The sequence below is a fragment of the Diadema antillarum genome, unplaced genomic scaffold, assembly GCF_040938485.1.
Source record: "Diadema antillarum isolate AM-2024a unplaced genomic scaffold, OU_Dant_1.0 seq00000233_RagTag, whole genome shotgun sequence".
NCBI lineage: Eukaryota > Metazoa > Echinodermata > Echinoidea > Diadematoida > Diadematidae > Diadema > Diadema antillarum.
In genome coordinates this window covers 1,142,760-1,209,072 of record NW_027271282.1, presented here as the reverse complement: position 1 = coordinate 1,209,072, position 66,313 = coordinate 1,142,760, and the positions used below count along the sequence as shown (strand labels likewise).

Here is a 66,313-nt window from a genome sequence, read left to right as displayed (position 1 = left end):
ATGCATGTTGACTTGTGTTGAAACGACTATCTAAAAACATTTCACATACATTGTATTTTCGAATAATTTTTCTCTCTTACTTCAGATTACTTATAGATACGCCCCACAATATTCTTGTTGTGACCTCATCTGTCAATCACTGTTAAAGTACTAATATGATTAACAAAAGACATTGGCATGCACCCTCCCCGCGACCGAGCATAACTTGCACATTCCTTCGCCATGTATTTTGTTACGCAAATTATGCTGATTCTAGGGGAAGGTGCCTTCCAATGTCTTTTCTTAAACATTATATTATCAGTACTTTTAGCAATGATTGACAGATGAGGTCACAACAAAAACATTGTTTTTTTGAAGGATTTTCTTTTTTGCGGGCGTATCCAAGTAATCTGAAGAAAAAATAGACGAAAAAATATCTAAAAATAATTAATGTTTCTAGATATTCGCTTCACCGCAAAAGACCTTAGTGACCTGAGTGATGTTGAGGGTATCATGAATAAACACAAATTGATATGCCTACGTATCTTATTAAACCTTGAAAGTCTATGAGTGACAGCATTTTACGTTCTCGATTAATACAATAACCATAGAGTATGCAGATATTTCAACTTTGCCAGTTCATGTTTGATTATAACAATCATCAACTTCGTAAAGTATTTCATGATTTATTCTACCGAAACAGCCATGTGCACAATCAAGATCCAACGAATTTCATCATCCTTTCTTGAGGACAGCGGATGCTCAAAATACTGTACATTGATTATACTGGCCCAAAACTTTGGAATAATTTGGATGACATGTATGCGACACGAGACTTCTGGCGGACAGTTCAGCGGAGTCTTTCTGAATGCTGCTATAGGGCCCGATTTTTTAAATAGCGAATATGAGTATGGGGTGGAAAACATATCTTTTCTCTTGGTACATGATTTATAATACTCTTCATTATACATTGAAATTCCCATATTGCAGTTTAATTGCGACCACATTTCTTTGAATGTCTACTTTAAAAGAATCCGTTTCATTCACTTCATGTAGATATAAATATTTAGAAAATTATTGCTTTCGAGATATAACTTTGGATACTCAAATCAATCATGTGATAATATGTCTGTTTTCACGTGTCCTGATAATAAAGTGGCGTGGGTCTGTATACTGTCATGCAGAACTTCTATTCCTCTGTCCTTTTTCAACTCTTCTGTCCTCTCTTTTCTTGTTCTTCGTTGTTTTGTAATGTCATTATGCTCTCTTTATCGCATGATGTATATTTTGTGTATTGTGTATGAATGTGTTCATTATACTATCTGTATGTATATGTAATATTGTATTGTATTTTCCCGCTATACACACGACACATTCCATAGTGTCTGCAGCTTGTAACACTGTAATTGCCAGTGTCTTAATTTGCAATTTGTATTTTTGTTTTGTTGTATTAGATAATAGTAACTGTTTATTTTGTTGTTTTTTGTGACCTGTTGTACATGAATTAGTTTCGGATATTACGCCTCATGACCCACATATCTTACAAGCTCTGCTTTTCAGTGGGCCCCCCTTTTCCATCCTTATATTCACCTTTCTGTCAAATTTCCATAGTGCGCATTTCTTTATTTGTGGTTATTCAACGAAGTTGTTTTTATGGTTTATCATACTGCATGATGTTTTTATTATGTATTTTCTACAAAATGATGAAATAATAATTTTGTAATCTATACTTATATGTCTATGACTGTTCTTGTGATCAAATGAAAATAAATGTCAATTGAACTGAAATCTGAAAACGGTACCATTGTATTGGTAGTTTAATCCTCAAAAACGTTTTATATGCCGTGTGAATATGAAAATGCTGCATAATCAAGTGAATAGAATAGAGTATCTGCAGAAGATAATAGAACATTTTTGAGGAAAGCAGAATAAGGCCTCATATGACTTGCTTCCCTTTCAAACTCTATCTTGTTACCGTCATCATGGTCATAATCACCATGCCCAAAAAGCACATCCTTGACCATGTGTACTGACCGAGATAATCAATAAAGTTATACAATGCTTCTTCTTCTTTTTTTTTTTTTTTGTTGAATACAGCAGAAGAACCAGTATCGTAGCATCCTCCTCGATCGTCTTACTGCCATAGACTCAGAGTCTGAAATCGTATATTGATATAGGAATACCAAATTCCTGTTTTGTTCGAAAGTCTCTCAGCAATGGATCAGTAAAGCGTTGGTCACTCAAAACTTTTTAGGACTTTTGTCGCCACGTGGCTGTTGATGATTGAAGATGGATTTTTTATTGTTCATTTTTCTGTTTGCCGGTGAGAAGTGTCATCAGTTTCATGTGGCCGTGGACTTACTGTTGAGTTCCCAATAGTTCATCGTCGGTGCCGTCTACTAGTATTTTCCTATTAAGCGTACACCAGTCACTTGCCAGTGAGTGTCGTCCCTAAAGTTATTTGATAGTCACTTAGCATTTGTGTCTGCTTGTATTTCTTTATTTATGTGATAATATTATCATTATTATTATTTGCATTTGTATTATTTTGTAAAAGAAATAATGGTATTGTATCGTAATTTCTTTATGCAAAAAGCATGTCAACAAAACATATATCCATGATATGGGCAATAAACGACTGAAATGAAATGAAGTTATTATAATCATTATTACGCATTTCCTAGACCTAAAAAGAATTGGTCAATAGAACCGTAGGCATAATATTTCATTGTGTTACATGAAAACACAGAGGAGGAAACAGTGGGAAAAACATTTACAATCGTATACTTACCAACTGGTCTCGAAACAATTCAAGGCAATGAGAAAAATGGTTGCACCTCGACAGCTCAAACCACTGAACTTCCGAGAAAGTTCTCTACAGTAAGCCTGCCTGCTTTGATCTGTCGCGAATTTTCAGCTACGTTTGGTTTTATTCCATCACTTGATTCAGTAATCTGATAATAAAAATGACATAAACATTGTCAAACATTTATGACACGAAATACTGAAACACGAATATGAACGGATGAATTACCTGTTGAACGAACGAACACTTGATGATGCTATTAAAAAGCAGCGACGAACGTGAACGGGGGCATAGAAACGTGCGCCTTCAATACCCCACCCCTCCCCCGGTCGCTTCTGCTTTTAAAGCAAAAACTCCCTAAGTGTAGATGCCGCATTATAAGATTATAATATGCAATATATACACTTCATGGAAATCTCCATCTCTCGCATGCAGTTATCTTTGTTGTTCTTATTATCATTGACTTATATAAAGTGTGATAAAACGGAGATTTTTATATATATATATATATATATATATATATATATATCATATATTATTTGTCACAAAACTGATTAAATCAAGGTTCTCTATATCTCTAGCTGTGAGAAGATTTTACGAAACATAACGCATAATGATATCACCACGACTTTGGAAAAAAACACGCAAGTAATAGGCCTAATGTTGAATAGCAAAATCTCGCATGGACTTTCCGTATTCTTCAAATTTTAAAAAGAATTGCATGTTATCACAGTTACACAATGAGTATTTTGTTACATGCTAGACTAAGTTTCGATATCTACTTGAGAGTGAGAGATGTATACACAGGGCATAGGTTTTTCGCAAATAATGTAGCTGTTATTAATCATCAAAATGAATATAAGTTTAGTCTTTCAATCCATTCAATATTTTTGTTGTTCATGTTTTTGCTGTGTGCTGTGTTTTTGTTAAATCCTCTCTGTCTAAAAATGTGGGGAAATACAGACGAAATTGCTTTGTTTTTTGTCGTGTTTAATAATGTTGTTAAAAAAATGAAGGTTATAGATTTAGAGATTTGATTGGTGTATTGCATGTCAAGGTAAGCATTCAAGTTACCTCAAACTTGCGAACCTGAGAGGCACTTTTTTTTTTTGTTTAAGAAGAGAAAGCACTTAAACAATGGACTAAAGACCTATTCATATTCTGAATCTTGATTTCAGTTTCAGTGTAATGTTCTGTATTAGAAAATGCCCGTATTAAACGCCATATTGAAAATATCTATAAAAACTATATAACAATTATTATCACTTTTATCATTATCATTATTATTATTATTATTATTATTATTATTATTATCATTATTATTATTATTAACAATAATAATATTATTATTAATACCGTCATTATGATCATCATCATCATCAGTAGCAGTAGTAGTAGTATAGCATAGTATTTCTTTCATTTGCCACGAATCATCATATCAAATCCTGTTACTGTATATCGTTCCCTTTTGCTACATTCAGCAAACACAAGAGTGTTATACACTGTAAAACATCGGTGCTAGATTTAACACCACAGGTGTTAAATCTAACACCGATCAAGCTTCAATAGAGGACCACACCCACAGGTGTAGAAAATGTATTGTGATGGTGTTAAAAAGTGTTCACCTGACACTTCGTGGTGTTAATTTGACACTGTGGCTGGTGATATTTTTGACACCGGGCTAGAGTTAATTCAATGATGACACCGCATGGTGTTGATTTGATATTGATGGTGTTAATTTCAATGGTATAACACCCGTCCAGCTTTGGTAGGAGACCACACCAACTGGTGTTACTGTGGTGTAAATTTGTTTACAATTTCTTTTTTTTCAAAAATCAAGTGCTTTATCGGAAAATTCTTTATCGTCTTGTTGAAGATCAAAATTAGCAAGAAGTGCAGTAACTAAGAAACTATTCAAAAATCAGTTTTATAGTTTGAAATGACACCCGGAGGTGTTAATATGACACCATGAATGAGCACCGGAAATTTAGCACCAGCTCGGTGTTTCATATTTAACACTGGACTTTTTGCAGTGTACGCTGCCTTGTACTTTGTCGCCATTAATTCTTTTCTTTTTTGTTTTACTGGCTTAGGCATTTGCCATCGCTTGATATGTGGTAAAGTTTAAAGCAAATAATACAGTTCTCGGAAGGGCTTAAATTCCTTTTCCATCACTTGAAATTTAATTTACAGAACATTGAAAGGGTCTTATACTATTAAAAATAATACTTGCTCGTCTGACGCGATTTGCCAGGATGATGAGTTGTTCGGGAGTGTTTTGAGACCATAACTGTACAATAATTTCGATCATAAAGCATTACTTTTGTTCAAGAAGAGCCCTCCCCGTTCACCCCGCTCTCAGCATTGTGGGAAGGTAGAACGTAACGTGATAATCGATCGTGCCCTTGCAATCGTATTTTCCAACACGCTGCATGCGATTCACTCAAGTGCTGAAGATCGACGTAAATCGTTGTTGTCCGATGTGTCGATTACCTATAAATGATTATGAAAATTGCTAAAGGCTAAGCTCCTATATTGCGGACTTCCGGCAAAATCTTTTCGGCTAATATTTCCCATTTTTGTTTTTACCCAACTGAAATCGTGTTATTACAGAGTTATTTCACTACGCGTATGTGTATATTTTAAAGGAAACCAAAACCCAGTGAGAAACGTGGATTGAGTGAAAGCAGCAACATCAGTAGAACACACCTCAGAAAGTTCGAGGAAATCGGACAATCGATGCAAAAGTTATGAATTTTTAAAGTTTTGGTGTTGAAACCGCTAGATGAGGAGACTCTACCATGGCGTCGTGTGTGGACAACAATATAAAGAGAATATAAAGGGAATTCCACAAAAATTCACTTTACATGAAAATTACACATTCCATCAACTTGATACTGACATATGTTAAGGGTAGCAATATAATTTCCCCTGCTTTCTGAAAGCGGTTAGTCATGTGCTCTTTCATTATACTAAATGTTTTTGTGGAATTCCCTTTATATTTCTTTTTTTAAAAATATTTTTGTCCACACGTGACACCATAACCTCTGGTAGTCTCCTCATCCAGCGGTTCCAACACCAAAACTTTAATATTCATGTAACTTTTGCATCAAATGTGTATGTACAATGATGATACAGAAACCAATAAATCAAATCAAATCAAATCAAAATTTTCCTCAAACTTTCACTGATGGGTCGTACTAATGTTGCTGTTTTCACTCAATCCACATTTCTCTTTGGGTTTTGGTTGCCTTTAAAGCAATAATCGACAGATCTGCCGGCATACGAGAACTATGTTTTGGCTTTACGGCTATGTAGAAGGTTGTAAGTCATTCTACGATTGTAGAAGCGATTATGCAGAGGGCCGCCATTATAAGCATTGCTTGAAAAGTAAAACGATGGTAACACGTAGCCTATACTGTAAAGAATTCATGGTTGTTGTTGGGCTAATGGAAACAAATCATACTAAGCCGTTTTACATTTGAGGTGAAATAACTGAGGTCATTCTTTCAGCGCATTTAAAAGTCGGCTAGACAAAGTTATACTATTTATGAAGTTTTCTCTTAATTCGCACGTGTTAATGGACAGCATACAAAGTAGTTATCGAGTGTTCAACGATCGTTAAATGGAGTGTCAAAAAATATTGTGTCAGATGAGTAGACATCAAAGTCAACGTTGGAAATCTTTCGTACAAAGAAAGAGAATAGAAATAAAACATAAGCCTTTTTACATGGGAGGTGAAATAATGAGGTCATTCTTTCAACATGTTTAACAAGTTGGATAAACAAAGTTTATAGTCAGACATTTTTTTCAAGTTTTCTTTTAAGTCGCACGTGTTTATGGACAATATACTGATGCCATCGGATGTTAACGATTGTTATGCAGTGTCATAAAATTGTTCGAGATGAGTGTACACCAAAGTCAGGGATAGAAATCTTTCGTAAAAAAAAAGAAAGAGAATGAAACTAAAAAATACTAGCCGTTTACACTGGAGGTGAAATGAATGAGGTCATTCTTTAGAAGTGTTTAAGAAGTTGAACAAAGTTTATTGTCAAACGTTTTATCAAGTTTTTCTCTTAACGCGCACGTGTTAATGGACAATATACAAAATGTATTCGGGTGTTTTTCGATTGTTATGCAGTGTCGCCAAAACTGTGTCAGATGAGTATACACCGAAGTCAAGGCTAGTAATCACGCTCCTTGATACGTAGCTGAAACAACAGATGAGAGCGAGACTCTTGTTGCCGAAAAAATCTTTCCAAATTTCGCCTTTTTAGTTGAAAACCAGTGAATTGTCACGTCCTAAGACTGACGATCTGTCATGAACACGACAACTATCATGACGATGTTAATATTGACAAAATCAAGTCAGAGTTCTACCAGGTCGGGTACATCAACAACAAAATTTACCCTTAAGATCATAAGATCATATCAAGATATACAGAATGTTGCAGTTATTTGATTGGTTACGTGAAACTTTATGGACCTCTTTACACATAAAATACAGTTTACTGTTAGTCAGAGATGTAAAAAAGTCCATAAAACATTGTTTATACTTTACAGACGTCATAATGACCATTGTTGAAGAACATTTAATAAAAAGAAGCACTAAAAAGTACAAGGATATTCACCTGAGAAATGAACGCTAAAATTTGTATGAATTTCAATTCAATTGAACAGAGTGATGTTGTCACTAATTAATGCATGTTTGTAAAATCATACAGTGTTTGATTTCATGAGATTATAAAGTTATGTCTTTTGAAATTATGAACAAAATCCAAGTCCCTCGTAAGAGGAGAAAGAAAGAAAATCTCTTGCCAATTAATGGGTTTCGTGGCTTATGGATTAAGTAAAATGGTGCCAAAATGATATTCTTTGTTTTCAAATACAATATCCAAACAGCATGAGACTGTAGGATTATGTTTCGCCCTTTCCATAAGAACAGATGGGAGATAGTCAAACATCGGCTTTCTGAATCCTTCAGCAATACCCACTAATTTAGCAGACTTTTTGTCGGTGCAAAATGTTCATTGTAAATTGTGTTGAACAGTAACATCGTGCAGATTACTATGTAAGTGGCTATAGATTAAAGTACTAGTACAATGTACCTAAAATCGTTGAGGCAGGCCATCGTATCTAACTCGTAGCTCATGATTTACCCGGCGTTACTCAGAAGAGGTTCTTATTTGGAGAACAGTTACTGTTGGTCAGCATCATTTTGCAAAATTTCATATTATGCACTCAGAATTGTTCAACGCCGGTCAGAGATGTGCGCTGCTGCCGAAAATCTCTTATTTGACTATCATTACAGCCACTTTTGTTTCAAACAAGAATGATCATCATATTATTATTACGAAGAGATACTTACTGTTGCGCTTCATCGGTCACAACTGAATTTGAAGTTTCTTTAATAGTTTCTTAGGTTGGTTTTTCGTTTGAGGGAAATGAAATAGAATGAAACAAGGTAGCTATTCCCTGCGCCTCCCTCAGTAAGTTTCTGAAGAGCTCGAAATTCATATTGTAGATCTCATAAAATGGTTTTACGGAACCTAATTAAACTGATGGACCGAACAATCGTAATTATTATGACCAGTCTTTAAAATATGCCTAAGGGTCATACGTTTTTAACCACTGACCTCGCACTAAAAGGAGTACCAAGGATTTTTTTTATTCTTCATTGGGCTGTTCAAGTTTTTACATGGAGGCTCCGCGAGGCAGTAGACACACCCAAGTACCCCCACGCTATTAACACAATGAAGACCTCATGAATGCGGATTACATGCATAACCATACAAAGAATTTGTTCAATATTCTGGGGATGAGGATTAAGTCTAAAACATAGTTTTCGGAAGAGCTAAAAATCATTTTCCACCATCTTATAGATCTTGCTTGCAATATATCGAAAGGGTATGCCAAGGAAATAACCTGGCTGACGTGATTTGGCAGGATGATGAATTGTTTTGGAGTGTATTGAGATCAAAAAATGTACAATATTTTCGGTCGCATTACATGTAGGCCTATTCCAGAAGGGCCATCCCTGTTCAGCATTGTAGGTATATCAGGTAGACTGATACGCGATGATTGATCTTGTCCTCGCAATAGTGGGAGGAGGAGGAGGAGACGCGATCAGCAGGTTGTGGAAGAGTATGTCTTTTCGGACTCTGTTAATGTGGTTGTGAATACAAGTCTGAGTGATGTGTGTGTGTGTGTGTGTGTGTGTGTGTGTGTGTGTGTGTGTGTGTGTGTAGATGTTAGTTGTGGATGTATTTCGGAGTCAGGTGAACTGTGTCTGTTTGAGCAGTACTCAGTATTCGTCTGTGATTCTAGCGGATGTTGATTTAGACATTATTTGTTGTAATTTTCTTTCCTTGAGTGTAAAATGGGTGTATTATGGATGCATAAATCAGGGAAAAGAAAATGCATATCTAACTGGTGCATGAAAAAAATTCCAGATATTACAAAATACGTAAAGTTCCCCGGAAGTTGAACGAAAGTGAGGAGAGGAGTGAAATGGAGTATCAGATTTGAGTTGTGGTACACCACCTAATATAAACGTGTTTGGTTGTTGGTTATTGCAAATTAAATATTGAATATGTTGGCTATAGACCAAAGAAATAATATTTCAGAACGCACGGAAATTGTTATTGTAACTGTTCACTTTCCAATGAGGGGTAAAGAGACAGAAAGGAGAGATTTTTTTTTTTATAGAAGTTGAAAAGATTCTGTACCCTTTTGTTGGTAAAGGAATTTTGATTTTTATTGGTGGAGATTTTTATTTGATACGAAATCTTGAGTTAGGTTATAATGAGAGAGCAGCGGAAAAGAAGTATACCAATTTTGATCAGTGTTTTAATAGTTTTTTTTTCTGAAACATGTAATTTAATGGATGTATGGAGAGTCACTCATATTTTGGATAGATAATCTACTTACAGACAAGTATTTCCATTTGTGCAAGGTGCAGATTTGATTATTGGTTCATTTCGAGTGAATTGATTGATGGTGTCAAGGAGAGCAAGATGTTAACCAGCTGTTAACTTCTACGCCAGACCATTCAGCTATTCTTTTTTTAACTTTTTAATAAATCCAATGATGAGGAAAGTAATAGATGTTTCTTTTTTTTTTCAGGCATCACATGGAAATTTAGTAATGAATTATGTAAAGATGGCAAATATGTTAGTTATTGCAAAAATGTCGGAATGAAATGGAACATAGAATGGATTTGTGGTATTTTTGAACATAAAAATTGTAATTTCACTCAGGAAATATTCGGTAAATTTGGTAAAAAAAAGTAAGAACAAAAATTGAGAAAATGGTAAAAGTAATTGAGATATTAGAAGATGTAGTATTTTTGAGGTTGGATAATGATAGAATAAGGTTGTTGAAACAAAAAGAAAGAGTTGAAAATAGTCAGATTGTGTGAATTAAGGGATAGAATTCGTTCAAGAGATCTGTCACACGAAATACATTTAAAAATATACTAATTAGGCATTGCAGACGCAGCCTACAAATTTACATCCACCACATCTTCATATCTGTCCAGGTCCATTCCATGATACATAATAACGTTTGAAACTGAATGTATAGCATGCTCATCACACACACACACACACACACACACACACGACTGGAACAAGCACAGTTTATGAAATGTTATGATAATTTTTTTTTCATTCAAGGATGATTTTAAATGATGATATAGAAAATACATTGGTTTTATCATTATTGATACACAAGTCTGAACACGAGTTTACGTCTAATATTGAAATTGTGTGATTCCACATGCTCGTATCCAGTCTGTGAAAGTGTTTCGACCAAGAACGGATTCAACCAATGTATGAACACAGGTTTCTGTATACAGTATAAACATTTTCAGATTCTTTTATTTTCATATTCATTCGCAAATTACCATCGAGAAAAATGAAATATAAACTGGGCATGAATATGTGACAATGATACAGTTAAAATGAAAGAGAGGGCTTGAAATACAGCTACTTTATAGGCCTACAATAAACTACAGTGTACTTTGTACACAAAAGGATGACAATACTTTGATACTCTTAGGGCCTGAATACAGCCTTTCCATCAAAACTGACATTCCTGTGCTTAGCTATAAGGGTGTGTTTGTAAATGTTATGAATATAATATATATATATATATATATATATATATATATATATATACATGGCTCGACACTAAATTTTTTGTTTGGTGGCCCGATGGGGCCACCAAAATCCTAAATTTCAAATTTTTGGTGGCCCGAGGGAAAAATTTGGTGTCCCCAAAAAACAATAAAAAACATTAAAAGTCCTTTTTTTTAAAAAATGAGTCAAATATTGAAGTTATGATAGTAAGAATTAGAAGTTGGACATATCTACTCATGAATAAACTTCAACAAACTTGCAACACTCACTCTCAGGCACTCATTCAGTCCTTTTCATCCATCCTTTAAACAAATTTAACTGCTAATTTCCGGCGCAAAAAGTTACGAATTTATTGACATACTTTTCAAAAAAATTTGGTGGCCCGAGGTGGGCCACCAAATTTGCCCTTTTTTGAAATTTGGTGGCCCGACTTTCATTTTTGGTGGCCCCGGGCCACCGGGCCACCGTTAGTGTCGAGCCCTGATATATATATATATATATATATATATATATATATATATATATATATATATATATTTTATATTGTTATCATTACTATTACATACTTCTGTTCTTGTAAATGAGTGATGTCATTCCTCAAAAGGACTGATGGGATTGGAAGCAAACAGATGAATGAATAGTCGATAATTTTTGTCTTTCTCCTTGTTGCGAAATAGATTTATAATGAATGCTGGAATAATCGCCAAAATGGAACACCATACGAAGGAAAGACACAAACTTTATACAAAAAAGTTTATAATTATCGTTTCCTATTCATTTTTCAAAAATATTGATCATATTAATGAAGAATTACACCCGAGCTCACAAGCTGACATATCAATTTCAAAGAAAACAAAGACTTTTTTTTCAACATGACTCGTGACAGAGGCGCTCATTTCCCTTTGAGAAGATTGTGTGCATGCTGTCAATGAACATATTGCTCAGGTATGATGAATAACTCCGAAGCACAATGGCAATAATTACCATACCGTGTGTTTAAGAGATACAAATTATCATGTTCATGGTATCTTGGCATAGCTCCCAATTTACTAGGTTCCGCAGCATTCACGTTTAAAGGGAAATTAAACTCAAGAGTGCATTGAGTAAATACAGCAACATTTAGTTGTTGTAACAGTGAAAATTTGACGAAAATCGGACGATCCGTTAAAAAAAGTTGAGCAGTTTTAAAGATTCGGTACAGCCATCGCTGGAAAAGTATCAAAGAGCTTATTACGATTACATGGTGGGGATAAAAATCTCTTTGATGAGTATACAGTTATACACTTCGTGACACACATGGAAAACAGTATAAAGAAACATAAAGAGAATTCCATAAAATTTAGGATTTTGTCGAGCCCACCGGAGGTGAGGGGAGACTAAGGGATCGCCTGCGGCGTCTGTCCGTCCGTCGTCCGTCCGTCCGTCGTCTGTCCGTAACGCTACAAAAACTTCAATAACTCTTTACTCTGGGCTTCAATTGCAATCAAACTTCGAGGGAAGAGGGATCATACAAAGTTTCACATTTTACCATAAATGAAGGTCACCTCAAGGTCAAAGCTCACAGGCAGGGGGTCGATGAACTTTAGGGCCCAATGTTAAGTTTTTGTGGCGCGTTTCTATTATGGGTCATAACTTTTGATCCATAACTCCATTTGTGACCAAACTTGGATGGTAGATGTCCCTTGAGGAGTGGATGATCACAAGGTCAAAGGTCACAAGCATGGGTCAACGAACTTTTAGAGCGCAATGTGAGTTTTTATGGCGCGTTTCTATTATGGGTCATAACTTTTGATCCATAGGTCCGTTTGTGACTAAACTTGGATGGTAAATGTCCCTTGGGGAGTGGATGATCACCACAAGGTCAAAGGTCACAAGCAGGGGTCAACGAACGTTTAGAGCCCAATGTTAAGTTTTTAAGGGGCGTTTCTATTATTGGTCATAACTTTTGATCCATAACTCCATTTGTGACTAAACTTGGATGGTAGATGTCCCTTGGGGAGTGGATGGTCACCACAAGGTCAATGGTCACAAGCATGGGTCAACGAACTTTTAGAGCCCAATGTTAAGTTTTTATGGCGCGTTTCTTTTTTGCCATAAATTGTTACCCTTTTATATCTCCTTTTATCTGTTTATATCTCTTTTTTATCTGTTCTATCCCATTCGCGTACAATTTCTTGTACGCGAATGGGCGAGACACATTATGGCACTTGCCTTGTTCTCATGAAAAGAGGCAAGTCAAGTTCTCTTTCATTTCACTGGAAAAGTAAATAAGAACAATTTCTGTATTATGACGTCACAGAATATTGTAGTCTTCTCATCCAGCAGTTACAGCACCATTTCTACATCCGCCAAGGAAGGATAAGGTTACATGATCATTGACGTTGGTTTGTCTGTTTGCAAAATAACTTTCTTCTTATTCTTCTTCTTGTTAAGTTTGCCTCCTTCAATAAGCTGAAGGTTCTTGCAGACCGTGTTATTTACATTATAATACAGTTTATTTACAGAATGATTTACAAGCACGTAACAACCTAAGACTAGCCAATGTGATGAACTATTAGTAGTCGGCTACAAAATGCTCCCACAGATGGCGCTGCAACAATTATGTCCGAGGCTGAGCCTTCTAAGGCTCTGATCCGAGGACAGGGAATGCAAGCTCCTTCAAGACTGTTCTCGGAAAGAAACTCAAGAGTGCATTGAGTAAATACAGCAACATTTAGTTGTTGTAACAGTGAAAATTTGACGAAAATCGGACGATCCGTTAAAAAAAGTTGAGCAGTTTTAAAGATTCGGTACAGCCATCGCTGGAAAAGTATCAAAGAGCTTATTACGATTACATGGTGGGGATAAAAATCTCTTTGATGAGTATACAGTTATACACTTCGTGACACACATGGAAAACAGTATAAAGAAACATAAAGAGAATTCCATAAAATTTAGGATTTTGTCGAGCCCACCGGAGGTGAGGGGAGACTAAGGGATCGCCTGCGGCGTCTGTCCGTCCGTCGTCCGTCCGTCCGTCGTCTGTCCGTAACGCTACAAAAACTTCAATAACTCTTTACTCTGGGCTTCAATTGCAATCAAACTTCGAGGGAAGAGGGATCATACAAAGTTTCACATTTTACCATAAATGAAGGTCACCTCAAGGTCAAAGCTCACAGGCAGGGGGTCGATGAACTTTAGGGCCCAATGTTAAGTTTTTGTGGCGCGTTTCTATTATGGGTCATAACTTTTGATCCATAACTCCATTTGTGACCAAACTTGGATGGTAGATGTCCCTTGAGGAGTGGATGATCACAAGGTCAAAGGTCACAAGCATGGGTCAACGAACTTTTAGAGCGCAATGTGAGTTTTTATGGCGCGTTTCTATTATGGGTCATAACTTTTGATCCATAGGTCCGTTTGTGACTAAACTTGGATGGTAAATGTCCCTTGGGGAGTGGATGATCACCACACTCTTTTTTATCTGTTCTATCCCATTCGCGTACAATTTCTTGTACGCGAATGGGCGAGACACATTATGGCACTTGCCTTGTTCTCATGAAAAGAGGCAAGTCAAGTTCTCTTTCATTTCACTGGAAAAGTAAATAAGAACAATTTCTGTATTATGACGTCACAGAATATTGTAGTCTTCTCATCCAGCAGTTACAGCACCATTTCTACATCCGCCAAGGAAGGATAAGGTTACATGATCATTGACGTTGGTTTGTCTGTTTGCAAAATAACTTTCTTCTTATTCTTCTTCTTGTTAAGTTTGCCTCCTTCAATAAGCTGAAGGTTCTTGCAGACCGTGTTATTTACATTATAATACAGTTTATTTACAGAATGATTTACAAGCACGTAACAACCTAAGACTAGCCAATGTGATGAACTATTAGTAGTCGGCTACAAAATGCTCCCACAGATGGCGCTGCAACAATTATGTCCGAGGCTGAGCCTTCTAAGGCTCTGATCCGAGGACAGGGAATGCAAGCTCCTTCAAGACTGTTCTCGGAAAGAAGGAATGGAGATGTGATTCAGTTCTCGAGCATGGTATCTGATAGGAATGTGCTTGGGTGGCTCTCGTTAACTGAGTAACCTGTTTGATATTGTAGTCCTGTGCCGAAAGATGAGTAAGATTATTATGCATTTTGTACGTCATGGTTGGCCCGTCATTTTCTCTGGGCTGCTCCAGAGTGGTTTCAATCAAGTTCTTACAGCATTTTAGTGACACTTGAGGTATTATGGTAGCGGTTCAGAGCGAATCCCGCTATTCTGGACAATGTCCATTTTGATGATGAGGTTCTTGGTAGATGGGTCCCAAACTGAGGAAGCATACTCTACAATTGCTCGAACCAACGTTGTGCAAGCTTTGGCTTTGACATCAGAGGATTTTATGCCAAGATTGAGTTTTAGAAATACAAGGACATTACACTCATCGGCTTTATCGACAGTATTATTGATGTGTTGGTTCCACTCAAATCAGAAGTGATGGTTTATCGTTTCATGGATTCAACAGATTCTAGAGGTGCGTTGTTCGAATTATATACGTGTTACACCTTTCTTCTTTTCCTGGAAATTGCCCAGGAAAAGAAAAAAAAACTTAAAAATTATAGGGTGGCTCTTTTTTTCGAAATACACAATTTGAAACCCTGTAACAACAATTTTAAATCTTCCAATCTGAGGAATATTTCGTTGGCCTTGCATTCAAGTCCTTTTCAGAAGTCAGACAAAGGAAATTTTGCTTGTTTTTTTTTTTCAAGATTCACTCTACATCATATCAGAATACAGAAAAGACACTTTACGATAAGCATATTACACTCCGTACCTGACTGGCTTTCAAACTGACTCGACAGATTGTGATGATGGATCGACGCTATAAAAGTCCTTCATCAACAAGGAGTACGTCTTACAATATTGAGTAATATGTCCTAACTGATTCATGCTGGCAGCCAAGTCTTAGGAAACTGACTTAACTTCTTTGACATCAGAGTCCGTGGAGAGATGTTGGCATGTCTTCAGTTCAACCTCATTACACTAAATAGAGAATAAAGAAGAAGAATCAAAATAGTTACCATTGTTAAGGTATGGTATTCTGTCTTGCAGCTACGACCTAACTTTAGAATATTTATTCTTTTTCAAGTTAAACATGTATCTAGCGCATCCTGTCTCAAAACATAGAAATAATACAATCATACATTTTCATGTGATGATTTGCGATAATTTTCAGGCAAGTGCAAATCTTTTTCGTCGCATTTCGTCAACTTAACGTCCTCTGCATACTCATGTACAGACATGGAAAATACACTGCGAAAATATTGATTAGAGGGAAAATTAAGGAAAGAATAAGTTGAATAGACTGGCCAAGATACCCAGTATGGATATCAGTTCTTCGGTTATTATGATATTTTATGTGTTTAAAGAATCCTTCGGCCAAGTGAGAAGAAATCAGATTGGTCTGGGTAGATTTAACTTCCAATGCCATGTCGTAGCTGCTGTCTTTGCTATAATTGTCTTTCCGGTGTGCTTAATAATAAAGTATTCTTGAAATGCATAATTATGCCAGGATCTATCTCTTCTATTGAACTGCGTTTTCGAAGTGTAAATAAATTCAATTTCCCTAATGGCTTAAAAAAATCTTTATGATTACGGAATGTATACTGATTTTTGATGAAATATATAGATGTAGATAACGCAGAAGGGGGGAAAAAGTAATTCAAGACTTGCATTAACCTCTTTGCATTTTCAAAATAGCCGTAAATGTACCTTTTCAATATCGTGCGCACCGCACCCAGCTTGTTTTCTCCACGATACTGGCACACAGCAACACAGAGCGTGGCAACAACTGCTGGTTAGATCGGGGTCAACTGACTTTGGCTCATTAAAACCTGGAATGGAGAGGTGTTATCAATATTTTGAAAGAGTTCAGCATTTCAACAGCAACATTGTCCTGCTACTAGTAGCAACATACTGGAAATATTTGCATGCAAACACATCGGGCACATTTACAAGTATGTAAAGTAATGCTAAGCGTTTAAAGTAATGCTGACATTGTGTATACGTATGGAAAAATGATGTAGCACAAGATTGTCAACTGGAAAAGGATATACCTGTGATTGCGCTGACAAAGACCCCGACTCCAAAACACACGATTAGGCCGATGGTTGGGTAGAGAAAACTAGAGAGAGCATACAGATCTGTGATACCAGCCCTACAGCGCAAGAAAAAATATTACAGAACCTCGTCAATCACGGTACACAAACTGCTGGAAAGCTTGAGTGATGTGCTTTCTTAGAACTATCATCTTCCTTGATACTAAATTGGCAAACACAACAACAACAAAGCTGTTATCATATACAAATTTCATGTGTACACAGCAACACAATAGATTATGTTGATTGCAACTGATTGACAGACTGCCTTTCATCGACGTAATTAAGCACTGAATTGATCAGTGTTTTAGTAGTACACTGTAAAAACATCGGTGTTAGATTTAGCACCACGGGTGTTAAATCTAACACCGATCAAACTTCAATAAAGGACCACACCCACAGGTGTTAAAAATGCACTGTGATGGTGTTGAAAAGTGTTCACCTGACACTTCGTGGTGTTAATTTGACACTGTACCTGGTGTTATTTTGACACTGTACTGGTGTTAATTCAAAAATGACACCACATGGTGTTGATTTGATATTTGTTGGTGTTAATATCAATGGTTTAACACCTGTCCAGCTTCAATAAGAGACCACACCAGCTGGTGTTACTTTGGTGTAAATTTATTTTCACATTTTTTCAAAAATCTAGTATTTTAATGTAAAATTCTTGATCGTCTTGTTTAAATTAAAAATCAACAAGAAGTGCAGTTACTAAGAAACTCTTCAAAAAACAGTTTAAAATTTGGAAATGACACCCGGAGGTGTTAATTCAACACCATAAATGAGCACCGAAAATTTAACACCAGCTCGGTGTTCACTATTTAACACCGGACTTTTTGCAGTGTAGCCATGATAAAAATTACGGGCGTACATGCTCGAGCAGGATTCGAACCTACGACCTCCTGATCACGGGGCGTCATCTCCACTAGACCACCGAGCTTTCGTCCGACAGCAAGTGTTGGTTCTAATCCTAATAGAATGCAGCGGGTTCTGCGTATTCAAATTCATGAAATTCTTCCGTCGAGGTGTTTTCATTGCAACTGATTGACAGATTGCCCTTCATCGACGTAAATGTCGGGCGAAAGCTCGGTGGTCTCGGTGTTGTATTTTTTTCTGAAGAAAAAAAAGGAGAAAAGTGTTAAGATAAAGTATGTAAGACATAATAAATTATTTGAATATTCTTTTGGGTCACAAAAGCGATAATCAGGGTATAATTGATCAATACAAGTCAACATGCATTGTATGGCATATATAATAGTCCCTGTATGGAACCAAACTGCCTTGCATGTCATTATACATGTATTCTATTACCATCTCTCGAGTCTTACCGGGATTCTTCCCCTCTGGTTGGCGTTGTGCTATACTCGGTCACAAGAGAGCTAGAAGTCGAAGCCCTGTCTGTAGTGTTCAGGTCGGGGCAATTGTCCGTAGATAGCACGTTTTGACCTCCGTCAGTGGGGTAAAGAATGGAACCGATCTTGATCCAAGTCAGCAGTATAACACTGGTGAAGAATCCAGCGAGGGCACCCTGCGATAATTCAGTGTGGCCTTCGTAATTTTTATTCATAGCAATACATCAGAGAACGTATGTATATATATATATATATATATATATATATATATATATATAGATAATGTTAATAATATTGATAATATTATGATAGTGTATGCATAAATGTATCATGAATAATGTATTATCAATATAAATGTATCTAATGTACGTAAATCTATATGTATTTTAACTTGTAAGTTGTAGTCAACAAACATTCAAAGGAAATAATGTATATTGTACATTGCATATATATGTATGTATATATACTTACAGCTGAATTACTACGACGAACATAAACTCCAAGTAGGAAAACACCAATCAGGCATCCTCCCAGAATTCCTACAAGAGAAACTCCAAGCTGAAATAAACATGAATTAAAGTGGCATGGTCATGTCTTAATCGTTTTTGGACAATGAAACAAAGGCGTATCATATTCGCATTGCATTTTCCCCTTTGAAATACTTCCCCTGTAGTCATGGATACATTCAGTATACCCTAGTCATGCTAATGTATGTATATCATTTAATTATCTGATGACCTCGTTTCATATATTTTAAGATCTGAGCCGATATCTCTTACTAGTTTAAGAGTTACGCCTGAAAGTTCACTGGGAGGAGTTGATCTAGTTAATAAGAGAACAATTAGGGAGCAAAATTTGGATGTACACATAAGAACGATAAGTACGTATGTCGTAACGTTTGGTACACATAAATCAGTCGCTTTGAATATGCTATACATATACTTAAATACCAGAGTCAGCACTGGTCATGTATTTCTAAGAAAGCTGTTATGTTACTTATCTTTCTAATCTCTTCTTCTTCTTCTTCTTCTTCTTCTTCTTCTTCTTCTTCTTCTTGTGTGTGAGGAGTGCAGGGGTACAGTAAGAGGTTAAAGGGTATAAGGTATAAAGCGTTTAGGATAACGTGCACTTGCAATAACACACACACACATACACATACAAACACACAGACATAGGCCTGTACATAGAAATCAGCATCCCTTAAATTACCTGAAGAACGCCGCTACCCATAAGACTGGCCAGATAGGCAGTCCCCATGGCCAGAATCCCGTAACAGAAAGCTTGGTGAGGGATTGAATGTAGGAAGTAAATTAATATAAGTTTGAATACAAAAGCAATATACGTAAACACATGGCGATGTGGATAGAATACACTTCATAATTTATGAGGACCACGGCCCGAAAGATTAGAAAAAAAGTGGTGAATGCTCCACTGATGAGATTATTCGTAATTCGTAATTCAAGGATTATTTTTCACTCATTATTTTATACGTAATCATCTTTCCTGAATTGACTTGCTCATGAAGACCCTTATGGTGGCACGTGCTTTATTTATATAACTCCTGATCGGATTGTGAAGTAAAGGAGTCAAACGCAATGGAACAAATTCGAAACATATGGACATTGCACATCTAAAGGTGATCGGTTCCCACTGGAGATATAATTGTCTTTGTATAGCATGTCCTACAGGAGCAAGACATGCTATCAATAATAATCCAATATTATAAACGACAATATTGCAAAATCGTGGGAAGATTATGAATACAACTACATTTAGGAGAACATGCTCTATCATGTCCTATACGTCTTTGTCTGTACCATACTATACTAAATTCTCTCTCTCTTTTCTAGCTTTGCCATTTTTTTTTTAAATGAAGGAACTCAACAACTTTGTTTCGGAGTTAACCATAAAGATATAGCATCTATTTGTGTTTCTGTTAACAATTAACTGTGTCTTTATTACAAGTTATTATGTCCACCACATTGTTGTACTGATTTCGTGTCGATTCTTTTTGTACACCGAGACATTTCATTGTACCCCAATTTGTTGGAGATGACATGAAACAACTTGAACTTGAACCATGACATTTCTCAAAACTTGAACTACATTTCTGCCTCATTTTTTCAATCTCATATTGGTATCTTCTTTCGTAGTACACTTACCAAGTCCTTTGGAAAGCCAAATATGCGTGCCTGGTTTCATATCAGTCCAAACTGGTTTGATAAAATCTTCCCCTGTTATGGCTGACAAGGAATTGATTCCAGACGACATGGTACTATAGATGAGCAGAGATAGAGGTGGAAGAAATCATACGTGTGAAATATGCACAAAAATTTCTTTCAGTTTCGGGAAAACAAACCCTTTCATCTGAAATTTGTGTTGAATTATTGATCTCAATACAAGATAGTTACCTCCGGAATTTTCAGCTATTAACGTTACAGCCTTCATCAACCAAACGACCCGTCTTTGCCTTGATCACGTGACGGTCGATAAGCGGGTCACAAACACACCCAACACGGGAATGAATACGCACAAGAGTTTACAGATCATCTTAACTCGATAGACCCAAACATCAAGTTCACAACAAAGAGAAAAACGGTCCATTCTTTGGCTTTTCTTGCACATTGAGGGTAATCTATATAGACAGATGGAACTTTAAACATCAGGATCTATCGCAAGCAACCCACACAGATCAATATCTGAACTTCAAGTCTAATTATCCCCCTTGAACACAAGTTAGGATTATTCCATACACTTTTTCATAGGGCTGAAACAGTCCTTCCTGACCTTCAAGTAGTAGAGGAAGAAAAACTCCACATCAAAAAGGCTCTCTCAAACTGCGGCTATCCTCAATGTGCCTTCGATAAGATCAGCAAGCCCAAGAAGAAAGAGTCCAGTACCATCACAGACTCTACAACTCCATCAAGAGGACAGATCGTACTCCCTTACGTCAAAGGAGTTTCTGATGCGTTATGTAGGAACTTCAACAGGTTTAGCATAAAAGTTAACTTCAAGCCCACCAGTCATGCTTAGTAGCGCCGAAGGACGAAACTGAGAACAAGGACTTCACTGGTCCCATGTATAGAATTCCTTGCTAAGGGAAGACCTTCTAAGGTACCTGTCAGGAATCATACATTGGCGAAACATGCAGAACGATCACTTAGGACCAGATTTCTTGCCACAGACGCCCCAGCTCCACCTCCTCTGAAGTATCTCAACACATCCACATCGAATCGTCATGCCATCACGTGGACCTGGAGAAGGTGGAGGTTCTAGATCGGGAACATCGATACTTTGAAAGGAGAGTTAAGGAAGCAATCTACATCAGGGCCTACCAACCTTCTCTCTATACAAAGAGTTTGTGACCCGCTTATTGATCAAGGCATGAACGGGTCATTCCGCTGATGAAGGCTGTAATAGCGTTAACAGCTGAACAAAATCCGGAGGTAAATAATGGTATCTTGTATTGAGATCAAAAGTTTAACACTAATTTCAGCTGCATTTCCAATTAGAAACGAATCCTATATTTCATATTTTTATTGACGAACTTATTTAACTAATCTTAAAAAACTCTCTGATTAATGCAACAAAATGTTCTGATAGCGAACCATTTCATACACGAATTAACAGACAAAACAGAAAGTTTGCGAGTTCGAAATAAAGAAAGTTCGGAGCATCATCCCTGTCAGCCTGTTGAGTGGTACACAGAATGCCTCATGTATTTGCGTGGGATTAAAGATTACCTATTAATTTCCAGAGAATTCGTCAATGCTTCTCCACGGCGTCCTTTTCTATTATCACAAGTCATAGGCGCTTGGTTTTGCACAAACACAACTACCACATTATACAAGAGGATTGTTCCTAGTGTTTTCGCTTTTGTCAAGATGTTGTTTTAGCGTGTTATGCTCATAAATAAAGATCGAGTTTGTATATTCTCTCACCATGTCCTGTATATTGCATAACATCGATCGGCGGATTTAGGTAGCAATTATCTTTAAAGGTTTTGTATTACGAAACAACTGCATTTTCAAAGAAAGAACTTCAAATTAGAGAGTCAATTGAATAAAGAATCCTCATGTTGTGAACACAAAGAACGATTCTGGAAGTCACCTGATAGAGGCACTAAGAACTGCAGCGAGAAAGAGTCCCGGAACTCCAGGCATGTCAGCGAATATGTCCATCACAAACAGCGGCATGAGCTGTAAAAGACGAATTGTATAGTTTGCACATAACACTTAAGGATTCATTCAGAATTTGTTATCGCTGTCAAACCAACAGTTATTGGGCTTTCGATCTCCTTGCATTTTAATGATTTTTTTTTTGTCTTCACAGCCAAAAGGACACGAACGGAAGTTTACCAAAAAAGAAGCGAAAAAAGCAGAGCACCATGTTTTTGTCTCGTCGTCCTTATGAACACAATTATTATCATACTGGAGACGCTGCTCCAACAGATTCGTGACGTCATCGCTGTTAAAGAGTAAATTACATGTAGTTTTGTTACATAGTTTGTTCGTTGGTCATTTTTTTTTCATTTTTTAGGTAAATCATGAACATATCAAGATCATATACTGGAGACGCTGCTCCAACATATTCGTGACGTCATCGCTGTTAAAGAGTAAATTACATGTAGTTTTGTTACATAGTTTCTTCGTTGGTCATTATTGTTTTTGTTTTTTCATTTCTTAGGTAAATCATGAACATATCAAGAATTGAATATGAAAATTGACAAAAATACAAACAAATATGGAGAATGAATATCTGAAACATGAGGAGTTTGAATATTGAATAAAGAAATTTATGGATTATGTCAAAGAATATAACAAAATGAATGACCATTACAATCTCATGTAAGTACAAAAGAACGTCGTCATCACTCGAGAGAAACTCTAAATATTGCTAGATTATCCCAGACCGCGGCAAAAAATGCGAGCCCACAGTGATGGTGAAGCCATTGTTCACAAAAGAAGAAGAAGAAGCAAAGTCTACCTGACCAGATCACTACCCAGTCTAAATCATCACCGAACCCGATGTCCTGATATACTGAAGGACATGCAAAACATGGACTCAGAGTGCCCAGTACTTAGTCTGCCGTGTAGCAGACGATTGAAAATGCCAGATAATTACCATAAAATATGTCATTGTTTATCAATAGGAGTTCAACTTGAAAAGATATTGTGTACACATTCATTCATAGGTGTAGATTGACGGATAGCCGTAAGATAATAATAGAGCTAACCCTGTAATTACCGTGGACAACATCTACATTATTTTGGGATGTATCACAAAATATAATGACTTTTTCACTTCATGAAACACATTGCGAAACAAAAGAGAAGGTATTCCATTCCAGATAATCCATTCTGGAAATGGTATAGGTATATCGTGATTATCAACAAGAGTGTGTGATTTATCTTACCTGATCCCTATTGCTGACCACACCTTGGGCCAAAGGGTCACAGTCTTTGTAATATGCATACATCACCAGACCAGAAACAACACAGAGGGAAACCACGAATATATGACAGATAGTGAAGATTCCTACAGCCCTGCAAGGTAGCAACAACATAAAAGTACTTTGACTGTTATGGCACTTTTAGCAATAATGACATATATATGCAGACAAGGGTGAGGAGGGAAGGGGTATACGCACCTCACGATTTTAGAGGGCTGTATGTGTAGAATTAGCCCCCCCCCCCCACACACACACACTCACACACAGACATACAGACGGGGTCATTCCGTAAGCTGAACTACCACGCTTCTTACAGCCTAAAGATCTACATATTGAAAGTAATGTCGATGAGTCATAATGTATTATACTCACAAGACAGAATCCCACGACCTACCTACGAGACAACAAGTCAAACAAATCAAGTTGATGTCGAGCGCGTGGGCCTTGTTCACTAATGGTGCGTAGCTCGTGACTCGTGGGGTGTCTCATACCTCATGCCGTACGCCCATTGAAAGTAACGTCGATGAGTCTTATGCCCACGAGTCGTAATCCCACGACCTACCAGCGAGACCACAAGTCAAACAGCCCTCCGAGCTAGGCACTAAGTAAAACAGGCCCACGAGCCACAAGTCTAACAGCCCACCAATTATACAGCCCACGAGTTCGACACTGAGTAAATAAAGCCCACGAGTTCGACACTGAGTAAATAAAGCCCACGAGTTCGACATCAAGTAAAATAAGCCCAGGAATTATACTGCTCACGAGACAGACACTACGCACATAAGGCTCACGAGACCGACACTAAGCAAACAAAGCCCACGAGACCGACACTACACTTAAAAGGCCCACGAGACCGACGCTACGCATATACAAGGCTCACGAGACCGACTTTACGCAAAAGAGGTTCACAAGACCGACACTAATACCCTTTTCCCGCTGAAGGAAATCTTCCCCGGGTGCACCCGAGTGCACTCGGGTAACCCCGCAGTATGAAACGAAACTCGGTTGAAACCTAGGGGAAGCCTAGGTGAAACGCCGATTACTTTTTGGGCAATTTTTAACCTAGAAGCGTCCTGGGTAAACACCGATAGTTCAACGGGAAATTACCGGTGGTTCACCTAAGGGCTTTTTACACTTGTAAATTTTTGCTTAGTCACGTACCAACGGTGGGGCTAAGGGGGGGGGGGGGCCTTAGCCCCACCGTTGGTACGGGACTATCCTTAGCCCACTTTCTGTTTACACTCGTTTTTGCCAAAGTGGGCTAGCCCCACCGATAGTCCGGTACTATCTGGCCCTGCAAAATAGCAGGGTTAGCACCGCAATTGCGGTGCCAAGCAAGTGAGTGTAAACACAACGAAAAAATAATCCTGGGCTAAGCGACGGAGACGAAGTCCGACCCTCACTGACCAATCAGAAACGAGGTAATCAAGTGCTGCCGGTGCGTGCGTGTACGTGTACAGAAGTACACAGCGTAATCATGAATATTCATGTGGTTTGGAAAGTCCGGGGCTAAGAAATGCGAGTGTAAAAAGGTCAGTTTTCTCCTTAGCCCCATGACAAGAGATAGTACGGGACTAATTGGCGAGTGTGAAAAGCTGAAAAAATTGGTACGGGACTAACGACAGTCCTGGGTCAGAGAAAGTCCGGGGTTAAGAAACACAAGTGTAAAAAGGGCTCTAGTAACGCCCAGCGTGAAAGGTCGTCGCGGTGAAACACTGGGCGAAATATGCAGATTATGTCAAAGGTCATGTTTTGTTTCTGGTCATGCACACGTTTTTCGCTAGCTATATAGCGCGCGCTCCCAAATTAATCCACACTTAATGCGTGTAACATGTAAACATAAACACGACTAGTATGTCGTTCGTGTGACGTACACCGGCATTGTATTGGATCGTGTTGTATTGTACGCATGCAGTATACAAATAAGTGCTGTGCAAAACTGAGATTAGTAGGCCTACTTGAGTTGCGGTGTTGTTTGTCCTGTTGAATGTTGCAGTTGAATTAACTATTTTGGAGTTAAGTTCTGTGAGAGGTAGAGAATTACGAATACGAACCACTAGTAAAGTCGTGCCATATTAAACACTTCCGCTGGAATCGGCCGCGGTGAGAGCAGAAAACACGTCTAGGGGAAAGTTGCAAACAAAATTCACCGAGAGCATTGTCGAAGGTGTGAAAAGACGGCACTGAAAATTTCACCTGAGGTTCCCCGGAGGATTCACCCAGGAATCCAACGGCGGTTCACCGAGAGTGGCAGCGGGAAAGGGGTTTAAGCCAAGAAGGCCCACGAGACCGACAGGATGAACAGTGCCACCTATTGACCAATAAATTGTATAGGGTGTCCTGATGATGGCATAAGAAGACATGAGAGATGGAAATGAATAGTTGCCAGGGTGTAACCCCATCAGTTGCCCCCACCCCCTGAAATGATCAGGATCTTTAATTGTGTTTGCGTGGGTGTGTGTTTGTGAAAAAAGAATTAACAAAATTCAGGAAAAGTTTGCAACAGATCTAATAAACCTGCAAGGGTGTTGATTTAGTATTAATCTAAAAAAAATAACGTCAGGGTAACATTAGGGATTCGGAAAAGACAAGATGCATCCATGAAAACAGCTATTGTATTTAACGAAAAAAAAATGTACTGTTTGGAGGAGAATAACATAAGCCACAAATCGAGGTGAATCCCTGCGATATAAAACGTTTTAATCAGTTGAATTACATTATAGTTACAGAGAAAATAACAAATAGATCTTACTCCAACACGTCTAAGCATGAGGGTAGGAAATCCAATATAGCCTAAGTAACTAGTGAATCGAGAAAGAGAAGAGGTAAAAAGTACATCCTGTCCATCTTCTAGCTAAAAACTGGAAAGCATATCAAAATTAGCACGATGGCATTATCAAAGCTTTAAGATTAATCCATACATCGTTCTTGTCTTCTTTCATTAATTCATTTGTGTTTTTTGTCTTCTTTTTTTTTGGGGGGGGGGGCATGCAAGAATACAATAAATTTTATTTTTCTAATTGATAACAATGTCGCTCCCTGACAGACCTGCCCCCTAGAAGTATGTAGAAGTACATATTTGATGTCGTTCATATGTAGATGGTTACCATCTTTCACTTGATAGCGTGACGAAATTGCACCCGCCTGTATGTTATTTTTCCGTTCATGAACAACAGGTAATTGACATGCAGATGGCGCTGTTTATCCTGTCGGTCTCGTGGGCCTTCTTTGCCTATTGTCAGTCTCGTGGGCTTTCTTTGTTTAATATCGGTCACGTGAGCCTTTTTTGCTTAGTGTCGGTCTCGTGGGCCTTTTTTGCCTACTGTCAGTCTCGTGGGCTTTCTTTGCTTAGTGTCGGTCTCGTGAGCGTTTATTGCTTAGTGTCGGTCTCGTGGGCTGTGTTTGCTTAGTGTCGGTCTCATGAGCCTTTTGTGCGTATAGTGTCGAACTCATGGGCTGTATAAGACTCCTGAGCCGTATAACTCGTGGGCTGTATGACTCATGAACCTATTATTGATGTCGGTCTCGTGGACCGTATGACTCGTGGGCTGTATGACTCATGAACCTATTATTGATGTCGGTCTCGTGGACCGTATGACTCGTGGGTGTCGGTCTCGTGGGATGACCCTAAAATTACAATCAGTTTTCGGATTAATGATTACTTCGGAATAACGAACCTTTGGAATAAGAAGCTGTAACCGACATTTTGAATACAGATTGCACAAATTTCCTTCTTGAGACTCTCATTTCATTTCATTTCATTTCATTCATTTATTTATGCACGGCAACATACTTCAGTCCGAAGACTGTTCTTTCGCAGATCCATGCGGATAAAATACAACATATATACAGAAATGAAAAAAAAAAAACAAAAAAAAAAAACTCATACATAAAAAAACAACAAAAACATAGAAAACAGAAAAACATGGAGATGAAACTACGGCACACATTTCGACAGAATCAAACATGATCAATCAAAGATAATCATGTGCGATTAATTTACAAGTACATCGCCGTAGTTTGACATGAAAGAGACGAAAACAAAGGAGAGTTCAGGAGACAGAGAGAGAGAGAGAGAGAGAGAGAGAAGCGCATGCAAAGGGGAAAAATGAGAAAGTTGTCTATTAACAGTTTCGGTCAAGTGCATTTTTAAAGCTTACAAACGTTGGTTTTTGTTTCAATTCCAATGGTAACTTATTCCAATGTACTGATTCAGAATATGTCAAACTTTTATGTTTGAAAGAAGTCTTAATCAAAGGTAACACAAAATTTAACAATGAATTCTTTACGTTATAGCTGAAAACTTTGAATTGAAACATATTGAGCAAAATTTTCGGACAAAGCTTGTCTGCAATTTTATACATAATATGTAACAATTAACTTTAACAATAATAACAATTTAAAAAAAATCCTCAACAAAGGACATAATAACTCTTCTGATTGGTACGCATCTTCAAAAACAGAACAACAACAAAGAAACAAACAAAAAACCATACAATTCAAAAATTCCAAAGTTGTTTAGATAGCTAGCATGGTACCTACTGTTGAGCTTTCTTCTTTGAGCCACAGGCCAACAGTCGCTGAGCAATCATCTGATTCGTGTAAAGGCCGAGTTGTAGAAAAGTATTACCAAACAGCATAGTCCAGACTGAATATGTAATACGGGGATCCGGATTAATCCTGTATGAACAAAAACGATTTCATTCATTGCAGTCGTGAAGAAAATTCCAAAGGATATAAAGGCTGGGATAAAGATGCTTATTAGTTTGTATATTAACAGCTTTAATAACATCATTTATGTTTTTGTTTTGTTATTTTGCATTTTCTGCTGTCATAATACATATTTGTCACATAGTTCTCGTTTGGTAGGTTTAAGATTTGTTGGAATAATTTATTATGTCAAGTCTTTAAAATGCACAAACTCACTCAGTGAAATATATCCTGTCTCCTTCCAAACCTCTCCTGATCACTTCGTCAACGCCCCCGACGTCGATTGTGCCTTTGACGATGATGGCTATCAAACTACCGACGATCACCACGGCTTGCAAACTATCTGCCCACAGACCTGCCTTAATGCCTCCCTGGATCAAAAGGCAAAAATAACAAATTGCTGATTTTGATTTGGGATTGATTTTTTTAAATCATTAGTACAAGAATAATTGTACACTTCTGTAATGTATGTTTATATACATTATAGAAAAGAAAGTACATAAATATTCCAGACTTTGGTGTGGATTTTGGGCTGCCTTCTTTAACATCTGAACACCCTCCGGGATAGAAGAGATGCATCATTCGATTTTGATTTATCACCCTTAAATTGTGTACCCATCAAAAACTACAAATGTCGCTATGGCGACTGCTATGCCTCCACCATATCCCGTGGTTCTCCTAATAGGTCAGTACGTATTTACAAAGTGAGATGACAGTTTCACATATTAGTAGAGGCTACTATGTAATTGTAATCCTCTGAGATTTTTGTGCCAAAATTGATTTTTTTTTTTTTTTTTTTTTTGGGGGGGGGGGGGGGCTAACTTTGTCAATTTGGGGGTGCTAAATCAAAAAAGCTTTGGTTCCATTTTTTCCGACCACGTCTACAGCCGCCATTTTGAATTTCAAAATGGCCGCCATAGCAAACTGTATTCATATCCATATCTCATACAGTGAGCATTGTAGAAGCTTCAAAGTTGGTGAAAATGCATGGTTGTGATGTCAGACACTCTGGTATGTCTTTTTTTATATTGTGGATTGTTTTGATACAATTTGTAGGCTGCCATCTTGAATTTCAAAATGGTCGCCATAGCAAACAGTATTTTGAACCATATCTCATACAGTGAGCATTGTAGAAGCTTCAAATTTAGTGCAAAATGCATGGTTGTGATATCAGACACTCTGATATATCATTTTCTGATATTATGGATTGTTTTGATACAATTTAAAGGCTGCCATCTTGAAATTCAAAATGGCTGCCATAGTGTGTGTTTTTACCCATATCTCATGTTGTAATTATTGTAGGAGCATCAAATTTTCAGTAATGCACATGCTTGTGGTGTCCAATGTTCCAGTAGAGCTGTTTCCTATTGTGTATCATTAGATACGCCACAATCTTGAAATTCAAGATAGTGGCCATAGAAAAACACATGATACTGTGGTAAGCGCCTTAGATGAATTTGCCAAAATTGTCTGAGTTAGACCGAATTCATTTTCATAATTCAAAATGGCCGCCATAAATTCAGACTCTAAAGACGAGGTTCCAATAACGTCATCAAGCCATCCTGAGGAGCAAAAACTGGGGGGGGGGGGGGGGAGGGGTCCCATACCACTTCCCATACGTTTGGGCAAGCGTGTAAGCGTTACATCAAACGTCCCATAATAGCCAAGCGGATGTGGTTCGCATACACGTGATTTTTTTTTTTACCTCTCAGGCAAAACATTATGTGGTGTCATGGAACCTCGTCAATAGTTACATTTAATCCCACTTATTAAATACTTGTACAAAAGCAAGCATTGATACGATTACACACAGGTGATCTTCAAAAACTTGATGCTGCCTTGAGAGAATGAAGACAAACAAGGAAAAGTCTCGCAATGGCAAGAAATACCATGGTCACCCTACCAGACATCCCATTCACAAGCTTGTTTGTTGACCACAAATGCAACAACTCATCAGGGAACTGCATGAGAAATGGAGGAAAAACTAACATAAATCTTACCATTTTCATTTGATCTTTGACCCTATAGTCCAAAACTTTCCTCATAGAATATTTATCTTGTAATACATGTATGATACTAAGTTTGAAGAAACGGTGAGTTTTTATGAATTTGATCTTGACTTTTGACCTTTGATCTCGAGCATGCGCATCCAAAAGTCGATAGGCACAATTTCGTTGACTCATACACACATAATGCCAAGTTTCATCAGGATAACTCATACTCTCTGTAAGTTATGCTGTCCACAAAATTGATTACGGACGGAGGGAGGGAGGGAAGGACAAACAGACGGACGAAAGGACGAATAGACCGAAGGACGGACCGAAGGAAGGAGGGACCGAAAGTTATGTATGTAGGGGGCAGTTCTGCTCAGCAGTGAACAAGGGCAATGATACATATTTAACTTGAGAGTGTGACTTAATATATAGATGACCAGTCCTCCTTATCGCCGAAATAGGCTACCATATGTTGAAGTAGGCCTATACAAGCTTGATTGACGCGTGATGTGTTCAACAATGTGTCGCAGAATTATTGCAAGTTTCCTTTTAGTTTCGTGCTAAAACATTTTGCACGTGCAAGAATAGGAGGGTGTGACCAACAGTGAATCAAAATCTTACAGCTTGCTGATCTCAGTGCATCAGACAGTGTTTATCAGTGAGAGAGAAGATAAACGAAATAGCAATGTGAAGGGTATACAATAGGCCTAGAGATTCGTTTTACATGGGAAATTTGCTCGTCGTTCTTCGGGGATACGCCAAACCGTTATTGCCGCTGCTGCCTCTGCGCAGCCTAATGTATTTAGAATGACATACAGAAAATTGCTTGCCATGATACCTGTCATAATAACCTTTGATAAGATGAGTGTAAAACTTAATCTATTTTGCTAAATGCAGAAGCCTGATTTAAAAAGTAGTCATAAGTTACAATGGCGTCCCAGTTATCATAATATCAAATATTGCACTGCTTGCCTTCATGCTCCCTGGAGTTAAAGGGCATTAATTAAAACGTAAGATATACCAAAGTGCTGTAGAAGATGCATACTGCTCCAGTAGACATCACGGCAGTCCACAAGTCCGTGCCGGTTACTATAGAAACAAATGGAAAACAATATACGGATTATCAAAGAATTCTTTGCTGTGGATTTTTTTTCTTGTTTTTAAATTTTGATTATATATGTACATTGTATAGGCCATTGTACAAACCAAGGTTGTATCTCTCTTATTTGCGAATCAATTATGGCTATTCATGACTATTTTGTAACAATGTTCGACCTTGATAGGTATCATTTTTTGTTTGCATATGCCGAAGTGCAACAAATGGTGGAATTGTTAAGTGTGATTAATTTTTGTCTTATTACCTACCTGCATTTAGTGCTGTGGCTGGAGCGTAGAGAACGACACCCATGTAGAGTAGCTGTATATTCAAGAAAAAAAGTGGTACGTAAATATCAAACACCAACTCGGTAGACCGTTCCTTGAACAATGACTGAAATAGGTCTGCAAAGTAAACTCACCGACTTACTGTGTAAGTTAGTGATATCCACTGATAAGACTTCAAGCCGACAATTTAGTTCTCAAATTGATAATCCGAAATGACAGTGAAAGCACTCTTTGTAGTTCAAGTTCAAGTTCGAATTTATTCGTTTTTCCACAATAAAATCATACAGACATAAATCTCACTTTCTTGAGTGACAGATACAATGTATGTAAATTCGTACAAAGAAACCAACAATAATGAGAAAAACTAATAGTATCAATACATTGCAATTGTTGCAGAAGTAACGAAAATGAAAGAATTGTCAATATGCACTGTGTGAAAAAACGGAGGGACCCACTAAAAAGACAATGCTTGTAGAGTGTGGGCCCCTCTTGTATTAAAAACTCGATGCAAAATTTGACTAAATATAGCAACAAAGCAGCACGAAAAGTTTGGCATAAAAAGTTTAGCAGCCCACTAAGAGACAGACGGACAAACAGTTACACACAAAACAATAACAAACGAAATAATGAGCATGAGACAAGACTGGGACAGCAACAAGACTACTTATAGGGAAGAAAACTGACTCGACGACACGACAGGAAACAAGACTACAGCGCGACGAAGAGGTAACAAAATAGACAGGAGTAAGCAACAGAGACAACGATCATCGGAGGTTAGAGGAAGAAAGAGAAGAAGAAGAAAAGAAGAATATACAACAAACCCTTCAACTGCAAGGTATAAGTTAAAGAAGATCTTATCATAATCAAAGCTAAGGCAAAGGTAACAATAATGAAAAAAAAAACGGCAATAAAGATTTTGCGGACGGGAAACAAAGTAAGCCTATGAACTAATCTGATTCAGGGGGTCGTCATTATAGGATTGCAAAAGAAAAAACTTCAATCTCCTTTTAAAGGAGTAGATAGAGGGAGCAGATTTTATATCGTGGTTCAGGGAATTCCAATAATTAGGTCCAGTGTAAATAAGTGTATTCTTTGCTAAAATCGTTCGAAGAAGTGGTAAATGAAACTCGTTAGAGCGTCGGGTGGGGTAATTATGGAATGATTGATTTTTTTGGAACATAGAACCAAAGATAGGTGGCAGTAAACTGTTATCATACATATACATAAATTGGCCTAAGTTGTATAAAAATAATTCGTTAATTTTTAGTAGCTTATTACAGTTAAACAATACATTTGTATATGAACGAGTGGGAGAATTGGAAATGATACGGAGGGCTTTCTTTTGCAATAATAACACTCTATACAGCAGCGTCTGATGTGTATTGCCCCAAGCTAAAATTCCATAATGAAGGTAAGGGAGTATCAAAGAGGAGTATAACACAAGTAATGTCTTTTCAGGAATATAAAATTTTAGTCTGTTCATAACACCTATATTTCGAGAGATGATTTTGCAAATATGATCAATATGTATTTTCCAAGAAAGTTTATTATCTACAAAAATACCAAGAAATTTGAAATATGACACACTTTCTAAATTACAATCATCCAGAACTATTTCTGAATTCAAAGAATCAACAGTATTGCTGAAAAGCATATATTTTGTTTTTTGAACATTCAATGACAACTTGTTAGCTCTGACCCAGTTGGTCACTTTTTTCAATTCTGTATTAGCTTGTTGAACAAGAACATATCGGCAACGAAGTTGTCATAAGGAGTTGCTTGTGTTACTGGTGCCTCATCAACTGAGTCAGATTCGGATGTTGTGAGCCTATACAGTTCAAAAAAATCGTCATTTGGCACGGAATGAAAGGGTGCATTCGAGAGATCAGCCATAACGAAAGATGAAATTGTCTAAGATATGAACCTGCATAAACAGTAGCGCTGTAACGAAGGAATGCCAGGTTATTATGCAATGGGAGAATAGCCAGCAGACACGGCAGAAGGAATGTGACAAGGCGCGGGAAATAATCGATGCACATAACAGTGTGCATGGGTTGCGTAAAGACTTGAGTAGATAGAGGATCGTTGCGAAGGAAGGGAACTGGGAGTAAAAGAATGCAGAATGAATTGGGCTAGAAGGGTCAATAACGATGAGAGAGAAGAACAAGGAACACACACAACAGGTGAACGAAGATACAACGAGCGTCTCGGTGGGCTTCCAAAATAAAATAAAAAAACATGCATACACAAGATGATCGGCGGAGAGTATAGACAAAAGAAGAAGGAATGCACATGATCTTATCAGCAGAGAGCATTGCCCTACCGCTGCAATAATACAAAAAATCCGCCTCAGAAAGTACATAATAATACGCTATGACAGAAAGCATCGGTGCACATCTTCCTGCCAGCCACCACCATACACCGTTTAGAATTTGGCAGACAGGAAGGGAAAAAAAAAGTAAAATGAAAATCCAAATCAAAAGAAAATGCAAAGGGAATTTGAATTATCTAAATTTCAATAGGTAACAGATTTTATGTAGGAATATACTTAAAGGCAAATACATGAGTACTGCTAATACAATATGATCTCATATTGTTTGAATCGGCTGAGTAAGTGTTATGTGAATATCGATACTTTTTTGTTTGATTAACAAAATGGTAAGATAAAATGCAGTGCAAAGAAGGACAAGGAAGGACGGTGCCCTTTACAAATGATAACAACATAGTTAACTGCGGGAAACTTGAATAAACCATAACACATGCCTGTTCCAGGCCTCGCACGTGCGTTGCTAAACAGCTTCACGCCGCGGGCTCTATATCCGGATATAATTTAAAAAGTTTTACATTTGTTGTTGAAAGGGTGAACATTGTGTTGTACTTTAAAGCAGAATATCAGATAAGATGGCCAGAACCTTTGCATGGTTAATCATGAGACAACTTGGTTGTAAAGGATAAGTATAAATACAAATATTTCAAATAAACGAATGCTCATTATCATAAATGTAGCCTACTTGAAATCAGTTTAACAATCAAATATATGGGTATGAAATAGTAAAATTAACGAATGAGGTACAGAGCGCCCTGAGTAAACACGATAAGTTTCACAATGGCTGAAATCTGTCATGAGTGTGGTAAAGTCGGAAATGTTTGTGGATATAGTAAAGTACCAGCCTCACTAAATTGTAGTAGAGCAACCCCCCCCCCCCCCCGAAAAAAAAGAAATATATATATATATATATATATATATATATATATATAAGTATACACGTTTATATTGTAAATAAGTGGAAAGACTACAAAAATATACAACCGAGCCTTTACTGGCTATTATAGCTTACAACACAAATACATTTCCAGCATTCCTACACAGTTGGAAATCAGGAGTACGCATACGAAGATCCGCCAAGTACAGAATGTGATGGTATGTGGGGAAAGTCACAAGCTATAGCAGATTCACATAATAATTTAGCATTCGTTGCGATGCCATGCAAAACATGTATATCTAAGGTACGGGGAGATAACTGCCCCGCCTTGGCAAAAGGAAGCAAGTGACATACCATCCGAATTTGAGTCATCGATGTTTTCATACTTCATATAATGAGTTCCTCTTCCAGGCCAAATTTCGTGCAGAAACATTCATCCCACTAAGGGACACGTTAGACAAGACATCATTGTTAGTCCACCGACATCAGTGTAAATAACAGACACACCTAGCTCTTTACGAGAAATGTCACTTTTGTGACTCGCTTCCCCTTGCCAAAGCAGGGCATTAAATCTTAATACAGAAAAATTGCATATTTTTGCAATTGCGGACGAAAGATGCCATAAATGCTGGAATAAACTATTCAGTGAAATAAATCAACAGAAATGTCACTAAATTCTTTGATGAAGCTTACAATTTATGGCACAATGTATAAGGCTACCGCCTAATTTAAAGCTCTATATTTCGTAGGACAAAACTATGTATAACAATGGTAGAATGGTTAAATCAATGGAATAATAAAACGTCATGTTTCGGTTACTGGTATAAGAATACGAAGCTTACTCTATACGAGAAAATAAGAAGAGCCAAACATGATGGATGAAAAAAAAACAAGAAAAAAAATTGATTCGTATAACATGACATAATGATTGCAGATTTTATCTCATTGGGGTATTGAGTGTCACATAAAAGAAGTGACTCGAGTAAAGCATAATGCCTATAATATACGCAAGTGAGAGTCAGTATGTGGGGTAACCGTATAATGATTAAACTACAGTGAGCGTCAAAACAAAAATGGTGGTAAGAGAATACTGTGAATCATGAACAGACTACAAAAATACAAGGCGGGTCTTACTCAAGGAAAAATCATTTACATAACTTTACATGATAAATACATTCCGAACATTCGTTTCCCATCGGAAGTCCGGTATACGTAACCAGGGTCTGCCTAGAAAAGAACGCGATGGTCTATTGTATAAGGTTGCATGCTACAGCAGACTCTAATGAGTATCAAAATCACGTTTGATGTATGAGGACGGTAAGTAGAAAACATACACTCACACAAGAGAAAGAATGGAAAAAAAAAGAAGATATGCACTGTAACTTCAGGCAAAGTCAGCTATATGACGGGGAATAAAGGTCTTGAAGGAGAAAGTCTTAATCTGGGGAATGCTATCTACATAACTTTGCATAACAAATACATTCCGAACATTCGTTCGTTATCAGATGTTCGCGGTATGTCAGGATCTGCCTAGAAAAGAACGCGATAGTCTGGAGGGTCGCAAGATACAGCAGACTCTAACATCGAAATCATTATGTGTGAGTACATTAAGTTGAAAACACACATAAAACAAGATGAGGAAAAAATTATATGCGCTATCATTTCAAGCAAGAACAGCCGTATGACTGGGAGTAAAGGTATTGAAGGAGAGAGAAGAAAAAAAAAAGTCCGGAAAAAGTTGTCATATCAAGCATGCGTCAAGATATGCTGAATAAATTCAATGTGAAAATTATACTATCAAATAGTAGACAAATTCTACATACTGTTCTCAATTGAGCAGCATTATTATCTGTATCACTCTTTGTTATGTTATCATATAAATCAGCTATAACAACAAAAATTCAGCAAACAAAGTTGCGGTAGATACGAAACTTCATTGCTTGTTATCAGGGGAATGAAACAAGGACATTAAAAAAAAAACGGAAATAGAGATCCTCCATCAATATTCCATGCCAAATATTTTAGTTTATGTATAATATTTTTTTTTTTATTCGGATGTTATGTAATCGGCTGGTTCAGCTTAGTAATAAAAGGGGAAAATATTTTCGTTCTTTAGGTCTCAATGCATAACACATGAGTTTTGGTACAAACAAACAAACAAAAGACAAAAAGTAATATCTTGATACGCAAATAATTTTTTTTTTTTGCGCACTGCGCTCGGGAAAGAAGTGACATGAATACTATAATTTTGCAGTTTTATGAAATAAATCTATATTTAAGAAAATAACATTCAATTCTATAAACAAATCCACACAATTTATGGTTATGCTGATTTTAAGCAAAAATGAACCAGTGTAAATTATACCAATGTCAATAATGACATATTAATAGGCCTATTACGCTCTTAAAATTTTTAAACCATTTCTCTACGTGATAATGTACAGAAGGCATTTTCATTTCTTTCCATTCAGACACGTTAAATTACTTGAAAAGGAACCAACTGACAGAATTAATGGGTAAAGAGGAGATATCAGAGCAAAATGAGTGAAATAAGGGCATAAGAACAATCTTACACGAGAATCATGATCTGGCGTTCTGGTCAGTCAGTGTAGAGATTCCATTTCGACGAGCCTTTTTCCCTCCACTGCAGGATTACTCTGGCACCTTGGACGGCGATTTTGGTTGAAAGACCCCTGTCCTTTCGCATTTTGTACGCGACACTCGAGAGGGTTCCTCGTCTGGCCTTGAGGGTGGGCGGCAGATCGGTTCGCACCGAGATTCGCGGACGCGGTTGAGTTGGAGCACCGTCAGTGATACCGCGCTGTGGTTGTCGCTGTTGGTTCTCGTAGGCACCTAGTACAAGGTCGCGTTCACGCATGTAGCAAAATCTCGCGATAATAGGCACAGGACCTTCGACGGTAGCGTTGCGCCTCGGCAGGCGGTGAGCGTTGGCGATGAGAATGCCGTCGGCTACGCGTTTCTCTATTCCAAGATTGATGAAGGTAGACCTAAGAGTGGAGTAGATATCCTCACCTTGCTGAGATTCGACTCCATAGAACAGGAGATTGGATTTCCGGTTGTGGATTTCCAGAAGAATCAGCTTCTCCTCCAGCTTTTCAATTTTCTCGCCGAGCATTGCTTTCATTTTGGGTAGCTCCTCCGTTTCCATTTCGGTTATTTTGGCAGAGTTAAACTTGACGCTTGACTCCAGCTCATCAAATTTCTTGTTCATGGCATTGACGTCATCAGAAAGTTGGTCTAGTTTTCCACAAATTCTCGTGGAAAGCTGCGTGAGATTGCGTTGCAAGTCTTCCAGGGTTAACGGGGCAGTTTCCACAACCGCCGTCTGGCCTGAGGAAGCTTCCCCTGCTGCTGCAGTAGCAGGATCGCGGCTCGGCTGCTTGCTTGCAGATGGGCGTGGCACCGTTGTTCTGGTTGACATGGGCATAATTGCGCTTAATTAGTAGAAACAGAATTTGCTGAAGAAATTGGACTGAGACCAGTAGTCCAGGTTCGTACCAGTAACTTAAATGTGGTGAACGAGGTTGGTGCAAAATAAGCGAAGAAAACGAAGAAAACTAAAGAGTAAATGTGCTGTCTCCAGACGGTGCAAGGCGGTGGCTGGGGAATGAAAGTTATGCGTCTGCTCTCACCGACGGCCGCATGTGTGTTGCAAGCTCTTCACCCCCTCTATCCCCCTTCCTCAGAGGTGCCCACATAATACAAGCCTAATCTTTTCAATGGGTACCTCCACTTTCTTCGCAGAGTGTATAAGTACGATTGTATGACTTTTTTTTTTACTGATCACATAGACATTAACATGAACATCTTGTTATCTCTGGCGGGCTATGTATATTTTCAACGACGCGCATGTCATATTTCAAATATTTGTTTGTACATTCTGTTGAAAACAAGTAAAAATAAAGTTTGAATCAAGTTTGAAAAAAGGAGCTAGGTGGAGAGTATTATATTCTGGATAAAATTTTATCATCTAAGTGATTGGCTAAAAGACATCGCAGAGCGATTCTGACATCGTATGGTCGCTTTGGGATCCCTCCTATAGGATCCCTTTCTATTCTTTAAGTATTTGATCCAGAATGTGAAAATGATACTCTACCTAATTCGAGCTTCTGGTTTAAACCATGGGCCTCAATGCCTTCAATAGCACTATTCATTTCGGGACTGCGCCCATCAGTGAATAGTTATTATAATTGGAGTCACCTCTGCCCATAATTTTAACCGGAAACTCTCAAGGCATATCCGCAATTAATGACTTGAGTAAACTAGTTATTTTGCATTAGTTTTAGGCATCTTGCTGTCAGGTGGACGAACAAGTGAAGGAACCATTACTCACTGTTTGAAGGGAGTAAACCACTGAGCCGCTCAGTCTCATTGCTCGGCTGAATCTCATTTCGAAGTACTGTCCAAAGCAGAGAGACACAATAATAATTCTTTACAATCTGGACTGTTGATTTCTTGGAACTTACATGCACCAATAGTGTGAAAACTTTGACATAATTAGCCATATATTCTAAGGAAGTCAAATACATGATTTGATAGACAGAAATGTAGTTCCATATCTATACATTCACTATTGGGTGGGGAAGAATTCTCTGTTAGCTGAGATGAGACTGTTTTGCTTTTGTTTTGTTTTTAATTCGGCCAGAATCATTTCTGATGTCTGGATCACAGGGTTTATCCCAAATCCTGTACATATAGACTGACTCCCCTTAGGTCGAGATTCACAGTATATACGTATGTTTGTGTTTGTATGTTTGTGTATGTGTGTGTGTGAGTGTGTGTGTGTGTGTGTGTTTGTATGTTGTTTTTTCAGTTTAAAGAAAAAGAATCATGTCATATACACAGATCGGTCATTATCCCGTCAAGCAAACTGCATGGTTATTTATCGAATACGGTCTGCTGTGTCTTAACCGGAATACGACTGTGTTCTCGTATATATTATAATCATTCCTATAAGTACTTGTAAAGTATAGGTATTATAGATTTTGTTTTCATGTTTTGATGAGAAGGTTGTTGCTGATTTGTCATGATGATGTCATTTGTACAACTGAATTACTGAAACTGAATTGCTCTAGTTAACTTGCAAAACGACTTGCCTCGTAAATGCTTGTCAAGTTGAGTCTCATATAGATTGGGAGGAGCCATCTGACGGCGAGAATTGCACCAGTACACAAGGTGACTGCAAGCCAACCGTACATGGTGTTGTAGACGTAGACATCTCCTGGAGTACCGATGACTGAAATAGCAGATACAAAGCTCAGCGTCATGGAGAATGCGACAGGAAAGATGTTCACCTTGCGATCTCCGAGAAGAAACTCGTCGGTCGTTCGCTGACGTCCTCCAGTGAGCGCTGCATAAACACCGATGGCTGCCGAAGCTAGGAGCATGGCAGCGAACACCACGTAGTCCCACACTGAGAATTGCCTGGCACCTTCCATGGTGACTTTTGTTTAAAAATTGTCAAAGCACAGTGATTTAATCTGCAAGTTTTATAAATGCTTCGAGCAGATTGTACAGGTAATTGCACACATGAATTTGAATAAAGAAAAACTTAAATGACGTTTTGGCAGTAAGTTTGCGTCCCGACAGAGCAGTGTGTCAGTGTCAATTCCAAGCCAATTAAGATGCTTTCCCGAGAAGGCGGAGGAACTGAACACACGAACAAAAGGATAAAAAATATGTATCATATATATATATATATATATATATATATATATATATATATAGTGAAAACTTTGAGCAAAGAAAATAGGTTTTCATCGGGATTCGAACCCGAGACCTCCGGATTACTAGACCGGTGCTCTACCGACTGAGCTATTGAAAGCCCTAGATCGGTATTCGTCCCAAAACCCTTAACTCTCTTTTCTCGCGTGGTCAGAAGCTATAGTGTGTGTATGTGTGCCATGCACACACACATTAACCTGACATAAACCCAAAGGATGTAAATCAACTCTGGAATCAATGCGAGGGATTGCCGGAACGATGCAGCTTGTTGTAATATATTTTGAAACAAGAAAGGGAAAACTGACCAGAAACAAATAATAAATAGTGAAAACTTTGAGCAAAGAAAATGGGTTTTCATCGGGATTCGAACCCGAGACCTCCGGATTACCAGACCAGTGCTCTACCGACTGAGCTATTGAAAGCCCTAGATCGGTTTTCGTCCCAAACCCGATGAAAACCCATTTTCTTTGCTCAAAGTTTTCACTATTTATTATTCGTTTCTGGTCAGTTTTCCCTTTCTTGTTTCAAAATATATTACAAATAGCTGCATCGCTTCGGCGATCCCTCGCATTGATTCCAGAGTTGATTTACATCCTTTGGGTTTATGTCAGGTTAATGTGTGTGTGTGTGTGTGTGTGTGTGTGTGTGTGTGTGTGTGTGTGTGTGTGTGTGTGTCACACATACACACACTATAGCTTCTGACCACAGGAGCAAAGATAATTTAGGGTTTGGGACGAATACAGATGTACGGCTTGCAATAGCTCAGTCGGTAGAGCACCGATCTAGTAAACCGGAGGTCTCGGGTTCGAATCCCGATGAAAACCCTTTTTCTTTGCTCAAAGTTTTCAGTATTTGTTATTTGTTTTTGGTCAGTCTTCCCTTTCTTGTTTCAAAATATATACTTATCTATGTACAATGTATATATATATATATATATATATATACATATATATATATATATACATACATAGGCCTATGGCAAAGATACTGCAAAAAAGTCACATTTCAAAATCTGCGATGCAATGTTAGTCATTCTGTAGTGTCTCATATATTCACAATTCACATTTGAAGTAATGAGAAAAAAAATGAAGAGGCGAAAATCTGTGAGTAAAGACGACATTTTACATTTTCGATTGTTACAACAGATAGTAATGTTGCAATACCTTTCATTCAGTAACACTTTCATCGTCACGATGATACCGTGTTTCATTATTCTTTTCAATGATTTTCACTGTTTTCACGTATTTCAATGTCATCATACAGATCAATCACGAAAGGTCGACTATTTCGGAACTTGAGCCTCCTCAGTGTCAAAATCTGTGTCTTTAAGATCTGCCCATAAGTGCATGTGCCCAGCGTCACACCCACACAAAAAGTAGCTTCCCATAATATGGAGCACTCGTCTTCTATCAGTGAATCCACTAACCAATGTATGAAATGAAACATACACTGGTACTTTACCATTCATTATGGAGGAGGGGGGGGGGGGGAGGAGAAAGGGTTTATTCTCAGCCTGGGCAGAATTGGTAATTTACGAGATATAAAGGTAGGTAAAAGCTAGTTTCTTTTTTGAGTATTCACCGACTATCATTGATTCTACCAAACAGTGTCTCTTTGGTGAATTGGCGAGCTCACATTTAATCTCTTTTAATGTATTCCATGTTTGAAAATAGTTTAGAAAATGATGTAATGAATATAGCGATAGCTTGTTGGCCGAGTATGGTTCTATTGTTTCCCTCCTTCCCTTTCTGTAGTGGACGAGCCGTATACTAATGTGTATCCTTCATATTGGTCCTTAATCTTAGATGATTGTTATCATTCTAGTTTGAAACAAAACTCATCAGTTGGTCACACTGGAATATCGCTAGAAGATGATAACCGGACACCTAAAAAATCTTGAAATAGAATACATTTTCCTATACTTGGTTGTACAGATATACCGTAGATATAAGACGATAGTGTCTTATGTTCCAACCATGATGGGGTATAGTATTCATACACTTCAATAAAATGTATAAAACATCCTATTGGAACAATGTATTCTCACTATGACTTACCTCTATATATTACAATGAACTGATTGAACAGCATACGATCACAGGTACATGCGCAAGACGACATAATAGGATGTCCCCATTTATACGCATTTCATATAAGTATTGTTTTGTTATGATGATACTTTTTTATTCAATAAGCCGACCTTTTCGATACAACTTCCGAATCTTTTGCTTGGGAGTTGATTGTGAAAAGTCACAAATGTTTCTTGGATCTGGCAAATTGTGTCCAGTAGGACCTACTGGCGACCAATCGATTGACTATCAGCTATTCGGTATGCTTTTTCGTTGTTTATGCTTTCTTGTCCGTAGACTGATAGACATGGTAGGTTAGCATTTTCAGGACTGGTATTCAATGATTGCTGGCAATAAAAGACGATTTTTATTCGTCAGGCAATTGCTGAGCAACTGAAGATTGATCGCCAGCCATGTGCCAATTACTATAGTATTGCTATCAGTTTTGGCATTGCGTTGATGTTTACAGCAAACCACAATAACTTATTCCTCAACATTCCCCATCAAGCAGAAGATTGTGATTATGATATTTTCTTGAGCTTTACACAGAATGATGCAGTAGGAGGGAACTCTATGCAACAGACATGGTGAACCCTGTCCAAGGCTTTCTGCAAATTGTGGATCACTGAATATCACTGAATTGTTGGTTCAAATCATAAAAGACGCTCTTATCTGCTATGCGGATATAAAATGTTGCCTAATCAAGTGAAAAGAAAATATTTTCTGCACAAGCTAATAGAATGGAACATTGCTGAGGAAAGCAAAGGGGCCTTCTCTTGCTTCCCTTTCAAACTTTACCGTTAGACTATCGTCATGACCAAACAACACCTTCCTTGACCATGTGGATTGACCCAGTACAAACCTATAGCAGGGTCGATATTGGCAGTGGCCCGGTGGCCCGGTGGCCCGGTGGCCCGGTGGCCCGGGTCCAGTAAAACGTGATATCGAGCCACCTAATAATAATATTCGAAAAGGCTTTCTTTTGGTAGCCCTATCTGTTATGCTCCTGTTCATTTTTGGCTACTACATTTCTTTTCCGGGCCACCAAAATTTCATATGTAAAGATTTTAGTGGGCTGAAGTGACCCCCAGAGAAAAACAAAGTTAGTGTCAAGCCATAACAATGCAATGTAGTACTCTCCTCCTTCTTCTCTAACACAGCAGGAGAATCTCTAATGCATGCAATACATGTAGTTTCGTTCAGACGGTGATCCTTAACCTCAAGGAGAGCTAGCTATCTTCGAGGATCTTGAAGTTAACTTGAAGATAGCTTTCCACGAGATAGGGTTAGCGCTCATCTATAAACTAGCCGTGGGGGTCCCCACTCGTAGTTAAGCATCGCGTCGACAAAACTTTTTGATAGGAATTTGTAGATAGCGTAGTTACGGGAAGCAGTGAGCCTATCCTCGAGGATAGCTCATACCTTCGAGGATAAGCTTCGTTGTGTGAACGCGCGTCGTAGTTGGGGGCCAGAGCCTATCCTCAAAGATAGCTATCCTTGAGGATAAGGATCACCGTTTGAACCTAATGGTCATGGACAAATTTGTTTCAGAAATGTAAATCGGCATCCTTCGCTTTATATGAACTTGGAAAAGTTCGTCAGTTTTTGGATGCAAAGACCACTAAGAAGCTTGTTCAGGCTTTTGTTATATGTCATTTAGACTATTGTAACAGTTTGTTGTATAATCTCTGACTCACAGCTACATAAACTCCAGGCAATTCATAATGCAGCTGCAAGATTGATCACCCGCACGAAGAAGAATTCTCACATAACCCCCACTATGAAGCAGCTACATTGTTAGATACTGTTACTGACTTATCAGTGCCGGCATTCAATGGCACCAAAATATCTCAGTGAATTCTTGGTCAGGTACGCTCCCTCTCATAATTTAAGATCAACTCAGAAAAATCTTCTCCAATGTCCTGCTATCACAACAAAGCTTTATGGTGAGCGATCTTTTGCTCATGCTGCTCCCACACTGTGGAACGCTGTTCCGTGTTATATAAAAAAGTCCCACAATGTTAAAGTTTAAAACTGCTCTCAAGACATTTCTGCTCAAAAAGTAATGAGTTTGGTTTTGCATTTATGGCACACACATTGAACACTACATTTCCTCTTTCTACTTTCACCCCTCTCCCTTAAAGCGCATAGAGACACCACGGTAGTGATATGCGCTATATAAGCACTGTGATGTAACTGATGTCGATTTTATAGCATCCTCCTCGATCGTCTTCCTGTCATAACTTTAGAATCACGACCTGGTGTTGTGCTGATAGGTATGAAGCAATGTTTTCCTTTTTCTGAATAACAGTTCGTGGAATACTAGTACTTCCGAGCGGGCCGCATCAGTGTATACACACATCATATCGTGGGTTGTTTTTTTTTTTTTTGTCAATCAATTTTTGGTAATGGTCAATATATTAACGACGAAGACTGGCCGACCATTTGCAAACTTTTCTTGGATTATTCATTCATCGATTCATCGTCAAATTAGTTACTGATCGGACAAAGTTCGAAAGTTTCTCGGCAAGGGATCGACGGATCGACAAGGCTTTTCCGTCCGCCGGCGAAAAGACTTCACATGCATGTAACCTTGGACTTACTATTGAATTTCCATAGTTAATCGTCGGTGCCGTCTGCTTCCTTACTAAGTGTACTCCATTAAGTGTGCCATCCCTAGCACAGTCACATGGGGGTCTGCTCGCATTTTTCTGCGGTTCCTATGGGCTTAACAAACTTTTGGTCAATGAAACCGACGTAAGGTATAATCTTTCATCGCGGTACATGAAAATACAGAGGAAGAAACAGTTGAATAAAATCACCGAAACTCTTTCCTTACCAACTGGTCTCGATACAATTCAAGGCAATTAGAAAGTGGCTGCACCTCCTGAGCTTCGAACAATGAACTTCCTGGAAAGTTCTCTTCAGTAAAGCCTGCCTGCTTAATTCGATCTGCCGCAAATTTCCAGTTGCATTTGGTTTTTAATAGTCCATCACTTGATTCAGTAATCTGATAATAAAAATGACATAAACATTGTCAAACATTCATGACCCTCAAAAAAAACAAGGAGGGCGAAACACGACCTCCAAACGGATGAATTACCCATAATATGTGTTCACAGACACTTTTGACGATGCTAGTAAAAACCAGTAGCGAACGTGCATAGGGTATAGAAACCCCCCCCCCCCCCTCGTCCCTTGGCGTTAAAGCAAAAATCCCCCAAAGTCCTGATATCGAATATGTGTGTGTGTGTGTGTGTGTGTGTGTGTCTGTGTGTGTGTGTGTGTGTGTGTGTGCACATGCAATGTATTATAAAGCATCTTGGAAATCACCTTGGACGCAGTAATCCTGTTTCAAACTCACACAAACTGTTATTAGACAAGGGGATTCCTTTCTTCTTCTTCTTTTTTTTTGGGGGGGGGAGGGGAGGGAATAGTAAAACACAAACATTGTTTTTCTAAAGATGATTTGTCACAAAACCATTTTACCCATGGTTCTCTTTTTCTGGTTGTAAGAAGATCTAACATCATCAACATTAATCATTATAGCCTTCTTTCTTTCACTCCATTCATTCTTTCTGTGTTGTTGTTGTGTGTTGTGCTTTTTATTCAATCCTTTGTGCCTAGCATTCATACCTTCATACCAGCATTTTTTACCTCGTTACAAGGAGGGCGCCAAAATGAATACAGAGATTTTTTGTGTCTTTTTTTTACAGTACTAACATTTCTTTTCACTTGCCATTAATCAAATAGGTATCAAACCTCCATTGTTTCCCTTTTGTTACATTCATCAATCAATGGCGAGGAAAAAAAAACTAACTTTAACCGACACAGAATAATCGTAACAGACTCTGAGCATCATCATTATCAAATCGATAAAAAAGACTATAAAGCCCTGCCCTAAAGAAAAACAAATAACCTAACCTAAGAAAACCACAGAATCACATTTCATGTTCTTTCAATCTTTCAAATGATTTCAACCTTGCAGTTCATAAATTTGTCCAAACAACAATGTTGACGTGAAGAATAAACATTAATCTCACGTATCATCAGTGCACGTCATTATTCTACTTGTGTCCTTATCTGAAAAGGGAACAAGCCAATTCCTATCGCAATTTTAATACAGCAGTACATCCCTTGACGAGGGTAGGCGAAAGTTGTTGTTATTTGTTTTCCTGACGAGGCGAAGTACAGACATTGTAGGCTTACAAATATTTCTTCCAATTAACTTGTAGCGGTTTAAATAAATTCTATAAGTTTTTGATTCCTTCCCAATTAAACACACACACACACACACACACACACACACACACACACACAAACAAACAAACAGACTAACAAGCGAACAAATAAACACATACTCTGATATCCTAAGATATTCAATGGTTATAGTGTCGAGTAAAATCAAACACCTTAAGAATATAAGACAACAATAAAATGGCATAAATCATAAATTTGAAGTTACAAGTCATCGTCATTGTCACGCTTATCTAAGTCCATGGACTTCATTCAAACCATGATTTTGACACAACACCACTTTCGTGAATTTTGCGAGCCATAATATACAGCCATCATGTTTAGTGACGAGTTATATTGTTATAAAATCGCTTGCCTTGCAGGCCATACTGGGCTTCATTTTTTTCAGTTGACATCGCCTGGTATGTGGCAAATAAAGTCATAGAGATCAAGGCTTTGAAAAACGCAACCCTCTTAACAATTTATGATGGTACGTGTATAAAACTGTAAAAACTTCTTATCTTTCGTTAAAATAAGGGAATGAAAATAAAACATAGTAAACCGTTTGTATATACATACAGGATGTGGAAGGAATAAAGTCATTCTTTAAGTGCGTTTGAAAAGTTGGACAAACACAGTTTATTGTCACACGTGTTAATGGGCAGTATACAAATATTATCGGGTGTTTACGATTGTTATGCAATGTCATTAAATTGTGTACACATATACACATATACACCGAAGTCAACGCTTGTAATCACGCCCCTTGATAAGTAGTTGGAAAAAAAAAAACAGCTGAGAGCGAGACTCGTACTATCGAGAAGTCTTTCCAAATTTCGCCTTTTTAGTCGAAAGCCAATGTATCGTTATGTTCTAAGAACGGACGATCTGATATGAACAGGAAAACTATCATGATGATCTATTAATATTTGGCGCAATCAAAACGGAATTCTACCGCGTCGGGTATATCAACAACAGAAATTACCCTTAAGATCACGTATTATAAGAACTCTGAGATATAGGGGTATACATGCACATACTATGGCTGAATTCAAAGCCAAAACATAGTTCTCATAATTACGCCAGCAGAACTCGATTATTGCTCTAAAGATTATAAACGTATGCATAAGAAATGTGTGACATAAAATCGATTTCGCGTGGGGTAACGACGAAAATGCGAAATTTTCACCAAAAAATGTCCACACGGAACTTCGGAGTGTGGGTATTTTGTTCCATGTTCATCATTTCACTACTGGCAACCAGGGACAGCCTGGTGGTATTGTCGCTGCCCGGAAAGCAGTAGATGACAGGTTCGAGTCCCGCTGGTTCCTTTTTTCAGACATGTTTGTTAATTTACAGATCAGCAGTTGCGATCTTAACAAATTTGATTTCTAGAGGGAGACAAAGTGAAGAAACTCGCACCTGAACCTTCACCCCTATGAATAATATTTTTTCTTTCATTCGCAAAAAAGTTCGCCAGAAGGTCCATAATCTCAGAGCTTACCCCCACCTTGGTTACAACGTATTTTTCATAATCGATTATAGGTAATCGACCAATCGGGCCACAGTGATATCAACGATCTTCCGGGCCAGATTGAATCGCATGCAGCTTGTTGTATAAGATACGATTGCAAGGGCACGATAGATCATCACGTTATATTAAATGGGTTAGTCAAATACCGGTTAGTGATTGGCTAAACACAGTCACGTGATGGAAGCACATTCGTTATTCAATTCAATTCAATTCATACATTTATTCAATAATAAAAATCGTTTCGATATAAAATGTTTACAAAATGTAGCAGGTACAGTTCTGAGAAAGCCAGAGGCTTGTTAGAATAGAATGTACCCTTGAAAACAAATCATACACATATTGCAATTCGAACATTAAAATACCAAATGATAAAAGTAGCACAGAGAAAAATCATTGAAACATATTAAAACAAGCACAAAATTGAAATTAACAAAAATTACCAATAACATCAAGGGAACATGGAGAGAATAAAACATACTAAGACAAAGGACAAAACAAAACAAATAACACCACAAGAAGCAAAGCAAACAAAACAGAACGAGGTATCTAGAACGAGACTACAAAAATACGTTTAAATAGTACGAGAAGACATTACCGATTGCAGCTCATGTAAAATACATAATAAAATAATGTAATTCAAATTTCCTATTTTCACTAAAATGAGAAGGCAAGAGCATATCGAATTTTTTTCTTGAAATTGTTCAGAGGCAGCTTTTTAAGATTTTCCGGAATTCCGGAGTTCCAAATATTAGATCCATGAAACCTTATCGACTGTTTTTGGGTACGAGTTGTTCGGAAACAAAATGGATGAATGTTGAATTGATGCCGTGTGTTTTTTGAGTGAATTTCATCACAACGTTTGAAATAATCCATGAAAACAGATGGAAGTGTATTGTGAATAAACTTAAACATAAAAATTCCAGTCTTGTACAAAACCAAATCAGACAGAGATAAGACGCCGAGGCGTCGAAATAGATCATGTGTATGCGCACAATGTGAGCCAGTGCAAAGACAAATAACCTGCTTCTGTAACACCACTAGTCTCTTTAAAAGGTAGGCAGATGCACGACCCCATATGAGGTTGCTACCCCATAATATTATAATATAACAGATGATGACTTTTGTTGTCGGGAACATGGACCGAACGTTCCACCCTCAGGGTTTGAAATGCTATTTCGGGAGGCAATAAGTCCCTCAACAGTATTTCAAACCCTTCGGGTGGAACATTCGGTATGTTCCCTCCCTCGCCAGTCATCATCTATATAATGTTCTACCAAGGAGGTTCGAGAAATGGAGTCACAACAGTCTTATTCGCTTTGATCCTATGCTCGAAGCCGCCACTCAAAAATACTTGAAGTATGTGTCAAACTGGATCTGCCGCTCAGATGCGAAGACAATTGACTCATGTCTCACTGCATAATCACCAGCCACTTTCCAAGGAAGATATGTCTTTGTGATGGTAATTACTTTTCGCTATCCCTAGTTACAAACGATGGACGGGAGACAATGGTAAAGGGACGGTGCCAGGTAAAAATGGCAGGGGTAAAAATGGCAGAGGTAAAAATGGCAGAGGTAAAAATGGCAGAGGTAAAAATGGCAGGGGTAAAAATGGCAGAGGTAAAAATGGCAGAGGTAAAAATGGCAGGGGTAAAAATGGCAGGGGTAAAAATGGCAGAGGTAAAAATGGCAGAGGTGAAAATGGCAGGGGTAAAAATGGCAGAGGTAAAAATGGCAGAGGTAATAATGTCAGAGGTAAAAATGGCAGAGGTAAAAATGGCAGAGGTAAAAATGTCAGAGGTAAAATGTCAGAATTAATGAGAGTGATTTCGTCAGAGATAAACGTATGAAGAGGTTTTGATTGATAACCTAGCCAGAGCAAACTGTATCGAATTATCAAATTCCAACTGCAGGTTTGAAGAATGTTTATTGAATTATGTTTTAAAAAGATTAGAGCACTCTCATTATTCTGAGTTTGGTTCAAGTGCAGTGGCGTAATCTGTCCGTTCAGAGGAATAATAAACCAGCTAAGAGCCTAGTAGTCCTATGGGAAATTTATATTATTATTATTATTATTATTATTATTATTATTATTATTATTATTATTATTATTATTATTATTATTATTATCTTTATTACTATTATCTATCATTATAGGGGGGTTCCAACAATGCTGCAAAACCCTTAAACAGTATAATCCTATGTTGTTTCGCCCAATGAAGTTATCACACACACACACACACACACACACACACACACACACACACACTCACGAACCCACTTTTGGTATAAACATATACTTCTATACGCAGATATACATACTCTCACATACACACTCTTGTCTTACACAAACGAATTCCGCTCACGTCCAGGCTAGTATATTGTCATTATTTTTCATTTTTTGAACTGTTTAGTGAAAAGAAGTAAAGGAGACATCAGTAGTCGAAGCAAACCGCAAATTTTTCACCTGTTCAGTGTTATTTTCTCACATTCAGGTTTCGTAGGAGGCTATTTATTTCACAAGGCCTGATCACGACATAATGTAGAAATAAAAATACAAAACGCAAAAAACAAACTACAGTGACGTCAGGGATCACTCGAAGATTTTGGAGTGATCCCTGACGTCACTCCAAAATGAGTGAAAATGAGCATTTTCACTCAAAATTCACTCCAATTTCACTCGAAATTCACTCTTTTTTGTATTCACTCTTTTTAGAGTGAACATTTTCACTCGATTTTTTTTAGAGAGTATCGGCAGACATAAGTAAGCTCTTGCAAAATATTTTATTACATTGTTCAAGTATCACATGGCGCAAAAACAAATATCTCGAAGTTTAATGAACACTTTGTGGTCACTTAACAACTTCTGGTTATTAAAACTGGAGACGAACTTTAGCAATAAACTGTTCAAGTGAGAGTAAAAACCGATAGTTTGCCATGGGATTTTTTCAATCAGTGTCGAACGAATCCGCAGGCGAAAAAATGTAAATGTTTGATGCCTTTCAAACTTAGCTGTTGCTCCCGAAGTCAGATTCCATTACGTTTAACGTAGTAAATCTATCAACATGGTGTGTTGCTATTTGGTAGATTCAGCCACCGAAAATGACGTTGTTCTCTCGTTATACAACAACAGTAAGAAAATCCAATCCAATCCCATCCAAGTAGAATGAAATCACCGCCTCGATGACTACCATATGATCGCGATTTAATTTACACAGGGATCGCTGAAACTCTGCAAGACTCTCTTCGTCATTTTCATGAGGCCTGTAGTACGCAGCCATATGAAGAGTCTTAGATCCCGCCATATTTAATTTACACAAGATAATTTCACAATCCTTTTTTTTATGTTCTATGGAAGAACATGATCAATGGTGGAAATGAGCTGCATGCTTGACGGAGGTCTGCGCTCTCAGAGTGCTTTTCTAGTTTGTTAGTTACCTCCGCCAAGGGAGGAGGTTATGTTTTCGTTACCGTTGGTTTGTTCGTTCGTTATATATAGTTAGTTAGTTAGTTAGTTTGTCCGTGTGCAAAATAAGTCAAAAAGTAGTTAACGGTTTGAGATGAAACTTGCAGGAAAGGTTGAGAATGGCACAAGTAACACACGATTAAATTTTTGTGGTGATCCGAGAATTTCAAACCTTTACGCGTGTTTTTTTCGCGCATTTATACCTTTTTTTTTCCCCCGTTTTAATGTTTATAATAACGTATACATCGTTTACGTCACGGTTTATGCACTCTCATCTCATAGCCCCAAGAAAATGTTTCGGATAAACCAGAAAGAGGTCAGGTGAGGCGATATGCATTCTACCTGTTTAAGTAAGGAAAACGAGGGGAATATTTTGTACATGTACGTACACTGTAAGCCCTATTGGTCGTGAGGGAATGCAGTTTTCATTCTGGACAATTTTTGTACATGCTCCATTTGCAATAGTTTAGAGACGTTGGAGGCTGGGTGGGAGGTTTGGTCCTTTCCATTAAAACGCAGAGGGTATCCGTGAGAAAAAAAAAATGCAGGAAAGTAAAATAGGGGAGACCGGGAAAAAATGGGCCATTTTTACCCCTGCCATTTTTACCCCTGCCATTTTTACCCCTGCCATTTTTACCTCTGCCATTTTTACCTCTGCCATTTTTACCCCTGCCATTTTTACCTCTGCCATTTTTACCTCTGCCATTTTTACCCCTGCCATTTTTACCTCTGCCATTTTTACCCCTGCCATTTTTACCTCTGCCATTTGTACCTCTGCCATTTTTACCCCTGCCATTTTTACCTCTGCCATTTTTACCTCTGCCATTTTTACCCCTGCCATTTTTACCTCTGCCATTTTTACCTCTGCCATTTTTACCTCTGCCATTTTTACCCCTGCCATTTTTACCTCTGCCATTTTTACCTCTGCCATTTTTACACCGAACCAAAGGGACGGGGGTGCGCGAATAGAAATTACTCAAATATTGCTGAAATAGATATCAAAATTACTCGCCTGTACGTGTCTGTACGCTAATCTGACATACTAATTTATAAAGAACTGTACTTGAAGATGATACCATATTAGTTTCATTTGGCGGAAATAAGGAGAAAAGTGATAAAACCGGCTTTCCATAAGGGTAAAATTTCAAACACTTTCACAAAATATAGCTCAGATTTACACTTTTGCACATACTTTCGAACGGAATTGACTTTCGTTTTATATGTTTATCATTAGGTGAAATTTCATTGAATTTGATACATAAACGAGCAGCATATACCCAATATTATGTTAGCGTTAAAAAGGAATCTTCAGATTGCTCAGAAAGATGGCGGCTTCAAGCATTGAACATCAAAGGCACAACTGCACCTGTGGAATTCTTTAGTCCAGCCATAGAAAACTGACAGCTGATTGAATAATCATAGTCAGTTATAACTCCATCTCTCGAACCTCATTGGTTCTACTTTTCAACAATGCTAATTGTGGGGATAACGGGGGGGGGGGGGGGGGGGGGGGAGGTTCTTCTGCAGTAAAGAGTCGTGTAAAGGTTCTAGCATCAAAATATCTCTACACGTTTGATCTTAAAACACGCCAAAACAACTCGTCATCATGGTAAAACGCGTCAGCCAGGTAAATTTTTTGGTAGACCCTTTCGATGTACGCCCTATATTCATGGTATTGAAAGCAAATCCTAAAATGATGGAAGATGAATTTTGAGCCCTTCCGAGAACTATGTTTTAGCTTTAACCTTTCAACGAACATCGTGGAGGTATTAAGAAGTTGCTTTTATTGTTTAAAGATAAGATACTTTTGAGGTCTACCTGGCTTGACTTCTGCCCAGTTTGATGCAATCGTTATAATGCTTATCAAGAATTTCAGAGCGATTTTAATCGGACTCCCAGGTGGTTTCTGGCTCCTGTTGATCTCAACTGCCGTGAACACATTCATTTGTTTCTTGGCGTTTCAAATGTGAGCAGTGGAGGATATGAATGAACTTTGCAGATAATATCTGAAGTAACATGGAAATACAGGACGAGTATCATCGTGGTATGCCCAATGGATGTGTATGATCTATCTTATGCAAACATTATAGGTTATATTCGTTTACAGTGTTGGCCCTATACACAGATTCGGTGATTCCTTGGTGGTGTTATTCTTGGTCGCCTCGAGCAAAGCTTTTTCACAGTCTGTTGGTCTCATGAGATTAGTTTTGTTCAAGAGCAAAGGTGTGTGTTTGACCGCACACTAGTCTACAGGTGGTTAAAACAACGCAGCAAAAACGCATTATAGATATTGCTTTTTTTATTGTATTTGTTTTTTGCTTCCGTCGTTTGTATATGATACGATGAATTAATGATGATATACATGTACTTGAATTTCGACTCTTCGGAGTTAGACTGCGATATACGGTATATGAAGTCACCTCTCAAATTTCTGCGAGAAATTGTGTATCAACGCATGTTTGTTTGATATATAACAACACTTCAGGTACGCCTGCAGAATTGTCGAATTTTACTCCAAAATGTACACATATGCCTAAAGAATGTGTGGAATGATGCTGTAATAACAATATATTCGTTGGGTAACCATAAAAATGCAAAATATTAACCAAACAGGTTTGCCGGAGTGGTAATCTCAGAATGGGGTCGGCTAACTCGGACCCGGAGACAGCTCGGCCTCGCTTTGACGGCGGGACCAAGTTGTCCCTCTGGATTGTTATGTTGTAATTATGGGGGCGCTTCGCGTTCTGGCTGGTCGCATCTAATATTGCAAGAAAATATGACATGGTGCAAGACGGGTCCTCAAACCCTTATCAGAACTACGTTTTCACTTTATTCATGTTATGGCTATGTCACAAAACTTCAACGGTTGCAAAATTCTGCTGCCCGATTGTTAACTTTTACTAATAAGTTTGATCATGTTCTCCGTTCCTTACATTGGTTACCTGTAGAAAAAAAGGATTATTTTCAAGATTCTGTTATTATTACATCATTCAGTTCATTCTTTTCCCCCCATATACATAAGTAATTCTGTTCAAAAATACAATCCGACACGAAGGCTACGTTGATCATCAGATACATTCTTACTCCAAACACCCAGAGTAAAACATGGGTATGGTGATCGTGCTTTTTCCGTTATGGGACCAAAAATTTTGGAATCAGTTGCCTCTTCAGTTAAGGGAACTGTCATCTACAGAGTCATTCAAATCCAAACTTAAAACTTATCTGTTCCTTTCATGCTGAGGACTGTAATTGCTGTATGTCATTAATGTTGGATCAATATTGTATTTTCAATTGGTATATCTTGTATTCTTTATATATTTGTTTTTGTTTACCCTTTTCTTCTTTGTTGAAATGTTTGAATATGTATATATGCATGTAAATATATGATATCTTTTCATTTTTGAAGCGCCATGAGCACTGAAAAGTGGACCTGTGCGCTATACAAGTAGCCACTATCTTGTATTATTATCATTGTTATTATTATTATTATTATTAACAACATATTACACTGATTTATATACACTGCATCATGATGTGATCAAATATCAAGAGTGGAGAAGACATACAGATGTTGTAGTTATCATATTGGTTGCGTGGAATTTTATGGACCTCTTTAAATCAAAATACAGTTTACTGTTAGGCAGAAATGTAAATAGTCCATAAAACATTGTTTATTCTTTACAGACGCCATGTGGCACTAAACGATAGACGAATATTTACTCTAGAAACAAACAATAAACTTTGTTTTTATTTCAGTTTGAACCGACTGATGTTGTCACTGTTTTGTGCACGTTTGTAGAATCATGCAGTGTTTGAATGAGATTATAAAGTCATATCTTTTGAAATCACGAACAAATAAAGTCCCTTGTAAGAGGATAAAGAAAAAAAATATCTTTTTTAATGCTTTTAGTGCATATGCTAAATGAAAAAAAAAAATCAACGTAGATATGATACCTTGTTTTCAAATACACATCCAAACAACGCGAGAGCGGTGGATCGCCCTTCCCATAAGAAAAAAGAAAATAATGAGAAACAGTCGATATTATCGGGTGTATGAATCTTTCAGCTTTAATGATGCAATACCAACTTACGACTTTATGTTGTTGCAAAATGTTCATTGTAAATCACGTTGAACAGTAACAAGGTGCACATCACTATGTAAGTGGATATAAATTAAAGTACAATGTACCTTTAATCGTTGAAGCAGGCCAGCATACGTGCAGCTCATGATTTATACAGCGTTACTTATTTGGAGAACAGTCACTGTTGGTCAACATCTATTTGCAAATTTTCATATCATGCATGCATTCAAAGCTGATCAATGACGGTCTGAGATGTACGCTGCTGTTGAAAGAACTGTTGTTTGATGATCATGCCAGTAATTTCTGTTTTAGATAAGAATGATCACTCTCCTCATGGCAATAGACATTGCGTCAGGAGCTAACGAAACAATTATCAATGACGAAGAGATACTTGCCAGTTCACTTCATCGATCAGAACTGCATATGAAGTCGTTATATCTAATCTTAAGTTGGTTCCTCGTTTGGGGAAATGAAACAGTGGCGTGATAGCTATTTTTCAGTAAGTTTCTGAAGAGCTTAGAATTCACATTCTGAATAATCAGTATAATGATTGATTTTTGTGGGTGAACGATGAACAAAAAATAGCAATACTTAAAAACACATACCAACATGCACAAGAGTTTAAGACCCGACAGATCCGATATCGTTCAATGACAAATAGCTCAAGATCAAACTACCGTCATCTGAAACGTAGGAGTGAGAGTCCCTCAAGAAAAAAAAATGCCGCGCAATCCTAGGAAATTAAATTTGCTAAGACTCTTTTCCAGATTACAACATATTGCTGATATCACTTTGACTAGCTTTACTTTACAGTCCACCGCTGACATATGAATATCCCTCGCACGCATATATAGCATTCAACTGAGTGACCCCGAGCATTCGGAACACATCACTCTCTTAATGTTTACCGGCCTCTCCGTTGTGAAACACCACCCCGCGAGCCTCCCTGACGGCCTGCACGAGCCTGTCTTTGCCCATAGGGGTTGTTCCGCGTTTCTTGCCGGTGGTAATTGTCCTCCTGTCCATTGTATGCAGGACCATTGTATTGTGGGCGTTGCCCATAGCGTCTCGCTTCCTGCTGATACTCTGGTTCGTCTTCGTCATCGTAATCGCTGTCATCATCAATATAATCATCCTCTTGCTCATCGTTATCGCGATCTTGAGCAAACTCGTTTTCGAACCCAGAACGATGCTGCTCTTCCTCCATGCCGCCATCGTCGAAAACTGCCTCATAATCGTCATCAAAGGGGAAGCCAACATTCCGGTCGTTTTCATTTGGAGAGCGAAATCTGTTAACCTGCTGGCTTTCTTGATCGAAGTCGCTTCGCATATTATTCTGATACTGGGAAGCTTGGACACCTTCCCCGTTGTCAGGGTAATCGCTCGGTTCTTCCTGACTATCCTGGTTGATGTCACTCTCTTCTTCTTCCTGCTCACTGTAATCCTGATTGGCTCGAATATGTCTCCGTTCCACCGCTCCCTCTCCACCTCCTGCATTGAGAGCCATCAACTCCTCTCGAGCCCCAGTGGCTGCGTCGCGTTCTTCCTCATATTCATCTTCCTGCATAGCGGTCAAAACTTGACCTCGTACATCTGGGTCACCAATATTTGCCAGAAGGTTGGAATGATGCCGCAAGTGTCGTAATAAAAGCCCCAGGTCGTATGGATCGTTGATGTCGACGGGAAGATCGATCTTTGTCGCACCGAGTACAGCTTTTATCTTTTCCAGGACTAAGTACATTGAGAAGAAATAAATACAAGATGATTTAGAAGTTTTATATGTGGCACACATGCATGATAATCATAGACCATCACATTTCGTCTTGTACTGTGTTTCGTACTAAGCAATCAGACAGTAAGGAGAGACAAATTTCTTCCCTTTGTTATAGGGGAGTAGTACGCCGGGGACTGCTACCTGCAACACTGGATAGATCTGCTTGTGTATCGTCTCGGGTAGCTAGTGAGGCATATATTTCTTCATAAGCAATAGTAATCAATAGATAGCTGATAAGAAGGCTACCAACGTGTAATCCGAAACTTTTAAGAGTTGAAAAAAAGAATAAGCTAATAATGACAATGTCTTGCTGGTAGAAAAAAACGTTTCGTTGTCCATGAATGTACAGCTTTTTTCTCTCTGCATCAAAATACTCATTTAATCGGTTTACAATATCAGCAATCATCATTTACTAGTACTATTATCATTATAATTATGTAATGACATACCCTCCGCACTGATGGTATCATCTTGTGAGCTGCTGAGAGAGTATTCGTGTAGGGGCTGATCAGACTCCATTGTCCGAGACACACTATCGAAATCCCCACCAGCACCTTCAGCTGGTGGTATAACAGGCCCAGCTGGCGCTGGTCCATACGAAGGTCCATATGCAGGTCCAGGTATATGCCCGGAAGGCGCACCTTGTCTTGGACCAGGTGCTGCACCATTTGCACGGCCAGATGGAAGCGATGGGTTTTCCATGTACTGCTGCTGGCGGGCACCGGGCGCTCCATACTCACGCCCTGCGTACGCGGGTTGAGGGTTATTGGCCCTGGGGTCATAGTAGTTGGGCCGGCCTGACTGGGCCGGGGGGTAAGCTGCTCGTGTACCACCCCCTTGCTGGGCTCCCGCCCTACCGACGTTCCCTGTGGGATTGTACCGCCTCTGACGCCCAGTTTGCTCATAGCCTGCTTCATCAGTCTGCCTGTTGCCCACTGATCTCCGCTTGCGATGTCCCATAAAGAAATCAAACAAAGGCGGACTTTTCTTCTTGCCAGATTCGACGATGGGGAGGGCGCCCTTCATCTGATTTGTTTTCTCCATCTCGTCATCAGCTGCTCTCTCGACAAGATTCATGGACAAGCGGTGTTGGTCTGGAATCCACCAACACACAAACCGAATGAGAGGCAGAGAGAGAGAGAGAGAGAGAGAGGGAAAAAAGTGCTGTAAGGGCCAATATTATTGTATCAATTAGTATATCAAAAGTATTGGCATTTCAGTTATTCTCTACACGCATCCACGTTCCTTTCTGTATGTTTGTTTGTCTGTTTTCTTCATCTTTGAGCAGTCCAGTTATTTAGTGCCGTTCGAGTTTTACCAAGCATTCCCCTACCTTGAATCACCTTTTAAGCGAAAAAAAAAATGCGTATGTTGTCTTTGTTAATATCACTGTAGAAAAGTGTGTGTGCGCTATTTCTTAAATCGTGTTCTATACTTTTAATACTATTAACTATGTATCTGCTTCTCCTTCCTTCACGTTTGTATAGACATAATAATGATTATCTTCAAGGGGCACAGCCGACTTCCCCCGGAACCCCCATCCTCCTTGTAGACTGGTCAAAGAAGTACAATGTATAATGTGTATCATCTTAGTCCTTAACTCGTCGTCACTCAGTGCTACAGTACAGACTATGTAATTTTCATAATTTTTAAACATAAGGAATAATTTCTTCGATATGACTGGAATTCTCTTTACAGACCTAAGCATATCGCGTTGCTAAAAAAAAATAAACAACAAACAATTAAGGCAAGTGCTAATTGTGTCTCGCCCATTCGCGTTGAAGAATTTTTTTTTCTTCTAACTCCCTGAAGTTCATTGACCCGCCTATGACATTTCATCTTGTGGTGACCTTCAACTCCCCAAGGGACATTTGCCATCCAAATTTGCTTACAAACGGACAAAGGGATCAAAATTTAGGAGCCATAAGAACAATGAAGAGGAGTGAATCGTAGGAGGCGCACTTACAACACAGATTGCTGAGTGAGAGTGCAGACATGGAGTCGTCTTCCCAGCCGTGCGCTCGACAACCAGTGAACAGGAGCGATGCAGCATTCACCAGAGTCACGTTGGAATATTTCAAGAAAGGTCTCAGAGATTTGCAAGAACATTCGACATCATTCTGGCCTTGGAATCTTCGAGAATAGAGAGAAGACAAAGCTTGTTATTTTTATCATATTAGTGATCATGTTTAGCAACGTTATCTGATTATTTCTGTCAAATAGATTCCATGCAGTCAAAGAAGGGCAGGAAGCCACTCGCGGGTAAAGGGCGATTTCAGACGGGTATAGAGCATTGGTGTTTCTTTCTTAACTGTGCATGAAGCTCAGAATGTTATGAATTCGATAAGCAACTTAAATAGTTATTCATTTCTATAATTGTTATGAGCATTGAAAAAAGGAGAAGAAAAGGAGTTCAATGAGATAGTCCAAAACTGCAAAACTGTACAGAATTGACGCATTTGTTTTAATGATTTTGTATTGTAATCAGGCACTGCTGGGTCGGCCAAAGATCTGTATAATTCCCTAAAGGGATTTGTGTAAGCCAATGCGGATATCGATGTCGAGCTGCTAACAAGTTTTTGATATACTTAATTCAAGTTTGGGAACATGGCAGAACCAGTACCAGCACGTACCTGAAAATCACCGAATGCGACAAGAATGGAATTGGAATACTATTAATGCATGTCGTCGAGTCCTCTCTTATACACACACACACACACCAACCAATACTGATTTCTGGCATTGTAGCAAAAATTGTCTCTTTCACAACTCATCAGGTATACTTACTTTATCTCTCTGAGTGCATGTAAGTTATCAAGGTAGGCCAAGGCGTCGCCGCTCGACAGTCCAACCAAATCCCTGGGGTAAACAGAACAAAATGAGATGCATCGACATTTACATACCAGTGAGTCAGTGACAAGTGTCTTTCAGAGGCAGCAAAGAAAACCTTCCCCTCTAATTCTTGCCGAAATGTTCTTCTCATCCTCTTCTTCTTATAACATCCGCCTTTTAAAAAATAATACGTCTAGGAGTTAACAATGAGGGTATTGGTTGGAAGGATTCAGGTGATCAGGCATTTATTTTGCTGACACGTAATATGTCATCATTATAACTATCACGTCGCAATGACAACCGGGCGAGATTTTACAGTTGCACTTAATCGCGATGAGGGTGAATGATCATACGACAAGAATCTGCTTCAAGATTTTATAAAGCAAATATATCATTTTGTTCGGGCCGTACTCGGTACCTTCGAAACAGTCCCTCCTTTGCATGGCTATCGCCTCGGGCGTGTTAGTTCCATGCAGGGGCGGATCCAGGAGTTCCGTAAAGAGGAGGCGCCTTTACAAAATTAAAGGGGGTGGGGGGGGGGGGGTCGGGGGCGCACACACCCCTCCCCCCATTTTTTTAATTTCTTTTGTTTTAACAAAAAATAAAGGGGGGGGGGCGCCCGGTGCGCTCCCTCCTGGATCCGCCACTGGTTACCTTGTGTTGGTAAGTCTTACTAATGCCCTCACTGACGGTTTTTTTTTTTTTTTTTTTGGTACATGTATATACAGGGCGTATAATAAAAAACACTTCTGAAAATTTTTTCATGATTACATCTCAAAATGTTTCGGAGATTTTTTTTTCATATTTATGGATGCCCAGTAGTCTCATCTATCAAGTGCAATTAACAAAACAATTTTTTGTTCACGCTTGGCTGAACACTGACGCTCTTTGCCCAGAGTGTGAAAAATGACTTGCGCCAAATTGAAAGAAAATGGAAAATTCAGCCAGCAGTTCAAATAAGTGTTCTCATTCAAAAAAATTGGTCTTTTGCTCACAGTTTTGATTATGTTATGATAGTTTAGGAATTTTCTGGCGATTTCCTGTAACGCTTTAGATCATTCCATTGTGTTATGGAAGGTTGATTAACAACATCAAGATCTTTTAAGCACAATTATCACAAATCATGCACAGACATATCGAACCCACACGCCAGTCACTCAGTCAAGAAGAGCAATCAATCAATCAATCAATCAATCAATCAATCAATCAATCAATCCAATCAATCAATCCAATCCAATCATTCAATCAATTCAATCAATCAATCAAATTAATCAATCCAATCCATCAATCCAATCAATCCATCAATCCAATCAATCAATCAATCAATCAATCAATCAATCAAGCAATTAAGCAATCAATCAATCAATCAATCAATCATTCAATCAATTAATCATTAATTTAATCAATCAATCAATAATCAGTCAGTCACAATGCATGTTTACAGTGGCATGTCAGATCGACATAAAGAATATCACCTTCCCCCCGCGGCTTAAAGGCTCGGATTTTTGTTTTGTTTAGGTTTTTGGTGCTTTGTTCATCCAAAATGGCCACTGCTCTCTTCCCTTGTTGTTTCCACCACCAGCCCCTTTACCCATGTATTGATGGATCGATTGATTGATTGACTGATTGATTAATTAATTGGTCAATCAATTGATTGATTAATGGGATGAATGATATGAATGTTGATTAATTTGGTACCACTACCACATTAAAGGATAACTGGCATATGTTATTGATGTGTCCGTGTATTGTGAAAACTGTGCTTTAAAGATATTGAATTAATTACACACTCTAATTCTCACCAATTAATTTGGAAATGAAATCATTAGAATTACGATAAAGCTGACAAAAAAAATCTCAGACTACCATAACATAATCAAAGCTTTAAGCAAAAGAGCAATTTGTTTGAATGGGAGCACTTATTTGAACTGCTGGCTGAATTTTCCATCTTCTTTCAATTTGGCGCAAGTCATTTTTCACACTCTGGACAAAGAGCGTCAGTGTTCAGCCAAGCATGAACAAATATTTGTTTTGTATAGATTGCACTTGATAGATGAGACTATTGGGCATCCATAAATATGAACAAAATCTTCCACGTATTTTTAAATGTAATTTAGAATTTCTTTAAAAAGAGTAACGTGTTTTTTTTTTTTAATACGCCCTGTATGATAGCGGAAAGACATTCTCAACTCGTAAACAAGTGATTCCGGCTATAGAATCCTTCCGAGTGCATCCTTGGACAAGACATTGAAATTCTACTCACATTTCCTTTGTGTCCCAGGTATGTGTATAAATGGATAAACTGAAATGCTGTGACAATGATTTGTCTGCTGCAGAGACAATCCTGGGCAAACATTTACGTCGCACTGATAAATATAAGTCCCTGCGTAAATTTAATCATTATATATTCCTTTTATTTACAAATCTTTCCGTCATTTCCCTGGCATATTTCAATAGGCTCTATATCTTTTTTCTTTTTTTTTTTTCTGGAGGCGCACACAGTCAGTTATTAATCATTGTATTACTGTATCACATGTATTTCTTCTTATCGTTACCGTTATTTTGGTTTTGCATATGTTATTGTGTTTTCTAGTTTTCTTGAATAAATAGCACCAGTGCGCTTAGAAACACCCGTATAAAGTACCATTTATATAAATGCAATTATTATTGTTATCATTATTATTATTATTATTATTATTACCATCATTATTACCATCATCATCATCATCCTGAGAGTAAATGCCATGCGAGTCTATACAGAAACCATTGTACAAACTATGACAAAAGGATAGCACTCAATCCCATCACCAGAAACAAACATAAACTAAAATATGGAAAGAAAATCAATACGGGTAAAACGTTCAACAAAAATGCTTGCTTTCGAGGGACATTTTGCCACACACACATATTCATAGTTTTATGAATCAGAAATTGTGCATAATGTTCAAACTGGCTTAAAAAAATCAAACAAACAGAACGGTGTAAAGGTTTCATTAACATCAGACCTAAAATCAGAAAGCTATGAAATTTGATGTTTCTCAGATTCTGACGACACACAGAGATATTAGTGGCAAGCATCACTTCAATGAGGTGATGATGTCATGGCCTATAACAAGTTTCCATACAGAGACCTACATACATTAACCTTCACTAACCTATTTATTGATATTGTGACTTGAAGTTGGGAAGAAAGAATCGTATATTCTTTGCATCAAAACTTGTGTGTGTGTGTGTGTGTGTGTGTGTGTGTGTGTGTGTGTGTGTTCCAATAACCTAAAGCAATGATACTGTGAAACATGTAAAACTTTGGAATTTCGTATTTTTTTCCGTTCTATCAGTAATTTTCTTAATCATTCTATCTGCGATGCTCATATGAAACTTTTGCCCACTGTGTCCTCGTCTATTGTACTGTTAATAAAAGTCAACTTAGGGGTTTAACACCCCCCCCCCCCCGGCTTTTTTTTTTGTTTATTTGTTTGTGAAGATTGTTGTTTTTTGTTTTTATTTATTGTTGTTGCTTGCTTGTCTCGACCCGGTATTACCCATCGTCATTGGGTCAACCCAAACCCCCACCCCCTTAGCAAAGAGTCATAGATCCACCCTTGCTGATATAGTTGTATAATAATGATGACATTCTGGTATGACGGGTTATCACTACTATGTCACTAACGTGCATCAGTGTCTTCAGTATAAACTCACAACTGTTGGATGCGATCCCGCAGGATGTCCATGGATGACTCCTCGTACGGTGCCCAGCATTGCGCGAAGACATTCTGACACCAACAACTTTTGGCTGCAGCTTCACCACAATCACTGTCATTTGAGGTGCGCGTCGGGAAGGCACTTAACACCATAGGAACAGCGAAGATAATGAGGAACAATACCGTGACGGGACTCGGACTTAACGTCATCTTCGTGTTTTGGACGAAATATTGTCGACCAAAACTGGAGGGGAAAAAAGAATCATATTCCCATCATTTTCAAACTTGAACAACGGAAGGTTTAGACTATATGCGCTGAAAATATTGTTTCAAGATATCACTCACATGAATTACGTACAACAGGGTAATACAGCAGTTATCAAAATCTTTTTAAATCCACATACAGCAGTGATTTATATTGAAACCACGAACTGACCAGTTAAAGGAAGTCAGGCGTTTAATTCATGTCATATTATATACTCATTATAGGAACTATGGTATAAGCATACATTTAGTGGTAATACAGACACTTTAATGATTTTTCACACGCTTTCATAGCGCAGAAAGAAATAGTATACAGTCAACTGAATCCTGAAAACAACCCGGGGCAGCTACGGCAACAGGATGGGCCTTTAGTACAGCGGAGGCAAGCAGCAGAGTTATAGAGATACTGATAATTGCCTTAACTTTGCATGATTAAACATGTTAAAACGTTTGTCATTTAATAGAAATTATCTTTACGATTACCGTATTCTATAGATGAATGTTTTATTATTTGCAATTCAAATGCAACCCCTAGATTCTATACCGTCCTCTCCAACTTGGCAAATGTACGGAATTAATGTAGACCCCCCCCCCCCCCCCCCATGTATATCTACAGGCCCTATTACGGGATGAATGGAATTTCGAATCATCATAACAAAACATCGAAATAAAGAACATTCAAACTATAACCACATAAGAATCTGTAATGGATTGTACTGTTGATAGATTATAACCATTAATATCGCTATCTAATAGACTAGTCTTCTTCTTCTTCTTCCTCTTTTTCTTGGTAAGTGACCGCGTATCAACGAGCCGGTTTTATATGTCACTTTCAAAGGAGGTCGGCGTTGCACATTGCAGTAATTTGTATTCTTGATAACTCTAAGTGGCTTGTAATAATAATGATGATAAAATAATAATAATAATAATAATGATAATAATGATAATAATAATAATAATAATAATAATAATAATGATACTAATACTAATACTAATAATTATAATTATAATAATAATGGCTAGATCTACTTATAGAGCGCACAGGTCCGCCTTTCAGTGCTCATGGCGCTTCAAATATGAAAAGAAAGATAGGGTTTTACATAGAGGTCTACATGTTTACATGTTCAAAGATTTTAAAACATAATTCATAGATAATCTACTAGTATGTGATGAGGAATACACAGAAACACTGGTTGTCAGAAAGAAATTGGCGACTCGTATTTTGTCACCGATGAAATATACTGACGCATTATATGCGTCTGCATAATACTAGTACCCAAAGAAAGATCCCGCTTCATTCATTCTTCGCAAAGAGCAGGGCGCATAACCCGGGTAAGATCCCATAGAAGACAAACTGGGATAGGTAAAGTTGAATATGGCCTATCCAGCCATCTTCTCAGATGGAAAAACGAAACAAACAAGTATCCCTCTTACCTTTCAATTCTGGAAGACTCTTGAAGAT

The 66,313-nt window shown here is 38.1% G+C and overlaps 3 protein-coding genes and 1 non-coding gene across 4 annotated transcripts; all 4 read right to left on the bottom strand.

Annotated features, from left to right (window-relative positions):
* Window positions 1–21,565: 21,565 nt before the first annotated feature.
* On the bottom strand, window positions 21,566–31,973 carry LOC139729292 (sodium-coupled monocarboxylate transporter 2-like). Its single transcript, XM_071640220.1, has 7 exons — window positions 31,931–31,973; window positions 31,587–31,654; window positions 28,788–28,942; window positions 26,058–26,201; window positions 23,826–23,955; window positions 22,520–22,608; window positions 21,566–21,701 (listed from the first exon to the last, which is right to left on the bottom strand). Exons 1-7 carry the CDS (start codon window positions 31,971–31,973, stop codon window positions 21,566–21,568), a joined length of 765 nt encoding a protein of 254 aa, XP_071496321.1.
* A 7,496-nt stretch (window positions 31,974–39,469) lies between these two features.
* On the bottom strand, window positions 39,470–40,610 carry LOC139729291 (sodium-coupled monocarboxylate transporter 1-like). Its single transcript, XM_071640219.1, has 2 exons — window positions 40,269–40,610; window positions 39,470–39,571 (listed from the first exon to the last, which is right to left on the bottom strand). Exons 1-2 carry the CDS (start codon window positions 40,608–40,610, stop codon window positions 39,470–39,472), a joined length of 444 nt encoding a protein of 147 aa, XP_071496320.1.
* A 635-nt stretch (window positions 40,611–41,245) lies between these two features.
* On the bottom strand, window positions 41,246–41,319 carry Trnat-ggu (transfer RNA threonine (anticodon GGU)). Its single transcript has one exon. It is a non-coding gene; the product is annotated as a tRNA-Thr (tRNA).
* A 15,865-nt stretch (window positions 41,320–57,184) lies between these two features.
* Window positions 57,185–64,797, bottom strand: LOC139729290 (bindin-like). Its single transcript, XM_071640218.1, has 5 exons — window positions 64,586–64,797; window positions 60,842–60,913; window positions 60,021–60,187; window positions 58,504–59,148; window positions 57,185–58,011 (listed from the first exon to the last, which is right to left on the bottom strand). Exons 1-5 carry the CDS (start codon window positions 64,795–64,797, stop codon window positions 57,185–57,187), a joined length of 1,923 nt encoding a protein of 640 aa, XP_071496319.1.
* Between the last annotated feature and the right edge of the window lie 1,516 nt (window positions 64,798–66,313).

Excerpts from the sequence above, each read along its gene's own strand:
- LOC139729292 (XM_071640220.1), bottom strand. The coding sequence starts at position 31,973 with ATGGGTGTCGTTCTCTACGCTCCAGCCACAGCACTAAATGCAG. Across the intron at positions 31,655-31,930 it reads AGCCACAGCACTAAATGCAG|TAACCGGCACGGACTTGTGG; the intron begins GTAGGTAATAAG and ends TTGTTTCTATAG. Across the intron at positions 23,956-26,057 it reads AATCCTCCGGGGAACCTCAG|GGCTGTAGGAATCTTCACTA; the intron begins GTGAAATTTTCA and ends GCTACCTTGCAG.
- LOC139729291 (XM_071640219.1), bottom strand. The coding sequence starts at position 40,610 with ATGGAAGGTGCCAGGCAATTCTCAGTGTGGGACTACGTGGTGTTCGCT. Across the intron at positions 39,572-40,268 it reads ACTTGACAAGCATTTACGAG|TACTTCGAAATGAGATTCAG; the intron begins GCAAGTCGTTTT and ends TGCTTTGGACAG.
- LOC139729290 (XM_071640218.1), bottom strand. The coding sequence starts at position 64,797 with ATGACGTTAAGTCCGAGTCCCGTCACGGTATTGTTCCTCATTATCTTC. Across the intron at positions 60,914-64,585 it reads CGGGATCGCATCCAACAGTT|GGATTTGGTTGGACTGTCGA; the intron begins GTGAGTTTATAC and ends TGTTTACCCCAG. Across the intron at positions 59,149-60,020 it reads CTCACTCAGCAATCTGTGTT|ACCAACACCGCTTGTCCATG; the intron begins GTAAGTGCGCCT and ends GGTGGATTCCAG.